This window comes from Ptychodera flava, chromosome 16, assembly GCF_041260155.1.
Source record: "Ptychodera flava strain L36383 chromosome 16, AS_Pfla_20210202, whole genome shotgun sequence".
NCBI lineage: Eukaryota > Metazoa > Hemichordata > Enteropneusta > Ptychoderidae > Ptychodera > Ptychodera flava.
Window position 1 is genome coordinate 16,380,153 of NC_091943.1, and position 72,089 is coordinate 16,452,241.

The window sequence follows — 72,089 nt, forward strand, 5'->3', positions numbered from 1 at the left end:
ATTCATACCATTTGAGACAATATATATAAAATAACAATCACAGCATTAACTAATATCTAAGCGTTTAGAATATATTAAACAGGGAGACAACCCTATCTTCTGCTGAGAATTCAGTATTTTCATGGGCCAAATACTTTTTCTTGAACCTCAATTTTTTGACATGATAAAAATTAAGTCTGCCAACAGAACCATGACGTTTTTAAACCAATAACTCTCAGTTTTGAAAAAACAAGGTAAATTTATTCTACATGTGGGGATGGCGGTGACATAAGACTACTTCGATGCAGGCATTATTTCGATTAATCATTAATAAGCGAGAGATGTTGACAAATAGTTGTGGTGTGAGTCAGGGTTTTTTTCTGAATGACTTTCGATATTGGGCCTTGCATGTCAACCCTCACAGGGAAATAAACAAATAGTGTCGTGCTTTGTAGTAAATATCGACATGTGTTGAGTGAACCTCAAAATTATTATTAAAGGCGCCCTTCTCAATCCCAGGTTCTCAAATTAGCGAATGTGTCAATAGCCCATTAACAGTTTGTCATTCTTTTGTTTTTCATTGAATATTTCATCAAGTAACTAATATTTATATTAGATAAATCTGATAATTGACAGGGGGCTTTAACAGAACCAACAAGTGACTCAATTCATTAGTTGTACAGAGAAATGAGCGCGTTGAACACAAGTATACATTCAAATATACAAATCATAGCAGTAACCAATATCTCTGCTTTTAGGAAATACATACTTTAATCGGGATACCGCTCTGTCTTTTGAATACATACTTTAATAGGGATACAGTGCTGTCTCTTGCGGAGAATTCACTGTTTTGACGTGTCCGATATTTGTCATTGAACATCAGTTTTTGATGAGATAAAAACTAAGTTTGCCAAGATGTTTGCTTCAAGATATTTGTAGAGCAATGGCTATACTGAAAATCAGTTTTTAAAAACAAAGTACGTTTAGTCTACTTGTGGAGATGGTAGCGAGATAATACTACCCCATGCAGCCATGTTACCTATTAATAATTAATAAGCGAGAGACGTTGACGACTGGTTTTGATGTGAGTCAGGTCTCCTTTCTGAATGACTTTTGATATTGGCCCCTGAATGTCAACCGTGAATGTTTTGACTGAGACAAGAACGAATATCGGCCTGTCTTGTAGTAAATATCGACAAGTGTGTAGTGAGTCTCGAAGAACCAATAAAAGACTAAAATTATTATACATACAGAGAAATGAGCGCGTTGAACACAAGTACACACTCACACATGTAAACACGTTTTCAAGATGGCGACATTTCTTTTCCGTTACGCTATGCTTTACGCGTTGCTTAATTGTTACAACTAAGATGGCATGGATTTCAACCGAATCCTCGTCTTATTACAAAGCGAAAGGTAGTAGGGAGACTTGTCGTCAGATTGACTCTTTAGTGACTTGGCTTAACTAATCTGTTTAGCTCGATTAATGTCTCGCTAAGGTCGAAAAGGGACTGATAAGGGTGCACAAAGAATTTCCAAACAAAAAGTTAAAAATAGCAATTAAATGTATCAGTATTAAGAAGAGTTAAAAAGCATCTTATCTTTCGAGAAAGAGACATTCTGTACGGTCAACATCTCTCATTGTATCTCCCCTCATGATAAAACGTTTTTCGAGTTTCTGCATACGTATTTTACCTATAAATCGTTCTGCGTTTAAATCTACGTGTAATCAGACCATAGACATATATCGATCAATACCTGATATTCTTTCAGCTTTGTTGTGAATATACATTAACTTAACATTGACAGCATATCAACAACCTTTGATCGAAACCGGGCACATTAAGCGCATATTAAGCCAGTGGAACAGATTTTTGCGTCCAAAAATCACATTTTGATTACTATAGACAAGGCTAAGTCTTATTAAGTACACTTATATCAATTGTCAAACGTCTATGAATGCACAGTTACTTTTATTTGGAAAAAACTTGAATTAGTTCTCTCATAGCCAACCATGTATAGTGAATCAACATTTTCGATGAAATCAAAAAAGCAAATTACTTGTTCATACATTTACATGCATGTTTTACTTCCCACTTCAAGCAAAGTTCATTTACATATGTTATCAAACATATATGAATCTACAGATATAGCTTGTTTTGTGGGGGAAATTGTAAATAGTTTGCCTAATATACTTCCATGTAATGTGATTTGATATTTTTGGGTGAAGGACTATATCAGCCACATCTTGCCGTCCGATAGTTGCGCAAAATATGGCCACCCTCCTGCAAATGCATTGAATGTCATGTCCCTTCAAAATTCTTGCGTGATAAATTGCGACACTCCCTCCCAAAACGCCAGCTCTCCCCCTGTAATTTTTGTCCCGAAATTACATAACAATTAAACCAAGTGTTATGTAAATTAGCTGATACTGCTTCAGAAATTCCTGCAGAGAATACTGCAGGGTTCAGGGGGGAGGGTCAAGTTTTAGAATGTTGGACAAGAGGGAGGGTCACTCTTTAGACACAAGGATAGGGGAGGGTCATACTTTGTAGTATGTGTGTGCATGGAATTCACCCGGCCCAACCCTGTAGCTCCTTTAGTTTATTTTATTGGACGAAAGTAATTATAATATCATGAAAACCACTCGCTGAATTAAGGTTCACCCTATCACTATTGAAATATTCATGTCATACTATTTAGAGAGTGATATTATAACTAACCAGTCACATTTATACTGCTAAAGCATGGAAGGCCGCACCACTTCAAATTCAAGATGGCGGACACCAGTCTCCCAATCCTCGTCCCGCCGAACGCAGGGGGCCATTTACGCTCTTACGAGTATTCTTAAAAATCAAATCAACGTTTTAAAGGATAATTTTCCATTTGGCTGTTATACACGCTCAAACGTATCGACAATCAAAAACTGCTGAAATTTATAGTAATCTTTGACCTAGTTGTTATGCAGCATATCAAGCGAATTGCCAACCCGACAGAGTTCTTTCCCTTGTCTAGTCCCCTTCCGTGTTTCTAAACTATTTTATCATGCTTTAAGGTAAAATATGCACCTCTATCTTACCCTGTGCTTCTTGCGTGATAGTCTGGATACAGTTGAGGATGAATATGACCTTCGAGCGGAGGAAAGAAGCAACCAATAAACACTAATAACCTCCATCAAAAGTTGAAAGGTCATGTTTATTTTATTAAGATTGTTGATGTAGTCTAGACTAAAATCAACGTTTAAAAAGGTTAATTTTCCATTTAGCTGTTAGCCTATAGCAAGCGCGAAAGTATCGTCATTCTAAAGCTGCTTACAGTTATCTTTGACCTAAGTTGTTATGTGGCATACCAAGTGACTTGCCAACCCGACAGAATTCTTCCCCTTGCCTAGCTCCCCTTCCGTATTTCTCAAGTATTTTATCATGCTTTCAAGTTCAAGTATGCACCTCTCTCTTACAATGTGCTTCTTGAGTGATGGTCAAGATACATATAAGGATAAATATGACATTTGAGTGCAGGAAGGACACAACCAATAAACACTAATCACCTCCATCAAAAGTTGAAAGGTTGTGTTCATTTTATTAAGCTTGTTAATGTAACACAGACTAAGCTCACATCCTTTATATTGGATTAAATAGGGTAAATGACTTTAATCCTATAGGATGAAGACATCATGCGACTTGAAACTTACTTTTGATGGCTTATCAGCAAAAATACTTCAGGTCCCCTTAAGTAATATTTCAAATCATTCTGAAGTCCTACAATTTCATAGTGTTGGTATTATCAATGCTATTTCGAGAGGTAGGATAGGTTTGGGTAGGAAAACGAGAACAGCAGGACGTTTAGGTTTCTCATTGACACAGATGATTAATAATATACACTATATAGTGGATGGAAAACAGTGACTCACACAAATATCTCGAAGAATAAAAGCAGTCGTATAAAATAGCAATTTTGTTGTTTGTTACTTATTGTATTGCTTCCACAAAAAATGTAAATGCGGAAATAAATCTACAGATGGATATTATGTTGTGATGAAAGAATATATGAATTGTTAATCAAATAATCATTACGCCTGTGGTTTCATAATGGCACCAGAATGCTATCACGAACTAGTAGGCCTATATTAACTATTGTTATGCAGGTCATTCCCCATGACCACATTAGTCTTGAACATTGTGAAGGCATATTTAGTACAACTGAAGATATTTTTAGAACCATAATTACCTTATCAATGGAAAGTCAAGAATTTTCCAGTGTTCTCTGGATAGCTTCTTTTCAGTATCAATATAGGGCAGTACAGATTTTCACCAGACCTTGAGATTTCACGTCAAGACCTTCACGCGTGATTTGTCCCATGAGCTCTGCACGGTTTATTCGTACGTCAAGCCTGTAGTGAGAGAAGTACTCACTTTCTCACTCCTTAGAGTCTGTCTGGACTCAACTCCCTGACAAGTTATGATAAGTCCAACATTTGATTTAAATGTGGACTTCCCTATATTAATGGACATAATTTTTGTAATATTGGTTTTCCTGTGACTTTGGTGTGAATTCAGTATTAAGACCATTAACATGAGCTCTAATCATAACTGCAACTGTGAAGATGCAATATCGACTATTTATTTATAAGTTGGATATTTCTGAGCACACTTTTGGTTTTATTGTTTTGTGATTTAAGGATGACGGGAAATCCCTAACCCTACTTCTTACTGCTTCTTCAAAGATGCTTTCTTGCACCTGCTTTCACACAACATATGTAACGTATTTTGTCGATGTTCTGCTCTTGTGATTTTGTGGCATTAAAACCCCATACCTACCTCCAATGCCGACTTTTACTGCTTGTCAGGAAATGTTCATATGAGTGCGTCTACAATGTTGGTAATATTTCAAATATGTTATCCTTGACTTGGCTATAATTTCCGGACGACGCGAGAACTGTTATTGTTAACGTACCTGATAATCTCTGTGTATAATCCTGAAATGGATACTATTCAATGCCAATTTATTACAAATTTACATTTGGTAGACTATTTATAATGCATGCCATATGTCCCTTAAATCACAAATGTTACAGCATATTTTTGTTCTGTATTCATAGTTCAGAATGACTGTGATTTGTACGGTCGTTTCCTGTGCTTTCAATTGTTTGCCTTCGTCAATGTTTCTGAAGGTTGTGCATATGCAGCATAAATGTTTTGCATCTCATTTGCAGCTGCATCTTGGGTTTTAAATGTTAAAGTTGGCGATTTCCAATGTTCAACTTTTCTGATGACGTATTTTGTCAATGTACATCATTATTCATTTTACCTGTTATGCATGTTTATACGAGTGGAATCATGTCATACAGTTTTATTTTTATTAAAATATTTGATCTGTTGTTTCCAGATTACAGTCACATTAATTTTTTAATAATTTTATTTTGTCTAATCCATCAGAAATTACCTTTGTTTACCAGAATCATGAATTGTTTCCCAGAGCAAGAGTGTGCCTGTAAGTGAGGTTAATATCATAATACAAGCTTGCTTGAAAAATCAAAATATAGTTGTAGATCTTCTTTAATTATTTGAGTCTGATGTCCTGTTTGTTAGAGCCGTTGAAACACATGGTTTAATGTTTTTACCAGTCTAAGAGTCTTTCCCCGTCTGTAATAGACACTACTATTGTCACTGGTAGCAGTCTCATTTTCCTCGGCCTCGTTAGGTTTTATCAGTCCATTCACCCGTGTATAAATATCATGGCACGTCTACCCTTTCTAGCTGTGTCTTTCTAAGGCTCAATTATTGTAACCGCTGCAGTTAACCGTTCACTGAAGATTTTAAACAACAAGCCTGTAACATCTACATTTTCTTTCTCTAGTCCTCCTGCCACGATTTTGTGATAAATGTCAAATTAAGTGTTGCTCGCAGTGTCTTTGTGTTTAATTGCTTGGACTGTTTTCCTTCACCCGTGGGAGGACAGTCCTATATCCTGCTACAGGTTTACAGTATATCTTTTCTAGCCTCCTCTTGGCTTAAATCTAATCAAAAAGGCTTCCTAGATTAGCTCCTACAATGTTCCATTCTTCAGACGAATAATGTTGAGCGTGGTATCTTTTAGGTTTACTTGAATCCAGTCCACAGATACAAATGTATACAGTTGACCCCAGTACACAATGTCTCGCCTAGCATTGACAAAAAGTCTTACTGTAACACCATCCTCTTTTGGCAGACCAAAATCATGTACTTGCCATTAACAAATGGTTCTGCCGATTTTAATATTGTTACCACCTGTTTGCCAATTGAAGATAGTCACACACCTACTTGACCAAATAAGGCAATTACTTAGTATGCACAAATAGGTTTATGCCAAGATTACTATGTACACAGTAATCGGTGATGGACATTTTCAGGATTTCACTATTAGACTGGAATCCTGTAAGGAAGTCAGTGCTTTGTTATGGATTAATCATTGTTGAGACATAGGTATTTCAGCCAGAGCGTATCAGGTTCTTACTTACAGAGATGCATCTCTATAAATGTTATTAGCACTCTGTTCAAGATCAGACCCAGTGTCAGTGATTGCACTACGTGTTGACTGATTAGAATGTGAGGTTGTAAACACAAACATCACATTGAGGATTTCATTATATTTTGTAACCCGAAATTGGCGGTTCTTCTCGGTAGCTGTATGAGCCGAGAGTGCTGTCTCGTTGAGAAGAAATGTATGCTTGTTCCTTTTTAAACCAGTGAATGCATTTCATGAATTCCGTTGCCATCTATAGTAATAACATCCTGCATCATACATACAAATGTTATGACTCCCTATTGCTCAGCTTTAGCCAGTTTACCGCAATTAAGCTTTAGTCCGCTGGCTTGCGAGTCCTATATGCAACCAACAACTATAAGATGTTAGCAATTGACATTAATGTGACCAGGCTTCAATATATTTACACATGGTAATATCAACACTAAACTGAATGACATTTGCTGCATTAGTTAATTAGTCATCAAAATTTTATGATATTATCAATTTTTGACCCCATGGACCACTTCAATTTATGGAAGATGCATTTTACCAAGGATGGTAAAACGATAAGATGGAAGAAATTGTATAGAAAAATGGGGGTGTTTCAATGTGTGTACTCCTTACATCTTTTCTGAGAAACGTTCACCATAATCGTGAAAAACCCTCAACATTTGTCAGTTTGTGCGCACGTTCCTGTTAGTGGTCAAAGCCATCAAGCCATTTTCCAAACACAAATACATTGTATTTAGGAAATTAGAACCTGTAGTGAATAATTGATTATCTTTACACTTTTTTAAATTGCTTGTTTGTTAACATAGATCTGTTCCCACCGACCCATCCGACAATGTTTTTGGTAACATTGCTATCCTTATGATTTTGATTTTTCAAATTGCTTGCTTGTGAACAATCTGTTCCCACCACCCTAACCGAAAATATTTTGGTTACATTGCTTTCCTTGTAATTGTGTTGTGAATTTAGTATATCATGAGGGCACCAACATGAGTTTTATTCTTGACTTCAACTGTGTAGCTGCAATATCGGAATTACCTTTGTTTACTAGAATCATGAAAGTTTTCCCAAAGAAAGACTGCGACTCTGACCGATATTATTTACCTACAACAACAGTCCAGGTTTCTAAATTTTCTTCTTTTAATATTTCAGTCTGATACCATGTTGTTTCAGCCGTTGTAGCACCCTTGCTGGTGAGGTTGATGATTTTACCAGTCACAGGGTCTTTTGCTATCCAATATGGACTCTGCCATTGTCACTGGTAGTGATATATTTTCCTTGGTATCGTCAGTTTTTATTAGTTCAGTCACCCCCTTGCTTTAATATTCTGCATTTTGGACAACCTCGTTTCCCTTTACGTCTTTACACTAATCCCCTTCATATGTTGTAACATTTCTCCTATCGCGGCAAGTCTATCCTTTCCAGCTGTGTGTGTCCCAAACTTGAGGATGCTAGCCGCTGCAGGTAACTGTTCATCAAGGATTTTAAACAACAAGCCTGTAGAGGGCGTGAATTACTAAAAGATTCGACCGGTTGTGGGCAATGACCTTGTAGTTCTTCTCGGTAGCTGTATGGGCTAAGGGTGCTGTCTTGTTTAGAAAAAATGTGTAAGCTTGTTCCATTTCAAACAAGTGAATCCATCTCATCAATTCCATAGCCGTCTATTGTAATAATATCCATCATTATAGAAATTTTATGATTCCCTATTGCTCTGCCTTAACCAGTGTATCCCTTGTAGACTTTAGTCCGCTGGCTTGCAGGGCCCTCCATGCACCAAACAAAATATAAGATTTTAGCGATTGACATGTATGTGACCTGGCTTCGATAACTTTACATATGGTAATATCACCACTAAACTGACTTTTGCTGCACTGTCTGGTTTGTAGTTAAACAGTTTGGTTAGAATTTTCAGGAAAGAGTTGACTTTCGCCTTTTCGTCAAGCATAGTTTTGTCTCTATTGGCCGAAATATGTCATTGGTGTTACCAAGTTTGGCATCTTAAATGACTTCTTTGTCTTTATACGGCACCGTGTAAAATAATATTGTCATGTCAAGTTAGACCGGTCTGGGCGTAGTTATTAGTGTGAAATGCAATTTCATATTCCTCAAATGCTTAAAGTAATACCAATGGTAATAAAAATATTTTAAAAAATAACTTACCATTATTCTACGACACTTGGTGATATAAACCACCTTTATAAACTATGAAAGTTTTGTTGATAACAGCTTCTTGCGAACTCTATGCCTTTGAGAACGTGTACTTAATGTTGAGATTTTGAACTCAAGAGAACAGTTGATTGCTATGTATTTTGGCCATTTTATTGGAGAAATTAGCACTTGTCATGAATCATTGATTATATGTACACAGTGAACATTGTTTGTTTCTGAACAAAAATCTGTTCCTACCAACCTTACCAACTTTTTCTAAAGAGTATCAGACAGTTGTCAATATAGAACTGGGGCAAGGTGCCAGTAAAATTCAGATTTTAAGAGGTTTCTTATCACTAGTTATAGCCACTCCTACAATCCCTATTAAATTCTCGTATCTATTGCAAAGGCAAATGTATATACAGATTGCATGCAATAGGCATCGAATTCAAACTTTGACCAAAGTTTAGCATTCACACATTTTTCTTGGAAAATGCAAAGATCTTGATCTCAAAAATTAAATATATAGGTCCAAATATATGATCACCGTTATTTTTTGGTGGTTTCGGTATTATCGTAGAATATTTTGGACCAGTTGACACCTCATGCCATGCCAGTAAAAACTTTATTTACTGCATTAGCTTCAAAATGAGTCCCTACAAGTGTTAGGCCGAAAGAATATTTTAATCGTTTGAGAGTTCAAATATCTGTGCCCGAGGCACACTCTACCACCAAGTTTTAATGGCAGCTGAAGTTAATCCGACTAAAATACCAAAGCCTACAGTAATATACTATACATGAACTAAATTCATAATATAGTGTTTCCCTCAGCAATTCGTATACTTTTTATTACATGCCTCGATGTGAGTGCAAATCAGTACATTGATTTGAATAGGAACATCCGGGAAGTTAGCGGGCCGGTGAACGATGTACTGACCGGTTTCCATGGTTACCCGGTCCAGTGAAGCCCTTCGACGTTTTCGACGTCAATGTAGACGTTGAACGCTAGATGTAAAATATCCATGAGCGCACTGCTCTTTTGATTTTCGTTAATATCTGTTTTAGGCAGGTTGATAATGGTAAAATTATTTGAAAATGCCCTGCATGTAACTAAATGTTATTTAGCATTAACTGTGAAGAGGCATGTAATAAAAATATTATTGCCTGAATACATGGGTTTTTGTGCCCTCGCAGCAGGAGACAATTTGCATGTCACCTGCTCTCGGGCACATAAACCCATGTATTCAGGCACTAATATATAGTATTCAACGGATGTCCAGGTGAATGGTGTTGCAGACATGGTTCAGATTTTTATGGTACTGACAGTTTTACGTTATTTCAGCAGATTGCTATTTATGACTCGGCTTCGGTGTTCATCTTTTTCTGTTTTGATGAACTTGTACACAGTGAGTATTTCAGAAGCTTCTTTACTTGCTTAAACAACAACAACAACAACAACAACAACAACAACAACAATAATAATAATAATAATAATAATAATAATAATAATTATTATATTATTATTATTATTATTATTATTATTATTATTATTATTATTATATCCCGTAGAGCGCATTAGAGTTTAAAAATCTCACTACCTTGAAAATGAAAGAGATAAAAAGAGATAAAAATATATACACGGTGCATGTTTACCATCTGTTTGACACTGTCAATGACTGAAGGCAATTCTTATCCATCTCTCTTATCCTTGCACCACAGCTATACGGAGCTTGGCGCCGTGGGTCTGGCTCAACAGTGAGATCAGCTAGATCAGCTCGGTAAGAGAACGCAGCACAACCTGGAACAGCAAATCCAAGCCCGCAACACCACCGGTGTCAGCGAAGAAGCCCTCAAGGAGTTCAGCATGATGTTCAAGTAAGTAACTTTCATTAAGATATTTGTATATAAGCCAATGTCAAAAATGGCTCGACCATCTAATCTGCCCAACTATTTCAGTAAAATAAGCTTCTTATAATGAGTAGAACCCAGAATTAAAAAGAAGGGCGGGACAAACAAACCGTGTGCAAAGTGTGATGATAGTCGTTCAAATTGTGCAGATAGGAAGCTTGATAGGCATATGGTAGATTAAATCAACTACGTGACGTTAATCATAGTTCGGAATGTCACTATCATTATTACGTTAAATACTATTGTAAAAATATCTCAGGCAGGATCCAATTGTTGAGGGCCAACTTGCCGCCCATTTATGTTATTTTATGAGGCATGATAGATTAGAAAGGTGGAGATTCGTGCAGTGGCACACTATGGAGAAAACACTGTGTAAGGGTTTTCAAATGTCACAATATTCAGATTTAATCAATTGTAAAGTATGATTGATGTGAAAGGCTCTCTTGAAATTGTTTGTCTGTAACAGACATTTCATGACACAAGCTGTTTGTCTCTCAGACATTTTATGAAATAAGTTGTTTGTCAGCAACAGACAGTTTATGATATAGATTGTTTGACTTTCACAGACATTTCGACAAGGATAAGACTTGCAAGCTGGACCACCAAGAATCAAGTCCTGTCTACGTTCACTCGGATACAAGTTTGGTTGTTGAGGAAGGTCAGGACGAACCTAAGTTCCTGAGTATTCTGGACGGCGTAGATCCCAACAGGTGAGTGAAGGGGTTAAAATATAGGTGATGTTTGGTTCGAGATTGAGGAAAGCAAGCATTTTTGTGTTACCAAGGAATTTCTACCACACCATAGAGCCATTCTGTGAGCACCTATTGATGTATCATGTTGACATGGGAATTGTAGTGTTTGTATATCACATGTATCACACATTTAACATATCGCATGGGCATACAGAAATGCTCCACTTGAATGCCTACTAATATAACGGTCCCTTTTCTTTTCACAGGGGAAGGCTTTGTGTCCTTGCAAAATACATGATAAGTCGTGAAACTAAAGATGTCCAATCCAGCGAAGAAATTGAAAACGTTTGCCGTGCTCTCAGCTCTGAGAACAAGCCATACGTCACCAAGCAAGAGCTGTATTCGGTAAGTTTCATTTAGAACATAACCAACATTGTTTTCAGTCACTGTCCCTATTATTGCACTAGTGCGCAATGGATTGAAATGCTTGTACAGCTACAAGAATTACATGAAACAATGGTCCTATCATGTGACAGAGAAAATCCACTCTCCTGTTGCTATTAGTTTTTACTTGCAAAAAGTTGCTCTATATGTTTTATGTACTAAAGTGAATTTTTAAGCAAACTTTGCTTCCTGTATGAGTTGAAGGTAACTTTTCCACGTTTTCTGTACGCTTTGTCCTTTAGAATTTACCAAACGAACAGACAGAGTGGTGTATCCTACACATTAAGCCCTATCGAGACAGCAAGGGAAGGGAAGTGCCCGGAGCCCTGGATTATGTGGACTTCACCACGTCTCTCTTCCAGAACTAGCGTTTTAGAAAGAGACAGACACGGAGAATTTCTGGAAGTAGTCTAGTCATGGTAGTGATTAAGTTTTTAAGTGACATATTGCTTAATAGAATTACCAGTTATAACCATCTTGATACGATACTGTATAGTTTATTGCAATGTATTGATATTCATGACCAAGGAAAGAAGTGAAAGTAGGTCCAGGTCTTTTTTCATTCATTTATTTGTTCATTTCGTTTAGAAAGTTTCAACACCAACGTTTCAAAGATTCAGGACTGCGAAAACTACAGTCAGACAAAGATGAAGGGTTAAAACTGAAGAAAGCGCTAATAAACTTCACTTAACATATTCTAATAAATGTGTGGGAGATTAAAGGAAATAAATGATATTACTTGGTAAATAAATGATGTGCTATTTCATCAGAGGCCGATGAGAATTACACAAAGAAGATTATCATTATCAATGTGAGTGAAGTTGTGCTCTTGCTCATGTCTTACTTCAGTGTACACAACTAAGCAGGCAAAAAAGTATAATTTGTGATAATAAATGTTAATTAGTCATCAACATTTTATGACCTGATCAATTTTTGGACCCCATTGAGGAAGATACATTTTACCGAGAATGGTAAAACGATAAGATGGAAGAAATTGTATTTAAAAAGGGGGGAGTGTTCGATGTATTTATTCCTTACATCTTTTCTGAGAAACTTTCATGATGATCATAAAAACCCTCAACACTTGTACGTCTGTGTGCACGTTCCCGTTAGTGGTCAAAACCAAAGCCATTTTCCAAACACAAATGCACAGTACGGGAAATTTTGGCATCTGACCAATGAAACAGAAGAAAATTTGCTTGAAAAAGTTTTTATTTCGAGTCTTAAGTGGTTAAGGACATCGTTAGTCAAGCAGCGAGATATCGAACTTCTGGCACAATGCGGAAATTGGCACCTTGTTAGAAAATTGTACTCTACTGCTTCAACATTGTGACTGGTATAGTTAATATAGTAATTAATGCGCAGTCATTGAAATAAGAAATGTTTCATATTTTTTTGTGCATGATTGGTCATCTAGAGAGATTTCTGTAATACTTGGTGCACAATAAGGCATTGTTTGTCACACACATATTGTCTATGGTAAACTGATAAGATGATTCACTCTGTGATATTTTATTGATGAGATAAGGGGTCTATTGTGTCAGCTAAGGGGTCATTCTCTTTCAGCTAACGTATAAGGACAGAACGGAATGACAGTGTTACATAACCGTGTTGTCATAATTACAAGTTCTTGTCAAACAAATGCTTTCTGACATAAGAACCAAACTGTAACACCTCATCCAACCTCTCTGTAGTGATCTGTTAATTTACGATCACGTGGTGTGCAATTAGCATTTAGAGCAAATTACCAGTTGACTGTTTCCAAAACTGTCGATTGTCGACGGAAAACTTGAAAAATGTTGTTTACACATGCACACATTCGAGAATGCGTAGAGAAGATTGTAGTGTTGCCCGCGACCGACACGAGTGTTACAAAACACATATTGGGGAGCCATACTCGGATAACAACACACGTCTGTGTTCTCTTGGTCCTGTGAGTCTTCTTAAAACAGTTGTTCTCCCTTAGCCCATAGTCTGGTAAAACTTAATTTAACAAAAATTAATTTACTGACATCCTAGGTATTTTGCTTCTGAGAATCAGTGTTTCCTTTTCACTCCAAGTCATCTTGTCTTATTATGGGCAGGACACTTCCAGTCCTACACCATAAATTCTAATAGAAATACCCTCATAACAAGCAAAGATAAAGATTAGGATCAACACTCACCTAGGCTCTACAAAATTGGGATTCAAATCGGGACAATGGTGCCCTTTATAAATTCCTGATAAATTACTAGTAGCTTATGAAACTTGTTGCTTCCTGTGAACTTCATCTTTCATTTGCTTTCACATCTCTCATTCCTTTTAATCAGCTGTTTGCACATTTTCACTTTAACTAATTTACTGACATCCTAGGTATTTTGCTTCTGAGAATCAGTGTTTCCTTTTCACTCCAAGTCATCTTGTCTTATTATGGGCAGGACACTTCCAGTTTTCGAAAGCTCATGCTATTCAATTAAACCAGTTGAATCCTTTGCTTTTGGGATTACTCATTTGACTCGCTAACAGGACCTCAGAATGTTGAAAGTATTGACAGCTGCACTAGTGTTTCAATTTTGTTCATGGTTCACGATCCACCCATGAAGAAGAATTATCTTTGCTTTTTGTTAATCTAAGAACTCTTTCTGTCGTGCAGCGAATTTGCAAACGTTTCTACTTTTCAAAACAGCCTAGAAAATTAATGTCACCAGGTAGGAGGATTCACATGCACGAACATATATTGAGGTAGCTCAGTATGAATGCCAGTGTGTATAGTGTAATCATACAACAGCGGTCTACGTTCGTTTCTTATACATGATGTTCCATACTGCCATAGGTTCTGTTCCTTCTTTCCCGGTATTCGTCAACATACCTCTTTCAGACAGTGGTTATTTGCGTGTGAACTCATCATCCCCTCTCAGACTGCTAGGTCGATATCTTTAACATTTTATGGTCCTGTTTTTTACCAGTTCTTGACTTTTTCGTCGAGAGACGGATGGTATAACATGTGCTCGGTATTGCATTATATTAACAAAGTTAATGTCAATGTGAATGACCTCTATAACCTTGCATTCCACTCAAGCATGTTGAAAGCACATAAATATTTATTCAGATATTTGATCTTTGGATGCCATATTCTGTTTTGTTGTAATCCGTTTGGGAGACTTGAAACCTTTAGACCGTGGAAAAAATATCGTTCCTTGGGTTTTTTACAAAGTTGCGGAGGCAGCAAGTGTCTATTTTTATTGTCCAGCTTATCCGGATAATTTTTATTGTCAAGATATTACAAACTGTCCTCTATAACAGAGATATTATATACAGGCAGTGCTGAAGGAACAATTCTGAGCATTTTCACATGCTCCATGAAGAAGGAAAATACTTTGTCAACAACAATAACAAGGCAGTATTGCTGAAGGCAATGAGTACTTGGGCCGTGATAGAGTAATTTTGAGGACAATATATACTACTATTCAAATATGGTCTTGAATTTCCTCCTGTCAATTAGGCATTTGATTAACTGGTTATTAAAAGAAGCAATGGCATGACAACGGCAAAATATGTCTAGCAACTTTTGTGGAGTTTGAGGCAGGGGTTCTTTATTTATAGTGGAAATTGCTTAAACTCCTTAAATATTCAAATTACAGCAAATTTCTTTTGTTCTCGATGGTAGATGTCTAATAAATATTAGTATGTGCACAAATAACATGGTGTTTGTTTAACTATATTTTGGTGGAGATTTCAGAATCCGATCGTGACCACCCCCTCACAAAGTCTAATGGTGCGTCCCTAAGTGAATTGTTCTGGCATTGGGAAGCAACTCAACATTACAGGATTTTATTAGAGCCAGTTAGAGGGCCCTGAGAGGTAACTGCAAAATATTCATTATCTATACAAGTTGAATAGTTGTTTGAATGGAAATTGTCAGTGAAACATGGTTAATTTGCCATTCTATATGAACAATGAGAGGAACTGAAAAACACAACATAATTGGCTTTTAAGGTTATTTTTATTACAATTAGCAAAATGTCACCACAACAGACACTGCATTTTTACAATTGGTAGACTTGCTTTGTTTAACACTGCAGGATTACCGATTAATATACTGTCAAGAAAATGCCGAGTTAGCACTAATTTGGTGTATCCAGACGCAGATTCTGAAGTGATTGCATGCATGCATGCAAGCTGTTGTAAAACGATTCACTGACAATGACATAGTCCCCACTTGTAATAGGAGTTAGTCTTGATGGGGCAGGGAAATGTGGTCATTAAGAAGTATCACTGAAGTGTACATGTTGAGATCTATGGGCACGTAGGTCTGTGTTGTTGTTCCCAATTTGAAACATCAGGCATGTCTAAGTTCTGGTTCTAAATCGGGAAAAAAGATCAGACCTCTAGCTGTATTGGCCAGCCAAGAAATACATATGTGCATAATAAATGAGGTACAAGATGTGACATATTAGGGTCTAATATCTTATCAAAATGAAGGGTATAGAACTTGTGGTTACTGGGTTATGCATATATATGTATAATCAAGGTCAAAGGTCATCAACACTGGACAAAATGCTTGATATGCGCTTATCATATTTACGTATATTGACGTATATTGAACACAATACTAATTGCATATGCAGCGTATATCTTTGTATATGGAACATTCCAATACGTTGATATGCGTAGCGTATTTCTCTGAAGATCATGAGTATACGTAATGCAGATCTTTGCACACTAAGTATACACTGTAGTTTTGCATTTTAATAGCATACGTACTGTATGCTTAATGTATTTGACACATGTAAAGAATCAGTATATGTGTATATATATTGTTGTATATCAAACATTTTGCCAAGAGCAAGGTCACGTGACATTTTGAAAAAAAACCATTGTATTGCTAATTAATCCCTATATGCCAAAAATCAGACTTCTAGCTCTATTCGCTTGCCCAGAATTAGATATGTGCATAATTAATGAGGTGAAGCGTGTGTTGGCATAAGGTCTCCCATCCTACTAAATATAAAGAACATAGCACTTGTGGTCACTTATTCATTGGCATAAACGTATATTTAAGGTAAAAGGTCATCGAGGTCACATGACATTTTGTCAAAAAATTTCTACCCTATAGTTATCCCTATATACCAAAAATAGCGTCAATGACACTGTAGCTCCCATCCTGGACTATTTAGTGTTTGTTCTCTGGTCAGATATTTGAACATGTGTGAAAGGGATAAAGTGCATGAAGTGAAAATACTTAAATGTAATGTACCGGAGACAGTGAAATATGTTTAATGTATTTATTCAGAATATAAAATGGAAAAAATACAGAATGAGATATATCGAATACTGTGATACAACCATTAACTCAACAAGTCATTTCCAATGACATAGTCCCCACTTGTAATAGGAGTATTAGTCTTTATGGGGCAGGAAAATGTGGTCATTAAGAAGTATCACTGGAGTGTATATGTTGAGATCTATGGGCACATAGGTCTATGTCGTTGTTCCCAATTTGAAACACATGAGGCATGTCTAAGTTATGGTTCTAAATCGGGGAAAAATATCAGACCTCTAGCAGTATTGGCCAGCCAAGAAATACATATGCGCATTATAAATGAGGTACAAGATGTGACATCTTAAGGTCTAATACCCTATCAAAATTGGAGGGTATAGAACTTGTGGTTACTGAGATATGCATATATATGTATAATCAAGGTCAAAGGTCATCGAGGTCACATGACATTTTGAAAAAAAAAATTATATTGCTAATTAATCCCTATATGCCAAAAAATCAGATCTCTAGCTCTATTCGCTTCCCAGAATAAGTTGTGTACATAATTAATGACGTAAAGCATGTGTTGTCATAAGGTCTCCCATCCTACTAAATACAAAGGACATAGCACTTGTGGTTACTTATTTATTGACATAAACATATATTTTAGGTAAAAGGTCATCGAGGTCACATGACATTTGGTCAAAAAAATTTTTCTCCTATAGTCATCCCTATATACCAAAAATCAGACATCCAGCTCTATTGGCTTGCTCAGAATGAGATATGTGCATAATTATTGAGGTACAGTATGTGGTGTCATAAGGTGTCCAATCATACCAAATATGAAGGGTGTAGCACTTGTGGTTACTGAGTTATGGACAAATATGTATATTGGAGGTCAAAGGTCACCGAGGTCACGTGACATTTTGTCAAAAAAATTGTATTGCTAAGTTATCCCTATATACCAAAAATCAGACCTCTAGCTCTATTGGCTCGCTCAAAATTAGATATGTGCATAATTAATGAGGTACAATATGTGGCGTCATAAGATGTCCCATCATACCATACATGAAGGGTGTAGCACTTGTGGTTACTGAGTTATAGCCAAATATGTATATTTGAGGTCAAAGGTCACCGAGGTCACGTGACATTTTGTCAAAAAAATTGTATTGCTAAGTTATCCCTATATACCAAAAATCAGACCTCTAGCTCTATTGGCTCGCTCAAAATTAGATATGCACATAATTAATGAGGTACAATATGTGGCGTCATAAGGTGTCCCATCATACCATACATGAAGGCTGTAGCACTTGTGGTTACTGAGTTATAGCCAAATATGTATATTTGAGGTCAAAGGTCACCGAGGTCACGTGACATTTTGTCAAAAAAATTGTATTGCTAAGTTATCCCTATATACCAAAAATCAGACCTCTAGCTCTATTGGCTCGCTCAAAATTAGATATGCACATAATTAATGAGGTACAATATGTTGCGTCATAAGGTGTCCCATCATACCATACATGAAGGGTGTAGCACTTGTGGTTACTGAGTTATAGCCAAATATGTATATTTGAGGTCAAAGGTCACCGAGGTCACGTGACATTTTGTCAAAAAAATTGTATTGCTAAGTTATCCCTATGTACCAAAAATCAGATCTCTAGCTCTATTGGCTCGCTCAAAATTAGATATGTGCATAATTAATGAGGTACAATATGTGGCGTCATAAGGTGTCCCATCATACCATATATGAAGGGTGTACCACTTGTGGTTACTGAGTAATGGACAAATATGTATATTTCAGGTCAAAGGTCACAAAGATCACGTGACATTTTTTCAAAATTTCCGAGATATCTGCATGAACGGATGGATTCACGGATGGACGAACAGACGGACATGACCCAATCTATAAGCCCACTGGACTTCATCCATGGGGACTAAAAATTGTGTCACTACATCCTTTTTGCAATATGAGAAACTAAATTTTTATTTTTCGTGGCCTTATACATTGGAGTCTATGGAGATCCGCCTTATACATGGGAGTCTATGGACGTGTAAACTAAAAATACGCAAATTTCAACACGATTTGCCCAAATTTGGGAAAGGTCACTCCTATGCACTTCCATACCAAGTTTCAAATCAATCGGACTTGTGGTTTCAGAGAAGAAGATTTTTTGACCAAAAATGGGAGAAAATTACAAAAAAAATAATGAAAAATAGCAAGTCCAAGATACTTACCCAAGATTTGCACAATCATTTCATGTCAGCCCAAAGTACTTACATGCTAATTTTTCATGTAATCTGCTCAGTGGTTATTGAGTTTTTTTCAATTTTGACTGTTTTTACATTTTTTCACTTAATTTGCATATTTTTGGCAATGACAACTTCATTTGAACAAAATCTCATCTACAGCCCATCATCCATGTACACACCAAATATCAAGATGAAATGTACAGCGGTTTTGGAGTTTTTGATGTTGACGGACAGACATACAGACATACAGACATACAGACATACAGACATACAGACATACAGACATACATACATACAGACATTTCCCTAGCCTATAAGAATAGCTTCCATTGCCATATATACATATGGCTATGGGAGCTAAAAATCGGACATCCAGCTCTATTTGCTTGCTCAGAATTAGATATGCGCATAATTAATGAGGTATAATATGTGGTGTCATAAGGTGTCCCATCATACCAAATATGAAGGGTGTAGCACTTGTGGTTACTGAGTTGTGGACAAATATATATATTTGAGGTCAAAGGTCATTGAGGTCACGTGACATTTTGTCAAAATAATTGTATTGCTAAGTTATTCCTATATACCAAAAATCAGACCTCTAGCTCTAATTGGCTCGATCAAAATTAGATATGTGCATAATTAATGAGGTACAATATGTGGTGTCATAAGGTGTCCCATCATACCAAATATGAAAGGTTTAGCACTTGTGGTTACTGAGTTATGGACAATAATGTATATTTGAGGTCAAAGGTCACCAAGGTCACGTGATATTTTGTCAAAATGTCTGAGATATCTGCGTGAACCGATGGACTCACTGATGGACTCACGGACGGATATGACCCAATCTATAAGCCCCCTGGACTTTATCCGTGGGGACAAAAAACTGTGTCACTGCATCCTTTAGGCAATATGAATACGATGAGAAACTAAATTTTTATTTTTCTTGGCCTTATACATGGGAATCTATGGAGAACTGCCTTATACATGGGAGTCTATGGAGGTTTAAACTAAAAAGTCCTCTAACACGGCCAAATTCGATCGCATTGTGAAACAAATCGACGTGCATCTGTATTGGGTTGGGTACTATTCTTGTGCAAAGTTTGAAAGAAATTGACCAGGGCATGTCTGAGATATCTGCATGAACGGAAGGACGGACGGACGGACTGACATGACCAAACCTATAACTCCCCCAGGACTTCGTCCGTTGGCACTAAAAACAACGCAACAGTTATTACAGCTACACCGGCGGTAGGTTCATATCCAGATCCCCGTACGGTCTGTTGCCGTGGCTTGAAAACAATCTCATAAACCTGGCCATATGGGCAATTGTGTATGGGCAGCTAGTTGCTGCGAATCCGTAGCCTCTGCCACTCGGGTAGCTTGGTCACTGGAGTGGTAGGCCCCACTCCGAGCAGAACACGTCAAGGAGTGGCAGGGCTCGATTTCGCAGCAAGGCAGCTGCATGCTTGACTTCCCGGAGAAGGCGAGCTGTCACGTTCAAGCTCAGGATTATTTGTCGATCAAATTTCAGTAAATTTACCTTACCTAGATGAAATTTTGTCTATAGGGTGAAATTTTGCCGAAGTTTGACAAAATTACATCGATTTTTAGGTTCATATCCGACATTTTGAGTTTTGAGTGCAGACAGAAATAAGTTTTGAGGCAACATGGCTGCGACCCCATGTTGACCCCTAGCCCTGCGTACGATGCTATGTGCTACAGCTAACCACGGTCCCTAGCGAGAGAGTTGCCGACATCGACGGTTATTTACGAGAAGTGAATAAAAGACTGTCATTTTTGGAAGCGATCGAGTAGCTGAGGTAGGCTGGGATACGACTTGGGCCCAAGAACGCTGAATTTCGGCAGTAATTTGGCTTTTTACGTCAAGTCCAAAAATGGATTTGAAGTCACCGACCCTTCGTACGTACGGGTCTTGGCAGGGCTGTGGTGAGCGGGGCGATTAGCTGTAGCGGAACACACAGCATCGTACGCAGGGCTAGTTGACCCCAAGTGAAAATGTGTTCGCGATCAAATCTTCCTATATTTTTTTCAGAATTTTCGACAAAATCATTGCTTCTTAAATCTTTTGTAAAATATAAAATACTAAAATAAAAATGCGATGTGCCATGTCTCCAGATTTCTAAAATATCGTTCGTTGACCGTTCGACGGAATACTCATTTCGCAAACTTGTGACGCAGTTGAAATTCAATACTGACCGCCAAATAATCTTAATGAGACGAGATCCAAATTATCCAACCATTCGCGTTAGAGTTCAGCTTGCTTAGAGTATCATAACATTCTTCGGCCTTCGTTTAGATCGACCCTAATTCTCCCATTAGGAAATAAATACACAAGCTACCTTGACAAAACTTCGTGCACCATCCAGAACCAACGCACTACAAATCTGTCTTGACGTCACATCTCCTTACATGGTAATCGGCATACCGTATTTTTAGCAAAGGAGACACAGAATACGTCGGAGTATTCAGTTTCAAAACGTATTACATTGTGTGATGTTGTCAAAAAAAGGTAATGTTACTGCAGTGGTATAAATTACAAAACACAAAAGTTCAAATCAGTTTATTTTGGACTGGCTTTACCCAACATTTCATATTGTTTCTTATGTCAGATTTGACCACGTGCTCACTGGCGACCCCTTTACATGCAAATTTTGTGTCAAATGGTGTGTTCTCCTGAAAAAACAAACGTACGATTTCTAAATGAAGGAGGCGAAATTTGCCCTCAAAACTCGAAACCACCCCTTTATGGGGTGTACCTAGCTATTTTGAACGAGCTTCTCGAATCTGCAGCTCTATTTCGAAATGATGGTCTGGTTTTCTCAGCTCAAGGATAAGTGTTCTCCATCGCTGTGGGCATTACTATTCTCAACTGGGGGTAAAGTTTCCAGTCTTAATGTTTTTCATCGTGTCCGGGATATAAAACCTCTCCTTTTCACAATTTTACTTTGATTAACACTAGTCCACATCTTGTCAGCGATTAAACATGTTTCAAGTTTAAATGTTAAATTCTGGTCTCGAGCCCTCTTGTTCGACCAAACTGAAATTACCCCTCCCACTTTGGCTCGTCCAGTGGGTGTAGCAAGGGTCGTGCCATCGCCTAGGAAACGGAGGGTGCATTAATTGTTGCATTTCGATGCACATTTTGATTATATTCAGAAGATTTTGTGGCAAAAACTCAGATAGTGAAGCATTAATATTCACATCTCACTTATTCAAGACTGGCTGAGAGCAGCACTTCCATTCAGTTAACATCATTACGCCATTTATTATGCCAAGAAAGATGAAGCCAAGACATTTTGCCCTCCCTGGTCTCAGCCAGAAATGGTTATACCTTACAGTTTTTTCCCACGGAATGAAAACAAATGTACTTGGGCTGAGGCCCAAGTACAATAATGCTGTGTATACTTATACAGTCCTGCAGCTGAATAGTTTGCATATTGTCGCATGCTCTGGGGAGTAGAACGATCGTGTGCCGATGATCACCCATTTTGGTAACAATATATTTGGTATGATGTACAGTCAAAACAGTCACTGTTTAAGCAGCATGTGCGATTTTATTCGTAAAAAAGTCAGTGAGGTAATGGTGAAACATCAGTAACAGCCCTATGATCGAAATGTGCTCGACATGTTTTTGCTGTTTGGTAAAGCTACGACTAACAAGCAAAACAATCTTCCTGGACCGGATATCGGTCAAAGATCAATACAAAAAATATTTGTACTGACTGAAAAGAGGCTAAACGACAAATAAAATACAAAATGCCACAATCAGGTAATTAAACAATGAAAAATGGATTAGAAGCTCACTGATTTGGAAAGAGTCTTCTACCACACTACGCGAATAACTCCACACGCTATACAGCTCTTGTGCAATATTTCGGGAAGAACTTAGACACAGCAGTAGCGCAGGACTTGAGTTGAATAAACAGTCCTTGTTGACAAGTAACAGCACGGAACTCCGACCACTACGATATTTCATAAGTACATGCCATGCACTCACCAGCACTTTAGCGTTTTCTCGAAGGACAGTCCGCGTGGATGTAACGGGAAGGCGTTTCCAACATCACGGTTACGCACTCATGAGAGAGCTTGAGTGTTTCCAGGAAGACCAGTCCGGACAGTACACAACTCAACACTACCTCTTCGAAGCAGGACAATCCAAATTTCACGGGAGGAGGAGTCAGGACTGGAAAGCACGCCTTTGTTTTCTAACATCCAAGTTTTATAATGTACTAGACCTTAAACATTCGGCTACATAAAGCGACAGACATCACTGTGTTTAAAGGTGTCCTGAACGCCAATAAAGAAATATAAGGACAACAGTGATTATCAAGAAGAAAATACAAAAGACGCATCCAAAAAGTAGCAGGAAGCTATGTATGGTTCCTCGGCTGGTATTTCCGTCTCCCCGAGTTGTACAGCAATTCATGTGAATAACAGTACCACCATTATTGTTGAAGACCTAAATGCAAATGAACAATTAACTGTGTTATACTCAAACAATTTTACAAATGTTTTAACTGAAAATGTTTCACTACTTTTGAATAAGGAAAAAATCAAATCAAAAATCTCTGTGAAACACTTTTACAACAGTCCACTGATCTCTACCTGTTAGATATTAACTTTAAACTCGTTTTCCAATTAAAACAGTGGTGTCTAAGAATAAAATGTTAAAATGATAAAAATTGCCAAACATGTATGGTACTGATAATTTTAAGGTTTAAACTTCAATAATAAGACTTTCAGCTTCCTCAATCCAAAAACCAAACATATGCGCACACCACAATGGTAACTCCTACCGTAAATACACAAAACCCAATTGGAAGGAACAGTTTGTGTCTGGTGACCGATTATTAGCGGCTGCTCCAGCCCTACAAACCATATCTCGGAATTTCTTTTATAAAACCAATCGTCCAAAGACAACCAACACACGTCAAGGACACAAAAGACATCGATAAAAATACCAGAAAACTCTATTCTTGTAACACTTTGTATTTTGAAAAAGAAATTTGCTTTATCTCTAGGCCTACTTGTGAAAAATTGCTTTGAAGCAACCTCTAAAAAATTGCTGCCAGGTTGCGTAAAACAAATTTGTCGCTATACCCATTTCCTCCAGACCCCTAGAAATCAAATGGGCCACCCATAAGGTAGGAAATTATTAGTTTTGTAGCCACACCATCGTCGTACACAACGTGCCTCTTTACGGCAACATCTTTTTGCGTAGGTCAGCGGAGCGGAAATTATGCTCTGGCTCGCGAGAATGAGCTAAGCATATTGTTCTAGTAACTACCAGGTGCTTATAACGTCGAATCGCCGTGACTTACCATGTTATTGTTGGTATTATGAACACTGATATTATTGATTTTAATTTGTAAATTGGTAGATTCATGGTTTCTAGCATCACGAGCGTCTTGAAAGCGACTCAGGTTGAAGTCAACAATATCTCCGGGGGAACTTTCCACGTCGTTGTAGGCCATATTCAATGTCGTCAAATCGCCGCTCTATAAAAATCAATAGTTTATGGTTAGTCTGACTTGACGAAAGATGACCAAGTTTCAAGGATCGACATTTACACGCGATTTTGGAGCAAAACGAACAAAGGATGTGTAAGATGATCACAGACCTGACTTCATCGAGCCGTGATTTAGTCTAGGTTTACTTGTTAGGATCACTCATAAACTGAACTTTTGAAGACAAAACCAAGACACTTGAAGCACCTTTTAAAGACGTTTTTGTGGAAATTATACACCATGTAGGTCCTGCCAGTGCGCAGTATATACGCAAAGTCTGTTTGCAATAAAAATAAATTCATATCGTACTTCGAATTTGCAGCAACAGTTTCTTGTCAGCAACGGCGGTCAAAATATAGGAAGAATAAACTTAAAGCGGTACCAATGGTCGGGCGTCAATTGTGCAAGAACATTGTAACACATGTTAATATCTCAGTGTTTACTTTGGGGTTAGGTTAGCTTCACCATCCAGACCTCGTCGATGCGATGGGAGGAGCGAAAGCAACGAAAGAAACATATAACTAGGGTAAAAAAATAAGCAGCCATCAAGTTATTACTAATCAAATTTACACAACGACTTCACAGTCGTTATCACATTTCCTTTTTCACATTAAGTTATATGTTTTTGTCGACACTTGAAAATAGCTTAAGTAAAAACATCCGTAAAAGAAATTATACTGCAAATGACGACCAAACGCATGCAGATACTGCCACCAACAAGGCTTTGTAGTAACATAAGATTGTAAAAATCCTTAACACTTTGACAATTTTCGCCATTTTTTTTATACTTACAAATTGCCACAATGTAACCAAATCACCTGGCAATGCCTGGACCAAATAATCCGTGAAATTTCGCGGCCAAACTATATATCTAGTTGAAATCGGTATATGGGTATATCGACATATCGATATTTTGGTAATAACCTAATTTCTTATTTGATTTTTACACTTGCATTTTAGGTCAATCCCTTTACACACCGATGTATCGATTTCCCGTATGACGATCGACATATTTGACATTCTTGATTGTCACGAGCTTCTTTCGTTTAAACTAAATTCAATTAACTTTTTAGAATTACAGCTTGTGCGGTACATTTTGCTTCCATCAATTGTCGGAATATGAAAGGTAATAATTTATATCTGAAGTAATCTAGGAATTTAGTGACTTTTCAGTCACATGTTGAGGAATGTTCGATACCAACTTTGCTATTGACCGACTGTTCGATATTGTAATAAGAACATCCCTTTAAAATAACGATTACGGTGGAACTTAAGGCACCAAAAACCGTGACCGCGGGCAATTTTGTTTGAAGTAGATAATGATTTATGCTTTTATCGTCATCATTTTCATATTCGAAACTCTCCGAAGATGCATTGTACACGTTAGCCACATCACATTCCAATGACGACAGACATACACGAAAAGTAAGGTATCGTCGCACTGATATTTGCTACTTCACTTGTGCAAGTCTCTCTTCGCATCTCTGCTTCCATGTCATCTGCCTAAATCGACACGAGGCCGTCCCGTCGGAACTCTGCTTCTTTCACGAGCACAGACGATTGCAAAATGGTTAATATACGTCCCGCAGAATTCGGGGAGGGAACGGGAGGGCGCCCGACGCTTGGCATCCACGGTGTTACTCGGGCAAAAAATAAGTAGCAGTCATGTTATGACGAATCAAATTTAATCTACCGATAGGGCTAATTTACACTTTCACAGTCGCCATTTTTACTTTTCCACACAAGGTTTCATATGGTCGACTCTTGAAAATAGCTTCTAGTAAAACGAACCACAAAGAAACTGCAAATGACGACCAAATGAACGCAGATACCACAACCAACAAGGCTCTGTGGTAACATAACATTGAATACACCCTTCACACTTTGATATTTTCGACATATTTTGTATTATTACATATTTCACAAAGTCACCAAATCACCTAGCAACGAATAGCCCTCAACACCCCTCGGCCAAATCCCCGCAAAATCGAATGTGACATTCGGGCAATATATCTATATATCTGTTTAATAGCCTAAAAACCGAAATACCCAACACACATTATCACTTCAGTTCAATCACATGTGTTGACCAAATGATATACGTATTCATGAAAGCCAAGCCGTACCAATGAAGTAATCGACTGGTCGCATTGTGTACAGCGAAAAAAGAATGGCATGTTGGAAGTTTGTAAAACGTGTCGTTTTAACACACTTTATAGAAAGGAAAATGACTTATTAGCAATAAACCTATCAATCGATATGCTTATTGTTTGACCGCAAATATCACGGATTCTTCTGATTTTCCGATCCGAGGGAGAGACATTTTATGTGTGATTCAGGTATTTGTAGGCCTAGTCCTCATCGCACAGTGTAACACATTGTGTTCCTACTTCCAATGAATCATTTTGCCTGTGATGTCGTCACTTTCCATGGGTGCGTGTACTTTTCTGCATTCCTAGTTAGCCGACAAAATTGCCGAAGGTTGTGATGAAACAACTTTGCTGAAAATAATTTTATACGTCATAAATATACTGGTATCACATGTACGTGATGCAAATGCGCAAAGGGCGAACTCAGGCAGAGAAGTTTAAGTAGTACCATATTAAGACCACTTGTTACTATGCAAATATTCACTGGAATTCGAAGTGAAAGCGAAAATACGAGCTCAATGTACTTGCGCTTCGTCGTTATTTCACGGAAAATTCATTGTTGCCATGGCTCAGTGATACGTTTCAGTAGCAGTACAAAAAGTTTTTTTTTCTTTTCATTGAAATTGTTCCGTGAAACGTCTTGGAAATCATTCAAAAGCGGTTCGTTGTGAAGTACCTGATAGAACGGAAAATGACATTACAGCAATATTGCTATAAGTCGATATATGCCCACTCGAACTAGATATGTTGTTTAGCCGCGAAATGTTACAGAGAGAGAGAGAGAGAGAGAGAGAGAGAGAGAGAGAGAGAGAGAGAGAGAGAGAGAGAGTGTGTGTGTGTGTGTGTGTTCTGCTAACGCGTCGTCAGGAAATACAGTGGAAGGCCACTTAGGAATTTTTTCAGTTTTTTACATAGTATGGTGATATTACTTTTCTGAATATAATGAGTAAGCTATTCATATTCAGGCTGACAGTTATATTATTCAAAGCATTCATTAATACAGGTTGAAACCAAAAACATATGCATAGATATGCATTTTTATATTATACAGCTTACAAGGCAACACATATTGATGATACGTCATCTTTTTCAATTGACATTTTTCAAGCGATAAGAGCGTTTTCAGCTAGAGGGACAGCGAAATCATGAAAGTATACTCGCGTACATCCGAGTTACTAGTATTTAAGTTCATAAGCACTACTGAAATTAGTTTCCAAATGTTACGCGTATGAGAATTTCAAGATTTCTTGAAAAATAAACAAAAAAGTGACTGGATTCTACTTTGTATACTCTACAAATGAATATGTACTTTGCACATATTAACTCACACTTTGGTATATTTTCTTAACTTTTATTTAAAAATCAATACATCTGATAGCAACTCAGATTCAGGACATTTTTTCGCGTATGAATGAAGATCGAATATTCTCAGAAATTTGTGTCATGCTATTCTGTTTACCGCCTATAGTTTGATCGATTGAATCGGTATATTAGGAATTCATCAATGGAAAGATCCATGAAGAGTTTTACACTGGTGTTTGTAGATGACACAATTACAGCACCCATTCTCTGAAAACGCAATGGCAAAGCGAGCTACAGAGCTGTCAATATCATTTTAATAGCAATATAAATTTTCTATGTTTCAAAAACATTTCACGGAACCATTTTAATGAAAAGACAAAAAGACCCTCTGTCACGAATACTCACACGAATCACTGAGCCATGGCAACAATGAATTTTCTGTGAAATAACGACGAAGCGCATGTACATCGAGCTCGTATTTTCGCTTTCACTTCGAATTCCAGTGAATATTTGCATAGTAATGTATGGTCTTAATATGGCACTACTTATACTTCTCTGCCTGAGTTCGCCCTTTGCGCATTTGCATCACAAACACGTGATGCCAGTATATATATGATGCATATATGCAGTTTCAGCAAAGTCAATTCGTCACAACTGAGGACAATTTTGTCGACTAGTCAGCTATGTGGAAAGCTGACCGCTATGGAATGTGACAACATCATTGGACTTAGGAACACAAGGTCTCACTCTTTGCGATGAGGACTCGGCCTACAAGAAGAACGACAAATACTTGAATCACGCGTAAACTGTCTTCACTTAGAAGGGTTAATATAAGAAGCGATAAGAACTTATCGTGCCGACGAGTGATTTACCTAGCTACGTTATGGAAAAGGGACTACCAAATGCAGGCCTGATTAGTAATTTGCAGGAGTCAGTTGGCGTAAAAGAAGAAAAGAATATGTTTATGCCGAAGTCTGTGCGTTCAAGATTTCATCGGGTTATTTTAACGGATCTAATCATTCCTGAGTGTTAGTTCACGCACATCTTGATATTAGCTGCAGACATATATAACATATTGAAATACTCGGTTTAAGTTGATCGATTGATCGTGTTTAGTGTGATCAGTATCGGGATATAAAATATCGTTTTGAGTGGAAATAATATACCCTGTCGTCCATTACTCTATGGGAAGTCTTCGCACCAGAGATACCATGCGGCTATGTAGGAATCCGGTAATTGTTCAAATTTGAGAGTCAGGATTTACCAAAATAGTATTAGGCCAAAAGAATATTTTAAAAGCTTCAATGTTCGAATTTGCGTTCCCGATGTGCATTCTACCTTAATTATTCATGTTCATAGCGGAATGGGAGTGGCTTTAGCGTATTAACAAGTTACAAATTCTTTTATAAAACAAGCAATATGCATGCATCGGTAATGTTTGTTGGTGTTATCAACTAAAACGTTAAATACAATAGTAAAACTCTGAAAAATATCAAAACCGCCAAAACTTCGGCAGAACTGGTCACATGGTCGTTAATAAAAATGATTACATGATTTTATTTTTTTTAAATCACCGACTTGAACCAAGTCTAGTAGTATATAGTTCTTCGCAGAGAGAGAGAGAGAGAGAGAGAGAGAGAGAGAGAGAGTGTGTGTGTGTTCTGCTAACACGTCGTCAGGAAATACTGTGGTAGGTCACTTAGGAATTTTTTTAAGTTTTTACACAGTATGGTGAAATTACTTTTCTGAATGTAACGAGTAAGATATTCATACCGAAAACAGACTGACAGTTATGTTATTCAAAGCATTCATTCATCATGAATGAAGATCGACTATTCTCAGAAATTTGTGTCACCCTATTCTGTTTACCGCTTATACTTTGATCGATTGAATCGGTATACTAGTAATTCGAAGAGTTTTACACTGGTGTTTGTAGCTGACACAATTACAGCACTCATTCTCTCAAAATGCAATGGCAACGCGAGCTACAGTGCTGTCAATATCATTTTAATAGTAATATAAATTTTATTAATTTTGTTTCAAAGACGTTTCACGGAACCATCTTTATGAAAAGACAAAAAGACCCTCTGTCACGTATACTCACAGGTATCACTGAGCCATGGCAACAATGGATTTTCTGTGAAATAACGACGAAGCGCAAGTACATTGAGCTCGTATTTTCGCTTTCACTTCGAATTCCAGTGAATATTTGCATAGTAATGTGTGGTCTTAATATGGAACTACTTATGCTTCTCTGCCTGAGTTCGCCCTTTGCGCATTTGCATCACATGCATGTGATGCCAGTATATATACGATGTATATATGTATTTTCAGCAAAGTCGATTCATCACAACTGTGGAAAATTTTGTCGACTAAGCATCTATGCAGAAAAATAACCGCTATGGAATGTGACAACATTACAGGCAAAATGATTAGGAACACAATGTGTTACTCTGTGCTATGAGGACTAGGCCTACAAAAAGAACGACAAATACTTGAGTCACGCGTAAACTGTCTTTCACTTCGAAGGGTAAATATAAGAAGTGATAAGAACTTATCATGCCGACGAATGATTTATCTAGCTACGTTATGGAAAAGGATCTACCGAATGCAGGCCTGATTAGTAATTTGCAAGAGTCAGTTGGCGTAAAAGAAGAAAAGAATATGGTTATGCCGAAGTCTGTTCGTTCAAGATGTCATCTGGTGATTTTAAGGGAGCTAATCATTCCTGAGTGTTAGTTCTCGCACATCTTGATATTAACTGCAGACAGTAATACATAACATATTGAAGAGGTCGGCTGTTTTAAGTTGATCGATTGATGGTGTTCAGTGTGATCAGTATCGGGATATATCGTCTTGAGTGAAAATAATATACCCAGTCGTCCATTACTCTAGTCCCGGTCTTTGGTGAATTAATAACCGAATGACTTGTGTCCTGGGTACAGGTAAGTACATGTAATTATTTGTATCGGAGAACTACTTTGGAAATTGCTATGGCTAGAATGAGCCCCGGAGACACAAACTCGGTCGCTCAATTTTTGTTAATACTTGTTTAATCTTGCGGCTTGGGCCCCTATTGGTTTTACTGGAGTTCAATATTCTTCCCCTTCTTCTTTCGTAACTTTTTTGTCACTCTTGATCTCAGAAACCGCACAACGTAAACTTTTCAAACTTGCAGGACTCATAGGTACCTATACATATTATACATATTATTCTTAAAATTTTGATTGGTCACGTGACCTGGCGACCATATTGGATTTTCGGAAAACCTAAAAATTGCTTCTCCTGAAGACCTAAGGGTCTAGACAATTTGAATTTTTTTATATAGCAAGCATGAGCTAAGGTCTTAGGAATTTGCAAATAAAATCACATGCAGTCACGTGACCTTGGCCGCCATATTGGGTTTTTGAAAAATACCATTTTAATCTTTAAAAATATTCTTCTCTAGAACGAACACACCGAATGAACTTAAATTTTACATGTATCATCTTACGTGTGATGTCTTTCAAGTTTGCGAAAGGCATTTGGATCGGTCTTGTGGTTTGGCCGCCATATTGGATTTTCGAAAATCGCAATTTCATTCTTCTATTCCAGAACCAAAACACCGATTGAGCTGAAATTTTACTTGTATCATCCCTGGTGTGATAACCTTTCAAGTTTGTAAGAAGCAATTGGATTGGTCACATGGTTTGGCTGCCATAATTGATTTTTCGAAAATCACAATTGAATAATTAAAAATGTTGTTCTCCAGAACCAACACTCAAATTAAACTGAAATTTAACTCATGATATCTTCCTAAGTGTGAGCACTTTAAATTTTGTGAAATGCAATGGGATCGGTCAAGTAGTTTAGCCGCCATATTGGATTTTGCATAAAACATCTGATTACCAGTGAAACCTACAGTAACTAAGAGATGATGTTCAAAATCCTTCTTTAAAAGAACTAAAAGACTTTTCCAAGCTCAAATTTTGCACATAATATCATAAGTGCAAGAACTTGAAATCATGTTAACCGCTTGGGTGGGCCCTCCCAACGCTACTTGCAGCTTTTTTAATTTGATTTCCACATGGATTTTATATCTGAGGAAGTGTTTCGATCCTTGTGGTAACTTTTGTACAGATCATTTACGGAAACGAACACCATTACTCATAAATTACACGGAACTGTGAGATAAGTATTGTCATAGTTCAATGGAAAATGAGAAGGCCATCCTAAAACTGACAAGCGATAATGTTGAGCTGAAACTTGTTCATTTAATATGGAACCATGACTAGGCATCATGATCAAGTCGTTAATGCGTCATACAAAACCTTATCCTTGACAAGTACTCGATTTGAGTCGAATGAAGAGAAAACAAAACGAAAAAAATACTTGAATTTTTCCCAAATATTGTACACACTTCATGCTTATTTGCGAAAATTTAAACAGGGACATTTATAGGAAAGTACACAAGGTATTGGACCAGCCGGTATCAGAGAAGTAGACGTTTGACCGAGAATTGAGAAAATTGACCAAATCTCTCTCTCTCTCTCTCTCTCTCTCTCTCTCTCTCTCTCTCTCTCTCTCTCTTTTTCTCTCTCTCTCTCTCTATATATATATGCAAATTTCCTTATAACAAATCTAAGTCCGATAATTCTTTGGAACCTGTTGAGCAAATGTTCAAATATCATTATCATTTTGAAAATGCTGAATAAAGTCAACACTACCAATTTGATCACTATTTGATGGGTAATTTTACAACTAAAGATTTTTGGAGAAAATGGTCTAACAAGTCTCAAAAATGCAAAACTTGTGTTTATTCTCATGAAACGTAGTAAGGTTATCCCGGGATAACCTTATTTTATTCTAATCGCATCTGAAAGGTGAGAAGAACATATTTAACCAAAATCATAAAAATGGGTAAAAATCATAAATGGGACAAAGCTGAGTAAGGTTATCCCTGGACGACTTCATAGCAAATTTGGTAACTTTTGGACAACTTCTGGAAAACAAGATTTTTTACAGAAATATGAGACCACAAGCTCTAAATCTTTGTATATCAAAATTTCCTAATCGCTGTAACAAATCTAAGCCAGGCTACCTTTGAGGACAAAGTGGCCGAATGCCAACGTTTTCTGGTAAGTGTTTTTTAAAAGAAGTATACGGCTAAGAGATGAAGGTTGATAATAGATCACAGGCAGTCAAGCTGAAAGGGATAAGAAAATCCTATATGGTTGGCTTAATCTATGGGATGTCTGCGCACATGAGATATCATGCGGTTTTGTAGGAATCCGGTAATTGTTCAAATTTGAGAGTCGGGATTTACCAAAATAGTGTCAGGCCAAAAGAATATTTTAAAAGCTTCAATGTTCAAATATGCGTTCTCGAGGTGTATTCTACCTTGACCATTCATGTTCATAACGAACTAGGAGTACGTTTTGGATTCTTAAAAAGTAAGTTACCAGTTCTTCTATAAAACGAGCGATATACATTCATCAGTAAAAACTAAATTAAAGTTAAATAAATTTTAAAACTCTGAAAAATATCAAAACCTATAAAACGTCGGCAGAACTAGTCACATGTCAATAAAAAGGGCTACATATGATTAGTATCAAGACACGTATACTCAAAGAAAATATTTTGCTTAAGAAATGGTCTATCTATTTATTTTCAAAATCAAAATATTTTACAAGTATGCTTTTCATTCATTCTCAGTTTTTTAACAAGAAAGCGCACATTAAATGCTCTCTCGCCAACGATAACATTTTGTAAGACGACATCAGTTTTGTATACTTTCATAAAAATCAACACAACTAGCTGTTAATTACACAATTAGCTGTTAGGCTGTTAATTTTTCATAGTGGTTTAAACATTGCTTCTCTACACATTCTCTCATTTGCATAGCACCTTTCACCTCGGATTTTGCATTACCTGACAGGTAAGACCATTCTTGGTGAACAGAGCAGTAGGCCAAAACAATTTAATTCTTTAGGAAAATTTAGTTCTGATTACTAGGGTGGGCACATTCTTGACATTTATCTCTGCGTAAAGACAATTCTGACCGGGTTTCCGCGATAGCACATAAACTACGAACCCTCTAGTTGTGCAGCAGCTACTATGTTAAGCAGTACCTTTTGTCAACATTTTGCCAATTTGCTGCTCAACAGTTGCTGTTGACGGGCGGTTTTAAAGCCGCGACACTAGCTAGAGGTGACACACGTGACTGATGTGCCAATACCACAAAACAATGTGGCCACGCAAACGAACAATGTGCCAATGCAAATCACAATGTATTGCTATTTTTGTTTTTCGGGTCGACTGGTTTTCAATGCCCTTCGCGGAACTTGCGACCTGACCACAATTGGGAAGACGTCATCAAGTGTTTACGCAACCTTACGATTGTGCATCCTTGAAAATAGATCAAAAAGGGAGCTGTCATTATTTACGGCCTAGGGTCGGAGGAATCTGAGGGGAGTTTACTAAAATTGAAAGCTACAAGGGGGTTGCTCAAAATGTGGAGAGAAAGGAGGGGGTCGCTCAATGTTTGGTGCAAAATTAATTGATACACCTATAAGATTGCACCATTTAACACATCAATTTCTCGCGAGAGGGGGATACCCCCTCTCGTGCTCTCCCCTCGGGGTGTTCTTGCAGTTTTACTTAGTAAAAAAAGTAATTTTAAAACACCTATAAGATTGCACCAGACCGCGCCGTTGCACACATCAATTTCTGCTTTTTTTCCAAGCAAGAGAGGGTACACTCCCTAAGGCAGTTTCCCCCTCAGCCTCTCGCCTATTCTCTGTATTCTCCACCCTGTACTTTTGAATTCTGCCCTGCCAGATATCCTAGTGAAAACCTTGTCATGATGCCCATCCAAATGAAACAAAACTGTATGCGGCTGTATACTGGTTATAGCGTGAGCTTTCGTATCTATATTTCCTTGTGACTTAGTTTTTTGTTACTTTAACCTTTTTCAACTGTCATGAGATAACCGATGATAATCTAGCAGCGTAAGCCAGGATTTGAAAGATCTTTACTATTACTGTATTTTTGTTAATTATACAAATACACTGTTGATGTTTAACTTTTCTAAGTCGTGGGGGGGGGGGCAGTCCAAATTTCTGTTTTAGACAGGGGTTACTCAAATTAATCATAGTTTGTCGGGGTGGTGTTTACTCGAAATTTCAGAGTTTCCGATGAAATTCCTCCGACCCCCAGGCCGAAAATAATGACGGCTCCCTAAGAGGCGTATGTCACAAGTGTTGTCAATCCACCACTTGTTTCCATGTGCTGTTCTGTTGTCGCACGCTCTGTTGCATCGTCGGCTATATGCAGCTAGTTAAAGTACTGAAAAAGTCCGAAACTATTTCATGACGGAACCGGAAATTCCTCAAATGATGTGACTCAGACAGCAGTGACTCTGCGTCACAAAGTTAACTTTTTCCACGACAATTTTATCACGGAAACTTAAAAATGAAATAGAGAATGCTGAAACTGTACGCTGCGTACCCACTTTCGGCGTTTGATCTCCAACGAGAATGGTGAGTTGAACTTACTTCTTCACCGCCTCATTGACGTATTTAACTTGTATTTTTTTGAATTGTCCAGTGGTTGTCTTATTTCTGCTACTGCAAACCTAACTGTCACCAATCATGGCATTGTTGAAAATTTCAGTTCCTCAATGTAATGTTTATGTTTTCAAGTTTAAAACTTTTGACGCAGTGAAAAATAATATGTGACATTGTTTTCAAGGTGACACTGATCATTGAGTAAGTCAAAGGAATGTTGTTGGTAAGGCTGTACTCGGTCTGTTACAAAGTCACAATTATAACGGCCGATGGCTTCAAACACGACGGAGCAAACTAGACTCATTGTGCTAAGGGTAGGGTGTGGTTCTGTTTCGATCAACCTGTGCGGTTAAAAGTTCAAAGTCTATCGACATATGCAGTAAGGTACACTGTCAGTGAAAACGATATTTTGATATTTTTTCCCTTCACTTAGGCACCTAGACTTGCTCCAAGTCTCTTTGCATATGAACATCAGAATACATTAGAGGAATAAAATCCAGCAGACTGTCGCGTTAGTTGTAGGCTGTTACGTAGATCGTATTAGGCCAGCCAGTAACATCTGCCGATAAAAGCAAAGTGACAGGGGTTAATCTATTATGCACCATACTCTGCCGACAGTGTTTTTTTTCAGGAGATTGAACGAAAAATTGCATGTACACTAAAAACAATATTGAATTACAACAACCATTTAATTTGATTTTCAATAATTTATTGTGTTAGCGAAGGGGGCTTTCGTCATTTGATTTTCGCACCTTGACAATTAAACTCAAGTCTTAATGGAAAGCCCTCTGTCATCAACTATTTTTAGTACAGAGCCTTACCCACAGCCAGATATAAGACTTACCCTGGACGAGCCTCAGGTCAACGAATCCACCAACACCCTCGGCCGATAAGAGGGCGTACGTAACGGTTCGGTATTTTTGACCAATAATTCATCGTTAGTCCCGCGCGTGCGCATTACAAGTTTACAGAGACAAACAACATTTGTATAGGATTCAAAGAGCTGCGCAACGATATCGAATGAACAGCAAACCAGCGGCAAAAAATATTCTATGTAAACAAATTTCGCCATCCCTTCAAGTTTAAATAACAACCTTACCGGTTATGGTCAGGCGTTCAATGTTATAGCGCCCGCCAAAATGGATTTTGCTTTGTCAGGGTACGCGTGATGCTGAGATGAGGTTACTGTTGGTATGACCGTGATTTTTTTGGACAGTTGGGTTTTGGATAAGTTGATTTGTCGTTATAATTAGTACACATGTGCGTGTTGACCTGTGTGCAGGTATGCATGTAAATCATGGTCCTTCATTACCTCATATATTCTCTTTTTAGATCAATGTTATATATTATTGCTTAAACAAGGGACTATACGCTCGAGGTTGTGTGACCGTTTGCCCGACTTCAGGAGAGCAAATGGTCATCTGCCTCGAGGGGTCCTTGTTTGGGCTATAATGTTTTTATTACATGCTTCTTTAACACAGTTTTCACTTCAAATGTTCAGAAATCCATTAAAAATAGAACGGTTTGCATCATCAAAGTTCCTGTATGGAACATGTAATTTGAATATTCTTAAATCCCAAAGTTGTAAAATTGAAATTAGGTTCGATTCACTTTCAGTAAAATGATGACTATGACTGCTCATATGAAGGAAGGAGACATTAATCTTTTACAAATGATGTATTTTGTTTAAACACAATGTACAAACTTTCTGCTCATCTCGGATGACTGGTTTTACTCGACAGCCTGTTTGAATTGCTGAAGTGAGACTCCACTTCAGCAAAATCAAATCAAATCAAACGTTTCGTCACTGTTCAAGAAGATAATACAGCTCTGGTTGCAATAATGATTTAAAGTTTCCATGAGTCTGCAGTCTGGGAGATTGTTTCATAGCAAATAACCATGCCTGCCTATAACAATCTTTCATTCTCGTTTGAAATACACGTAGAAAGGCCCTTTCGTCTCCTTCTTGCAGCTCAAACCAAACAATATCAAACCATATATACATAACAACAGCGATATGATGATATTATGATGGCTGCACTGGATCTGATGACACTTGTTGCAGATGTTGATCATACAAATATTTAATAGTCAAGAAAGGCATTTAGAAGTATAACTAGCTAATCATAGTAAATCCCTTCTGTAATGAGCGCAGAGGCATTTTGGTCCAGATCTGGCGTTCTGATTTTCTCTTGCCAACACTCATTACTCAGGCATGGCTTGACAAGTTTTTTGCAGATTAGTTGAATATTGACATCTCAGGAGCAAGTACATGACATACCTAATTCTATTCTACTCGATTAGAGAACATAACCCTGTGCCATTCATACTAACGTCTACTTGTTCACAGTAGAATCCAATATGGGCATCTGTAACGGACAGGTTGTTGGCGCGCTCATTTCTTTTTGTACTGTATGTGCATCATATCAGTTTAGTTACTTCCACTGATAAATTCTCAATTACAAGCTGGGACTATGTCATTGCCAATTACAAGTTAATCAAAGAAATGTAGCAGTTTCAAAATCGCCATAAATTCTTTTCAAATACACATTTATATCATTTAGGACAAAACACAGGTACCTCCAGAGTACCTTCAACTCTTTGCACTCTGTGTCCTACATTCAAGTTAAACTTGTGATTAAGCGATGACCATCTCGAAAGCTATTTAGATGTCTTTGCTCATATTTCACAGGTTTTAATAATCGAGAAAGTTGAAAGTAATGCTTCGGAGAATAATTCTGCATATGACACTTTAGCCTTCTTGCATTTCATGATACAGTTTGACGGGCTTACCGTACTCAGGCCATCGTTTGGTGTAGGGTAAGAGCCACCAAACCAAACGGCCCGTTTCAGAGCCACCAAACTTTCCACAAGGAGGTTACTCTATTATAATACATTATAGTTTTTAATGGTTAATAACATGATATTGCCTTGAATATAGTCTCATTACGTTTTTGCCCAGAAATGCGCCAAGTAGGTATAGATGAATTGTGAACAAACTTTCGGCAAAGTCTTTCGACACAGGAAATTTTGATACATGATTTTGTAATCAATATTTTTTTATTTAAAAACGTAGAAGGTCTAAAGCTCTTGAGCTCTCCGTTCATTTGTTTTGTGCGTCGTCGCTTTGCACAATGAGCGTAATGGCTATCACTAGTGAATATCCAGCGAGGTGTTGCGGAAGAGTCCAGTTCGGTTCCTCCTCTGCCAAAAAATCGACTCATGCTGATGACAGTTTGACATAATTTGCTCTATGACTTGTATCATAGTTTTAGTCATATTTACGGTCAATGAAAAACAGAAAATTCTTACAGTATGCGTTAAAATCGTTGTTTTCATTTAACCGATCTAAAAATATGTAGTGTGACCCGACACTGACACCTTAATGACGCATTCCACTTTGTACAACATAACCAATTATATACTCAACATCCCACTACCGTCTGAATCGTGAACTCGAAACGACAAATTGACAAAAAATCCATATTACTTACCACATTTGCATGTAGGTGTCGACTCATAGACTCAGATAGCATTCGCCATTTTGTCAATTGATAGCATTACACATAACTAGAATTACCTTTAACCTTTCACCTCGGAAGTTACTCTCACTGGCGAACAATATCGGATGATTGTCATAAACTGTGGCGATGCTTTTCAGTCTGTCTGTTTCTGCAACTGCAAATCAAATCGCATGAATACCGCTAAAATACCGTTTATCTGTGTACGCCTCTGTATAGTTCTTTTGCCGGTTCCATGATGCAGTGCGCGTCAGGGTGTACAAAGCGTACGTTACGCATAGAACTTTTTAGCCTTTGGATACACGCAGGGTATGTTACTCATAGAAATCTATGGCCTGACCTATATTTTCGTCGCTGACGGTTAGAATATACATAGGGCATTATTTGGCATTGCACATTCGTGTCACTTTTCTATAACAATCCGTCATACAACACAAATCAGTATGTTTTCCTTGTTTTGAGTGTACATACGGTATTTGATATAGCCACTGCAATGCATTGTGGGATAACCAGGAAAAGGTCTATTAACCAACCGCAACGCACCCCAGACGAACCTAATATAGCAGACCGCACGTTTGGCCGGCTCTCCAGGTAAATGACACCCGAGCAATTGGTAAGGCATTTGCCATATTTCAGTAGTATCCATATGATGATGATAGGGGCAATGTAGGAAAAGGGAGACAAGCAAAAATGAACAGACAACAAAGAGTTTTAAAAGATGCAGATGATAGATAGCCAACTGAAATATTCAGAAAGCGACGGACAGACGCAAACAGAGTAGAATAAATAAAACAAAACTTAAACTCGTCGTCGTTGTGAAGACAGACCCACAGATAGTTTGACAGATTGACAGAGAAACAGATATAGACTTGCGACATTTGCATGAACAACGGCAAACCAAAAATAGTTAAATATAGATAATGGTCTGGACAGAAATTACAGGGGGGCGGAGGGCTGGTGTTTTTCAAACTGATGCAGCGTTTTTACTACATCGCCAAATGGATATTTTGATATTTTGGACGAAGCACTATATCGACCGCATCTTTGCTTTTAATAGTTGCTCAAAAAATGGTGACCCTACCTCAAGGCACGCCTGAAATTTCATGACCCTTCAATCATGCTTGACTTCAAGACTTCAATTCTGTTGTCAACAAACATAGGAATTATACATTTTTAGACTGTGTTGACTTTTGAAATGCTTAACATTTCAATGCGATTTACAGGTTGAACTGTAAACTGTATTGTATTAACAGATCTAACCTTATGAAAACTCTATCAAATCGTAACAGCGAACGTTTTTGAAAATGCGAAAAATGTCCAGGATCGGCAATTTGTTTCAGGGTCAATTCAGGTTACTGAAATACATATTGTAAGATCATTTGCATATTTAATGAATTTCTATGATTGGGTCCTACATCAATACCGAGTGCACCGATTATGACGAGACCCAAAAAAAATATTGATCATACTCGTAGGTCGACTTATGATGTACGTTTTATAAGCAAGACATTCTAATTAGTAGCTCATTTGCATTTTTTAAAAAAAATTGTAATTTGGCTCTATATCAATACTGAGACCATCGGTTTTGACTGGACCTCTGTCATGTATTGACCAAAAAATAAGTCTACTTCTGTTTGTTACGTTTATGAACAAGAGATTCTTATTAATATCTCTATCAGATACTTAATGAACCTCTGTAAGTATGCCATAAATAACCATTAAGTTCACCGATTTTTTCAAACCTCTGCCATTCTTTGAATGTAGTCAGGTCCACTAATTTTGTAAGTTTAAATCAGCAAGACATTGTAATATGAGCTTATTTGTATATTTAATGAATTTCTTGAATTAGAAAATGTCAATACTGAGTGTACATATTGTGACAGACCTCTGCTATTTATCGATCATACCTATGGCTTATTATGCTCAATATTTTATGAGCACGCTATTATAAAAACTGACATTGATTTTAAAAAACGTCTTTGACCCTGACAGTGTTCCAATGGCACGAAGTCTTCCTGTATCCCACTGCTATATCCAACTACTATAACATAATTGAAGGAATGTGTTTGGACTGAAATATGCGCTTGGTGACCTGTAAAGTGTCAATTACTAATAGGAATATGGTATACTTCCTTTTCAACATTTAGTATTGAATTGAAGATTATGAGGCGAAAGTGTCCCCGAATAATTCAGAGGGTTATATATTCCCTGCTATATCCACATAGTGTACATAATTGAGGGAATGTGTTTGACTTTAATAATGTACCAGTGACCTGTAAAGTGTCAGTTACTAATAGCATTATGTCATCCTACCACTGCTTTGTCTAACATTTAGTATTGAATTGAAAATAATACAAATTACTCTAAAAGTGTCCCAATGACGTCAAAGTGTCTCCAGGTAAGTCTGATGGTTATATGCTATCACTGCTATATCCTAGTACTTTAAGTTATTGAAGTGTGTGTGACTTTAAAAAAGTGCCAGGTGGCCTGTAAAGTGTCAGTTACGAATAGTATTAATGTACATGCCCATGCTTTGTCAAACATTTAGTATAAAATTGAAAAATATATTTGACTCTTAAGTCTCCCTATGATCTCAAACTACCCCTGGATAATTCTGATGATTAAACTAGTGGGCTCCCACTGCTACATCCAACTTATTTTGTCTAATTTAAGCAAATTATTGTATTCTACAAGTAACCTTAATCTTTAATTTATATCTTACTTGAATTATTAAACAGCAGTTACAGCTATGACCTCGAAGTTGCTCTTATCAAGCAACAAGCATCCTTCTATAGGAAATGTATGTTTGGAATAAAACACAATCCGTTAACCTTCTTAGTTCTGTTCCACGCTATGATTTCATGCCGCTTGAAGTGTTAAATATCAGCAAATACTATGACTTCAAAATCGTCCCTATGAATTGGAGGTATATCCTTGAAAAGCACTAGCCCTAGCCCTTGTTAATTCTGTTCCAGACCCTAGTCTTGTACTTTTATATCCAACTTGAAGTATTCACTGAAAGGAATCAGCATGACTTAAAAACATCGATATTACATCAAATCTTTCCCGCAATTCTGGGATAGGTATGTTTTCCAAACCTTAGCCCTGCCACTTAACAACTCTTTCAGAGCACTAATCTTTATTTTTATATCTAACTTGAAGAATTAAATGGCATCAACTAGTATGACTTAAAAACTGTGCATGACTTCAATAGTATCCCTTTAAAGGTTAGGTATATTTTAGAAAAGACGATTGCCCCTTCCCCGTGATAATTCAGTATCATATAAATTAATTTTGTGTACTTAAAAGCAGAGATCAGTATGACTTCAAAAATGTCTATGTGACATCAGGTGCATCATTTTATACAGTAGGTATATTTTTTTATAAACAATAGCCCTCCCCATCGTTACAGTAATAGCGTGCGTGCATTGCAAACACTAAATGGTCTTACACGGTGTTCTTGCTGGAAATGTTGATTCAGGGTGTGAGCGAAGGGGTGACAGTTGCCTTCCTCTGCAACATAGTCATCAGTCTTAATCATAATGACAGATCATGTGCTTCTTTCATGCCTTGCTGCCACTGTTACACATAGCTTTGGTGGCTGTATTGCAGTGTTGTTGGCTGTACGTTGAACAGTAAGTTAACAGGCAGATTTATGTGTCTCTCAAACAACAAATAGAATTGCAAGTGCCCTGTGACCAAATTTCTCATGCAGTTGTAAGCTAGTTTGTTTACATTGTCTGTCCAGTGAGTTTAACTGTCCCTCTCTTTTGGTTTTTCAGCATTGCCAGGATGGCCTGGTTTATCTTTTCACACTGTCCTTTTCTCGTATGGCGTTGTCCTAGATGCTTAAATATCCCCTTGTTGATGAAGACGCCTGAATAGACGATTCCCAAACTCCCTTCCCTGATCATATTGAAGTGTGGTTGGGAATCCACACAATATAATGAAGTCATAGTATAGTCATAGTCTCCTCTGCTTCGGTTTCCAACTATTTACATCTTCGTGTATGCTCTAGCAAATCAAGTGTAGAAAATCCTTATATACCAATTCAAAGGTCGATATAGTAACTACACTCTTAAGTGGAGCCCTGGTAAAATATTTCGTCTCTTTTGTTTTGTTCACTTTTGTTGCTTTTTTTAATGTAGCACCCAATGTCTTGCTGCATATAGGACCGGTAGAATTGTTCTCTTTCCCATGTTTACCACATGCTCTACACCCAGTTAACTCATTTCATTAAGAAGTCCTTTGTAGACCTGCTGTCGGTATTTCTCAGGCAGGATCAGCTGTGCTCTGTTCTGTGGTTGCTGCACAGTGGTCCATCCTTGCTAGTGATAAGGTAATGCAACTTTTGCATTAACACTCTTGTTTTGTACACTCCTCCACGTCTTTCGTCAGAGGTTTGGCAATGTCCAGGGACACTAAGTGCAATCAACTGACTGATTGCCAGGGTTTCATATTTAGCTTGCCTTATTTCATCGAAGCTAAATGGCTTAATTGCATGAACCACTGAAGACAAGTTGTTCATGGTTTTCTTTAAGACATTTGGGCTGGAGGTCACTGCTGTCAGCCACTTGGCATCACCACTACTGGCTCTTTTGTAGATTGAACATCTGCTGTAATGATATCTGTACAACCTTGCACTCCTCTATGAGTTTTTCTACAGTCATTGCAGTTCAACTGTGTCCCTCTAACGCTCAATGATGGTAATTACTGCAGGTAATTGTTCAAACAATGCTTGCAGCTAACAAAAGGTTCTACTAATTTTGATACGTGTTACCACCTCTTTGCCACTTTTAAGATATTCATATACCTATTTGAAGATCATTTAAGGAAAATCACTTGTGATGCACTGATAACTTGATGCTAAGATAACACAGTAATCAGTAATAGACATATCCATGCTCCAACTATTTTAATGGAAATTTGTAAGGATATCAATATTTTGTTAAGGATTAATTATTGTCAAACTTTGAGATAATGGTATTTCAGCCAGGGAGGATTGATTTCTTATTTACATATATGCATCTTTACAAATCCATTAACACACTATTCAAGGTCACCTCAGACTCAGTGATGGCAGCATGTGTTGAATATTGTTGTAAACGCAAACATCACATTGAGGTTTGCATCGAGTTTTGTAACCCGGAATTTATACTTAATAGTGTATCTCTAACATCAGCAGTGTCTAATAATTGAAAATAATTGTGTTAACTGAAATATATGGCTGTATATATCAGAATTGTTGGACAGTAATACCGAATTGCTGTGATTAATTTAAAATGCTGCATAATAATTGTTTCTCTTGTTCAAATCTATTCTGTAAACCGTCTGTGAGGACTCGGCTTGCTTTTACTTGTATGACTGAAACTATGTACACTTATCTTCTAGTACTACTGGTAAAAAGGAAGTCACAGAAACAAAACCTCAGTATGAACTAAAAATCGAATCATATCACTGAAAGGTCAGGAGTACATTAACACGTTTGTCTGCTTGTTCCACAGGTATGCTGTGTAATGTGTGTATGTGTATTCCTATGGTGTGCCTATGCTTCAAAAGTGTTAGACGTGCAAAGTGTGAAGAAATGGGATCACAATGGAACAACATTACTAGGTATAAATGTAGGGCAATACTAATGCATACACAGATCGCATGCAAAGGGCATGCATGATGGAGTTTATGATATCATTTTCCAATCAAATATTAGGTTTATGTCTTTGCAAAATGCATTCAATATTCTTCCCCTTAATCTGGATCATCTGATGTATAATAGATATGATTTTCTACTATGCTGCTTGGATGCACTCATTTTGAAGCCTTTGGAGAATATATAATTCCGATAATAAATTTTGTTCACTTCTGTCAGTGTCTAACATCTCTTTATATTTATTTTTAACTATCTCCAGATCTTCACATTGCAAATTTTGCACACTGTGTGATCAAGTTACAAAATTGAGCGCCACTAATGGCAACCACGAAGAATGAGAAGTATGAGAACCCAGAGGATACAGACTATAAGGAACTAATCTGGGTAATCAGAATGGGGATTCGGTTCCGGTTGATCATGTACATCGTTTATAGCTTTCAATTGCATCAAGATGGAATCTCATTCTTCAATGATTCTCATCTGCTTCTGTCTGTTTTATACATTTTATTGAAGATTTCTTGTTAGTGAACTTGATCATCTTTGAGGTCTTCTTTATGTAGACTTCAAACAAAGACATCATGTACTCAACATCCGACTACGTCTATCTTAAAAGCGAATGAAAATACCCATCGTATGTATAGGTGTGGGACAAGTAAGCGCGAATGGGGCGAGAACCTCGACTGGGACTTATTTGAAAATATGTTCACGAAACGCACAGAGGCTTAAAAGCAACCTTTGAGAGACAGTGAGATACCATTCTCCTTCTATTTATGCTGATTTTTTTTATTCTAAATTTTTTCTTAATAAATGCTTGATCCTATTCATTGCTTTGATGATGATTATTATTATTACACTTTATTTAAAGAGGGTAATCTGATTACAGTAAAGTAATTGTAATTTCCATCAGAGCCCTCGTGAAAAGAGAGGCAAAATACACAAACAAATCATCGAACAAACAAAAACGTATGGAATAGACGAATAGAAGATGTCGAAGACAAAGGAAAAATAGGCTAGTCTAAGTCTTCATTACAATATTTCATGAAAAGATAACAATGCATTGTTGATTTAAACGTCGACAAGGCTTCACAGTCACGGATAGTTGGGGGAATGGAATTCCAGATTTTAGTAGCTCGATATACAAATGATCTTTGACCCATACCTGTCCTAAACATTGGCGGGTAAAGGTTACCATTACTAGAACTACGAGTATTTAAACGATCCATTTCTGAGAGAGGTTGGAATAGATCACTAATATAGCTTGGTGCGAGACCATTTAAAGCTTTGAAAGTCATAACAGCTGTAAAGTATTCAATACGTAAATCTATGGGCAACCAGTGCAAACTAACAAAAACTGTTCGAGAAGGAAAAGTCGTGTCAACTCCGAGAATTACCTTACCAGCCCTTTTCTAGAGTTTGTACAATCTTTGGAGATTGGTCTTAGACGTACTAGCCCAAACAATACAACAATAGTCAATTACAGACAAGAACAAAGCGTTATAAACTAGCAAAAGAACACTCCTTTGAGAAAAGGGGCGTAGTCGTCTTATAACACCAATTCTTGCAGACAAAGTCTTGCACAAATTATCTATGTGGTCATCCCAGCATAAAATGTTGTCTAATTGAACACTAAGTAGTTTGTGAACAGCAACACTGTCAATGAGAGTATCATTGATCTGAATGTGAAATGAAATATCAGAGTCGGCTAAGTGATAAATTTTGGGGCGAGACGCAACAATCATATATTTTGTTTTAGTGGTGTTAATTGCCATGCTACTGTTATGAACCCAGTTTGAGATTGGCACGAGATCTCCATTCAGTCTCCCCTCGACTTGTTCAATGTCAATTCCAGAAACACACAAAGTTTGGTCATCGGCAAACATATCTAAGCTTCCCATGTTGAGGCAAAGGGGAAGATCATTAATGAAGATCAAAAACAGAAGTGGACCCAAAATGGACCCCTGAGGTAAACCACACGTAATCGACAAAATATCGGAGTGTACACCTAAATAGCTAACAAATTGGCTTCTTCCTGTAAGGTATGATTGAAACCACTTTAGTGACAAATCAGAAAGCCTGTAAACAGAAAGTTTCTCAGCAAAATGTTTTGATCAACAAGATCAAAAGCTTTACATAAATCTAAAAACAATACACCACTATACAACCCTTGATCCATATTCTGTAAAAGCTGGTCAGTTAACTTGACTAAAGCAGTGTGACAAGAGTGATATTGTCTAAAACCAGATTGCGAGCTGACAAAAAGATCGTTTGAATGCATAAAATTGTACAGACTAATATAAACATGTTTTTCTAGTATTTTAGAGAGAACAGGCAGAAGTGAGATAGGCCTATAGTTGTTTACATCACTCTTAGATCCTCCCTTATGAATCGGAACTACTTTAGCACATTTGAAATAGTTGGGAAAAGTGCCACTGGTAATTGACAAATTAAACATTTCTGTAACAGTTTCTGCAATACAAGAAACACCAATTTTCAAGAGTTTGGGAGAGACATTGTCGTAACCAGCTGATTTACATTCACTTAGTATAGAAAGCTGCTCTGTGACAAAATTAACAGAAATCAGAGGAATCTTAAAAATGGCCATGGTAGCACCAATTTTTGAACTAACCCAGTTATCAATAAGACCCATGTCAGGTGAAGCATTGAGACTGGAATGATACTTATTAACAATACCTGTAGAATACGCATTGAAAACCCTAGCAATATTCTTATCATTGGTTAGCTTTTCATCCTTATACAAAATACAGGGACTTTGTGAACGAGAATTATCATGAGAGAGAATATCATTTATACAACGCCAAATAATAGACGGATTTCTAGAATTGTTCCTGAAAATGTCACGATAGTGCTGACGTTTTGCATAGGAAATACTGTGTACAACTCTATTTCTTAAAGATCTATAAAGTAGCCAATCATTGCGAGACTTGGATCGGGTAGCCTTAACAAGATGATAATCCCGGACATGAATGAGATCAAGAATGTCCGGAGTGAACCATGGCGGCTGTCTGAATCTTTTCACACGTCTCTCAACAAAAGGAGCATGCGTGTCACATACCTTGTTGAAACAATTGATCCACTTATCAATGAGTTCATTCACATCATGTATCTCAGAGAGATGTGGCCAATGGGAAGCATACAAATCACAAATAAAATTATGTGTGGAAAAATTACCAAACTGTCTGCATTTTATAGAAATATGAGAACCGGTAGTAATGTCACTGGCATGAAAACGCCTCACAACACACATGGGATAGTGATCGGAAGTACCAACTTTGGGAACGCACACATGCGCAATATTCATTGGACAGGTTACATAGATATGGTCAAGAAGAGTACCGGAGGATGGACGAGTGGGAACAGTGATAAGTTGCTCGAAATTCAGAGATTCCATTGCTTTATGAACATTGTGTTTCTTCCCCATTGGAGTAAGAATATTTATGTTAAAATCCCCTAAGACAATGATTTCTTTGTTTTCAAAATACGCTGATTCTATCACAGATTCAATATCTTTATCAACAGACAGTGTTGAGCTGGGCGGTCGATAACAAGAAGAGGGCGTGCATTTTTCACAGAAATTTCAATAATGATAATTTCAAGAGTACTAAGTTCTAAATCTGTTCTTCGGATACAGGAAATGTCAGAGTTGATATATGCAAGAAGACCCCCGCCCGCTCCAGAAATCCTGTCTTTTCTTTGCAAATCATACCCCGACACAATAAAGTCAAGGTCTTGGTGAGATTCAGAGTGAAACGTTTCACCTAAAATCAAAATGTCAAAAGGCTTGTTCACGTGAGAAAGCAATAACCTGAGTTCGTCGATCTTGTTAGTAATATGCTGAACATTCCAGAAGCCGATGCGTAGACCTTTGACCTTTGACTTGGCCGAGTTCCTAGGCACGAAAACATCGCCTTGATTTATGGCCAGGTTCTCGACAAGTCCAACAGCGAATTTCTTCACCATGTTTACACACTCTGGCAGTATGGCCCTGTTCGCCGCAGTTGTGACATCTGATTTGGTTGAACCGATTCTGGACGTTATCCTGTCGGAAAGGACATCTCGATCTCACATGGCCAAATTTTCCACACTCGAAACACTGTGGATGTGACTGTCTCTATGAACTTCGGCGATTGGTGTATCCATCGGTGACATTGCTGTTCGAGTGATTCCACTGGTTCGTATAATTCACTCGTCGATTTCCAGGTCGAGCCATCGGGCCTGCTGTGTTGACGTTACGTCGTTGATACTGCGATGATTGATTAAACCAATGGTTGCTGCTGAAACGGTTCGTACGTTTATCCACCGAATATATCTGGCTCAGATGTGCATTCAGAAGCATTCGGTGCAGACCCTTAACACTCAGATGAGTACCGTCACGGTAAAGCGCAGAGGTGTCAATAGTGTTGTCTCGGAATTTAAAGGTGTTGTCGTTGTTAACAAAGGTAGTGTTTTCTCCCTGACAAAGCCGTTCAAGAGCAGAGTTGACATCATCAATACATATTTGTAGATTTGGGTTGTCCGTCCGAGGAGGAATGCTCAGTACTTTAACGTGGTCATTCGATTTGGAGTTTGCAAGTTTTATCAAGTTCTCATAGCTGGAAACTACATCGCCTGTTGACTTACCGTTGTTGATATCATTTGTCCCGACTTGGAGAATGATTTCTTCGAAGTTGTTGTTATGGTTTGCAAGTTTGGTGTAAATATCACTGACGGTGGCACCGGATATCGATTGAACAGCAGCTCATTGGTTAGAAGGCGATATTAATCGCAGTAAAGAATCACCAATGAGTAGAGTGTCTTTTTGGACGGGACATTGGTCTCATTCATCTGCATTACGTACTTGGTGTACAACATCATCGGTTTGTGTAGATGAGCATGTTGTTGCCGTAGAAACTTCCCGAGTTTGAATAGGTGAAGCATTATCCATATCTTGAAGACGCAGTTTTAGCTCTGCATTCTCTTGGCGAAGTACAAACAGTTTTTCCATCAGGTTGGTGTTTTCTTGAGTACACGAGGAGTACAGAGACAGAAGTTTAGCGTTCGTCTTTTGTAATTCTGTAACTTCACCTCTGAGAATATTGATGTTTTGCGATATCAGCCTGCAGTCATTGCAGGGCCAAAAATAACGGTTTGCTTCTTCACTGGGGACATTCATACAATGGAGGTGAAACCATTTGTAGCATAGGCTACATCGTATCATATCACCTTCACCAGAGCCATTCAGACGACAGTTTTCGATACAATATTTCACAGTGGCTGTCTCTGACTGTACGGAAGGTTTCTTTTGAGCATTTCGTTTCTTCTTTGATTTACGAGTTTTCTTGCTAGGATGTTTCACTTGGGTGTCGGAAGAGCCTGGGCTAAGTTCAGCCGTTGTAAAGTCGTTCTCAGATCGGCCGTGTTCCGAATAGCTAAAACTTTTCATCAGTGACTGGATGGGTGAAGTAACGAGGTCCAAGATGGATTTTGGGGACGTTGCTTGTTTTCTGTTAGAGTCATTCATGCGAACTTGAGCGCGGTTGTTGACAGCATTACCAATGTAATGGCAGGTAGATCTGATTTTATTAGCTGAAACCTTCGGTAAAAGTTCGGTCATATTACTGTTCATTTCCTCAACAAGAGGCCATTTGCAGAAAGACTTTAGTTCATTCATTGACATCATATTTACCTTCGCCATGTACTTGTCCTTGATTCTCTGTTCGACTTCGACTGGGACATCAGTCTTGTCAGATCTCTTTTGTCCAGGCATTCTGTGTTATGATGCAATTGGAGCTGAGACAATGGAGTTCCCGCCAAAGCAAAATGGGCGAAAGTACTGCTCGACGAAAAAACAACTGACGAAATGTAGCAAGACCGCAGAGACTTACAGATAAGAAAAGTGATCAAGAGTAATCCATGTACCAACAGCTATCGACCATAAACCACTTTTCCGTCAAATCACTCCAAAAGTGACGAAAATTGAAGAACAACTGGGAGCCAGTGTAGCGACCTGTTGATCATGATAAAGTTTGTGTGCTATGTGTGATAGCGAGTATGTTCGTGCGAGTGCTCTACGCTGCAGCAGTGTGGAGTGAGTGGTCGCGGTCAGAAAAATTGTAACAGCTTTAGCTCGGCTATTGAACCATTCTTTTTTGAGAGTGGGGATTTTGCCGAGTGGTTCTGTCTGTTGCTTCTCCGCTAGGTGACTGGCTGCCGTATGTTGTGAGTTCCAACCAAATTGGAAATGCCGTGTTGATAAGAACTTGGATCAAAACGAACGAAGAGAAGACCACATGAAAAAATTCTCAAATATCAATATTTGTACAAGTTTATTAGCATTTGCGCAAATTCGAAAAAGAAAATCTTAAGAAGGTAGATATAAACTTCATGAGGTAGAGGACAAGCCGGTATCAGGCAAGTACATGTACACCAAGAATACAGAAAATTTACCAACATTATATCTTTAATGCAAATTTCGTTATCATTTGAACCAATCCGATTCAGATCATTCCTGAAGACTTACAGAACAAATAATTCAGAGAGAGAGAGAGAGAGAGAGAGAGAGAGAGAGAGAGAGAGAGAGAGAGAATATTTTGATTTGTTTCTGATCTGTGAGTTGTGAGATATGCTTATAAAACAGGTAACGAGGATGATATTGCGTTCCGTCATTCAGTGCCCTATAGGTTTAATACTGAGTCTCTCTCTGTCTCTCTTTCTTTCTCTTCGTGTTGCAAATTCAAACCAACTTGAAACTTTGATCGTAGCATGACAAGAATTTGTCTTGGTATATTCTTGTGTTTAATTTGTTACAAAGTTCAATGTGACAAAGTTCGAAGTCCTGTCGAGCTCTCTAGGACACTGGATTTATAATGCTAGTATATCACAAAATGCGGACTATGGAATCTGTTGCCGTGCAGAGTTAGACGGAAAGATCCGTCGCTCGAGGACGCTCTCTCCGCTCCCCTCCTCTTACGCCTCTACGCGGTCTGTAACATTCTACTGGGGCAGATATACGGTGATTTCAATAAACTGTGTCGCGTTATGTTGATAAGAATAAGTGCTGACCTTTGGCGTTCGCGTGTGCAATATTATACAGTGCTAGTTTGATTTGATAGGGCACATTAGGCTCTTGGTAGGGGCTGATAACCTGCCGATTTGAAATATTGTTTTACATTTATGTGTGGCAAGTGTGGCCCATCGAGCAAAGTTTCGAGCAAGATTAAATTTGGATGGAAATAATAGCCAGTTCCGTCACTGTCCTCCCACTAAGATTTTAAAGATTCGACCTGTCGCTATAGGAAAATCCCGCGCTACATACGTCTTTCTCCGGGAAACAGAAAACTCCCCACCGCCCTATCTAAAAGACAAAGTCCCTACAGCAATCTTTTACCATACATCCCCAACCATCTAATCGGCAAACTCCAAAAGAAACCGAACCATACTTCGAAATTGCTACTGACAGGAAGATGCTTGAATCAAAGCAGGGGTATTAAAATAGAAAAAATTGCCTAACCACTACTATCCCTCTCCAGTTAGTTGCCAACTGACATGACGCTCCACCAAAAATACTAGTCACCCACCAAGAAAACTCTTACAGACAGCTCTTCGCACGAACAGCTTTGTTGCCTGATCAGTTTGAAGATTTAAAAAGTCTCGCGCTGAGTGTAACATTTTGTTGCGTTACGTCATGTTGAAATGAAACAACATTCATCATGAACAGGGTACGTTTAAACATTGTGAATGAGACTAAATGGGGCGTGATTTATTGTGCCATAGTTAATCATTAATGTAAGTGTTCATAACATGGGCTGTGACTGTTCTGTTTTGAGAGTTCATTAGTTGTGCTGTCGAACGAGCGAACTGCTTAAAAGAAACTTACACTAAAGGACTGACATATATAATTTATTTTCCTCCTGTACGTTTAACCGGTAAACGTGCATATATCCAATACATGATTCTCAGCAACAAAATAACATCTTGTAAGATCGCATCTACGAAGAACAAAGCTTCACACTAAGGTATCAGCAACTGCCGATGGGCCACATTTTAATTACGTTAGACACTTTAGTTCTGAATGAAACAGTAGGCAGGTTCTTTTGCATATTAACTCACTAGTCTGGTTCCCTGACCCATTTTCCCTGGTAGAGGGCGTGGGGAAAAATAGGGTCAGGTACCGGCAAATGAAAACATGGACGCTATTGGGTTAAAATAAAACAAGCTGTGATTGGATGAAAGTAACACTTGTAACTTTTTCTCATGTTTCTCGGGTTTCGCACTTTCAGGCTCACTTGACACCAACTTCTTGTTTGTACCACAAAGCCGTGGAGGTAGAAAGAAAGACTTTCTACCTCCATGATTTAGCCACTGTGATTTAGCACACCTCTTGATACTTTTAGAACGTCGACATGATGCCTGGCATTTTTCACGAAATTCGGACACTATTCTATCCATCGAAATCAATCGTCGTTCACAGTTCCAACAAAGTTTGCTTTCAATTAGCTGTGATATCGCAGCAGTACTTGTGGCGTGTATCGAACGTGCTCGGGTCATTGGGGTCACACCACAGTCGGCGATGACCTCAATGACCCTAGCGCGTTCGATACACGCCACAAGTACTACTGCGATATCACAGCAAGCCTTCAATCACCTGTATTTCCCCGTTCTTCTGGATTAATCCTTTCAGTTTATGTTTCCCGTCTCGTGTGCCAATGTTTTTGGTTCGGATACCAGTGTTTGAACATAATTCTGATCCAGTCGAATTTTGACCGGCGTTTTTATGGTAGCAGCCATATTTGTTGTAGCATGTTCTGTCAGGTGACTAACCTCCGCCATCTTGAACAAAATTCTGTTCAAGATGGCTACCCGGTACCTGACCCTATTTTTCCCCACGCCCTCTACCAGGGAAAATGGGTCAGGGAACCAGACTAATTAACTCACCGGTTATAACCGATAGCACTAAAGTGTCACCGCCTTCGAACAATCTGTTTGTGCAAATCGCAATGCATCGGTGTTCAATGTTTATCGTTTAGACAAATCGAATGCCTATTTGCCTCAATATCATGCAAAAGACGTTATCAAAATTTTTATTTTGCGAGGGCTAGGGTGGCTTGTCAATAAAATGCTGTCATAACCAAGTTGGATCGTTTGCGAGTATGTCTGCTTCAACGCACTCTGTTGCATTCCCTCTTGACGAGTAGCATGCAACTAGTGTCGATAGCGCTAAACATGTCAGAGCAGATCTAGATTTTGTGGAGAATCTGGGTAAAAAGTACTCTGAAATGCCCTGACACAACCAGCTCCGAGTCAAAACGTTTGGTTTTTTTTCCGCTATGATTTTACACGGAAACTAAACAATGGATATATGCAAACTGACGGAAGAACGCTTACTGTGAACACACTTTCGGTAAGTTACAACAACTAATTTACCGCCTCTGTAATTGACGTAAACTAGTTAAAATTTCATATTGTCAGGCGGTTATCTGTTATCGTGGTTTCCTCAACCTGGCTGTTTTTCAATCATAAGATTAGCTAAAAACTTCAGTTTACCGTATAATGTTTAGCTTCCCAAGTCTGAAACTTTTGAACCAGTGAAACGTGATATATATTATATTTATTTTGATACTCACTCACTCCACGACAGTGATAAGCAAGAGGTGCAGGTGAGTTTATATTAACTCGGGCAAAAGTTGATTTGAAGTTGTGATAAGTTCGGATTCGACTGAACTGACTCAAATATTGTACAGACTGCCATAAGCTCAAGCCAATAGTAACACTTCTGTTACCCAGTAGAATATAAAACTGTAATAATCCAGGGAACTAAAGTTTTAATTTTTTTTTCATTTTTCTTATTTACCCTTCTCTTCTGTCTATCGCTTTATCAAATTCTTTCATTGATGTGGACGAATAAAACAAATAAACTTGTCAGCACTGTGTAATTTTAACAACCCGTTGCAATAAATTACCGTTACGAAGGTGGACTTCCAACCTATAAGGCCAAGCAAAATAAACAGTTTGTTTCTCATCCTAGATATATTGCAGAAATGATGCGGTGACGCGGGTTTTTTCTTCTATTTTTTTTATTCTTCAACCAACAAGAACATGCAAAAACATGAAAACAACTGAGTAATACACGCAGAGATAAATGCAAAGCAGTTTTGATTTAGTATTTTTGTATAGCAGCAGTTCTGCGGTGTGACTTTTAGTGCAGCAATGTACAATTATGATAGCTTAATATAACAGTGACATATGTGTACAGTTTTGAATGGAATGTTAGTGCCAGTTATTTTGTTTACAGTTCTGTTTTATAAAGCACTGTGTTATGCACTATCGTAGCGTATTTTAGCGTTTATTTATTTATTCATTTATTTTTTTTTTCATTTTATTTCATCATTAGCAGAAACAGTCGATGCGGCGGGTCTGAATTGACGTGCGCGAGGATGAGAAACAATTTTTTATTTTTATTGGCCTAAATTTGTTACTGTGGTTTCGATGCACCTGGTTTTTCCCTTATTTGTCAGTCAACAATTTCAGTATGCAAGTTTAAACATTATTCATTGCTTTGAGTGGATTTGTATACCTTACAATTGCAAGGATGTCGTCAGTTTCTCGGAAACAGAGAGTAGTAGAATAGGCCTCAGGGACAGATATTCGGACTCTCAAATTTTACAATTTTCTTCTGATCGACGTCTTATTGGACAATTTTAAAGCTCTTTGAGTTAAAGTATTATCATACATCTACATTCACGTGACTGTGTAAAGCTATGTGGGAAAGCGCCCTCACATCCACGCATTTTTTTAACGTATCACTCCCCGGCCCGCCCGGTGCTCAAATCGGCAATCGCGCGGTTTTCTGAACCACCTTGATTATGGTTACTACGCGCGTTGCTATTCGCAAACGTTCCATTCGTACACAAAGGCTCTGTTGGGCATGTACTAGTACGCATGTTGCTTTGCGCGTTCTGATGTCATTATATGTCAATTCGCGACGGGAAGCGGCCGTCGCTTTTCTGACAATTGACACGATTGGCGATAAATTTTTCATATCGCACGCATTTTTATACGTTTATATATTTATATATTTGTTTACCTTCAAATGTACCCTACAGCACTCAAATCCTATTAAATGACGATCAGTATTTATGCCAAATTCACGCAGCTGTAGCACAGACCCTAAGAAATATGGTCAATATATTTACACTGTAACAGCATTGCTGAGTAACTTGATGCGCGGTCACACGTGTGTCTCGGCCTATTATTTACTGTTTAGAGAGTCTGACAGAAATATTGATTTTTATCAAGAATATTAGTAATCATAAAGTTAATTATAACTGAGTCCGTAATACAAATGCGCGAATTTGGAACGGAAACCGATCATCATTCAATATTTGAGTGCGGTAGGGTACTTGTGTAAGTATACAATAATGGCAGAAATATTTTATATCAAAAGTACTCATACTCATAAATTTATTAATTTTTTAAATTTAAACTCTTGTTATGACTGACAATGCTCGATGACCCTGTGATTTGAACATCTTGCGATGTACAATTGACGTTTCACCAGACTGGTAAGCATGTACGTGTGTTTGACACAGTAAGTGAGACTACCCACAAATCCCCTTGATTTGTGTGCTCAGACATTATTTGCTAAAAGCTTCTTCAATTTTATCAGTTTCTGAACAATTTGAAACTTAGATTTTAATTTAAGGATTATTGGTTGAAACTATGTTCCAAAATGATTGATAATGTTTAAAATTCAGGAGTAAATTGAATAAGAATTCGATGTTTGAAGGTGCTAAAAATTGTACACTTGTCAAGGTAAAGTTATCAGCAACTAAGATGGTCTAATCATGCCATCTGCCAAACATGTTGATTTCCTTTGTTAAAAACATTCAAAAAAAAACAATACCCTTTCTTTTGCCAACACAGATGCAACTTATTTCCCTTAGTTTCATTGAAAAGATTGCATATGGCTGTCAAAAATCTATGTTGACAAAATCACAAAATTGCTATCTCCTCTGCGGAAAAGGGGTTGATCTTCTTATCATTCACAGTGAAAAATTAGAGAATTATGATTATCAAAACTATGGTCCCAGAATTTTGAAATATTGACCGAGCTGTTCTATGTACAGACGAAATTTGCTTCAGTTCAGTGAGTAATCTCCGCGTGTACGGACATGGAGAATTGTGGGTAGCCTCACTGTGTGAGAGTATAACGGAGAATAAACTTGCAGCAATGACACAAAAGTCAACAAAACCCAAACAAATTCAGAGCCACGCCATCAACGTATCGTATTGGTGCCATGCCGTCTCAATTGACACTAGCTCGATGTCCTTATCGCAATTTTCCAAAGTGAGAATATCCCTGGGCTTTTCTGTTTTGACAATCTGCGGGTATTTTTATATGATAACTTGGACCTCTTGTCCTTTTGTATCAGTGGGTAAAGATGGCATATGAAAATAGATTAAGAGGGCGTTACATTCAACCAACAAGCTTTATTGAAAGCACAATTTCTTATTACTGATGACATGGAAAGCCCCTCGTACTATTACATTTTGAACGAGCAGAGAGTCTTAAGTTTTGGTATGGTAGCAATACATACTCGAAGGATGAAGGGGTATATATTTCGGGTAAACAGTTGAATTTTGGTATTAATTATGAATATAAATTAAAGTCAAAAACGTGTTAGTACTCTTAAAATTTGATATCTCATTTAAAATAGAGCATATATACGAATGAACAAATATTGTTTTTGCATTATTTATTCTCATTCGTATAGGACAGGGGTTGAAAGACTGACATTTCAAAAAGGTTATTAAAATCATGATGAATAAAATTGGAAATGCCTCTTATTCAAAATGTCACAATTGCATTGCCATTTTGTTTCGTTCAGTAGTTTGTCTTTGGCCAATGATTTCGTCGTAACAGGCGTTTCCGTCCCTTTCTTCCCGACACTCTCTAGCTTTTCTCTCTTATTTTCGGCTTGTAGTTTGGATGCGAGCTCTTGTACTGCTCGTCTCAGAAGGCTACGCTGGCCCAGCGGCAGCGCCAGGGTAACGATATCTTGTTCCTGTATGGTGCTCAGGACTTCTGTCATACTTATTTCTTTCGTTACCAACTTGTCTATCGTGTCCTTTGTCAGGCGTTTCTTTTCACACAATTTGGTGAACGAATAGTCCAGGGCGCCTTCTTGTGTCATTTCAAAAACATTCTTACATAAGAAACGCACTGGCGGGAAGGTGTGGGTCTTGTAATGACCGCTGCTACAATATGAATCCTGCACATGGCTAGCCTCGATCCCCCGCACTAAGCATCGTTCCCGCATAAAATACCAATAAACAGCGTCTATTGTTCACTTAAAGACTGAGCATCATCTGAAAATTTCGGAAAATTTGAGCCACTTCGATTACAGTTAATTAAAAATGGGAGAAAAAAAGAAGCTAGGAAATTGGGTTATTTGCATATGTTTGCATTATTTACAATTCTTTCTCCCCGAACTTACGACAGCTTGTTCTGCTATGTGGTGAACCCAAAGGGTGTTTCATCTTGGGTAAACAATCAATAAAAATTGAACGAATCTTTACAAAAAAACGATTTTAGGAAACATTCGCCTTGTTTCGTGCAACACCATCTTAATTAGTAACTACAATTAAATTAAAATGGAATGATATAGGTTTGATAGTTCATCAGATTCAAAAAATTCGAATCTGACAACTGTTGTTACGCTAATGTAAAAAACTATACGCATTGAATATGTAAAAAAAGAACCTTAAATCAGTGTATCATCACTGCATAATTGCATTGACAATAATTCGCATTTTATTCCTAGTGGCCCGTTCAATATGTTTTGCATGATAAACGTCTATACGAATAATACATATTTCCTTATGGACACTGATAAGCTCGTATGGACTACAGACGAGGAGAAAAACTGAAAGTCTAGTATGGTAGCAATAGTATGGGAGCAATAGTTAACTGGAAAGATAAAGGGGTGTATATTTGGGGTAAAAAACTCAATTTTAGTATTAATGATAAAAATTTATTCAAGTCAAAAAGTTGACACTATTTCCTTAAATGTAATATTGCACTTGAAACAAGAGTATATCTAGAAAAAACGACTATTTTATTTTGCATCTGTCTATCCTTACGGGTTGAAAGACTGACACACACACACACACACACACACAAAGTGATTGAAAACATGATTAACAGAATTAAAATGCCTTCTTATTCAAAATGTAAGAACTTTATTGGTAAACAGAAACAAAATAGTCGTTTTGTTACATAGCATTGAAAGAACAAAATATAAAAATTGAAAAAATCAATGACCCAGCCAGAGTGAAGTTAAATTCTTTGGAAACCTTGAAATTTGGAGAAAAATAAATGTCAGTAAATGGAGGGATTTGCATATATTTTCATAAATTTACACTTCTTCATCACACAACATACGACTGCTTGACAAGCTAAAAGGTGAACCAAAGCAATATTTTAATCTTGGGTTAACATATGAGTTAAACTGAATGAATATTTGCAAACAAGTGATTTTGAGCAAAATAAGGTGCGTTGGGTGAAGCGCCCCCTTGAGCTAGTAAATTGGACACAAGTTATTATGGCACTTACAGCTTACCAGCCTTAGTTGTTTGTGTGGCAAACTCGAAAACTACTATCGAGTTGGCATATCAACGACTTTGTTTGTGGAAGGAGATTGAAATGGCTTATCATTGGACAAGGTGGATTTAGGACATGTCGGGTTTAGTTGATTAATTTACAGATAAAGAGAGGTACATGGAAATGAATTTTTATATTTGATGAGTTGTTATTGAATCTCGTAAATATTGTTTACGAAAATGTTTTTAGTTTTGAACAGCGAATATATACACAGATACACAGCAGCTTCATCTGATTTATTCTCATTGTTTTTTAGTTACGGATAAATTGACGTTTATTGCCTTGCTATGTGGCTTTCGTTACTTAACTAGTGGTGAACCATAAATTAAGAAACAGTTACTATATTTTGATGGCATTTGACTTTATAGTAGAAATGAAGCCCAATCGTAGCAAAAGCAGTAGAGCAGTAGAGGTACTTTCTCATAAACACAAAAGTTCTAATACAAACAAACGAATTAGCAATAGTTTAATATCGCTTGGAAAATGTTTGATGATACAAGGAAACTTGCCAATTTTAGGTTATTATCATTTATCGGAAGAGTTCCCGAAAAGGAGCGTACTTGGTGAAAAATAAGGAGAAAAGTATCACCCTTTGCATGTAAAATTGATCTTTAAAACGAAAATTAATACAGCAAAGATTTATGATATTTTAAAATCCTTCACGTGTATTCTTGGGCGCTTTATGCTGAAGATTTAACTGATAAGTCATTGTGGAAAGATTTGTTGAGGCTTAAATTTGATGTATCCGTTCTATTGGCCAGAGCGATGTCCTGTGAATTATGTTGATCAACAAATTTTCAGGAACCAGGAACCATTTTTTTTGCACTATATTCGCAAATTAATAATACTAATAATAATATTGGGTTCTTATATAGCGCACATATCCACAAGTGCATGTGCTCAAGGCGCTTTACAATTATTATTACCCCTGGTCATTGGACCTAATATGATACCACTCAACTCCCTGGGGAGCAAACTAAAGCTCACATGTGCAGCCAATAAGCGCAACAGAGCTAAACACACACATTACAACCACTGTCCTACCAGTTACCAATCACTCCTGGGTTTGCCAGGGATACAGATGTCTTTTGCAGAAAATTCATTGTTTGGACAAGCCCACTACTTCTCCTGGAACCATAACTTTTTGACGTGATAAAGACTAACTCTGCCAACAGTACCAAGACATTTTTAGACCAATAGCTTAAGCAGCTTTGATTTGGTCTACGTGTAGAGATGATGGTGAGATAATACTACTTCCATGCAGCCATGTTACAGATTAATGTTTAATAGGCGAGAGACGTTGAAGACTGCTTTTCATGTCAGTCGGTGGGTTTTTTTCTGGATGACTTTCGACATTGGCCTCTGCATGTCAATCCCGACTGTTTTGACTGAGTAATAAACGAATATTGGAGTGTCTTGTAGTAAATATCGACATGTGTGTAGTGAACCTAGAAATTATCCTGAACAGAGCCAACAAATGACTAAATTTATAAGTTGTACTGAGAAATGAGCGCGTGGAACATAATTAGACTTTCAAAAATGTCAACCGAAGTATTCAAGATAGCGGCATTTCTTTTCCGTTAAGCACAGAGTAATATCATAGACAGAGTGGCAACACTTGCATGCCTTTTGTTCCATGGTCGTCTCGGTAGACTATTGGCTTTTCATATTAAAATGAGCTTAAAAGGTGTTAAACTTTTTGGAGGCTTGGTTTGTGGTTGATAATTACACGAGATTATGCGAAAAATACGACGAGATGGCATCGTACTGCCAGTCGCGTAGCAACCATAGTTACTTTGTGAGCTCTCAGGCCAGAAACACTGCCTCACGCCAATCAAAACATAACACGCCAGCAGTTTCATAAACATGTCCTTTCTTGGCGCACGTGTAAAAGACGGTGTGACTGACCGTAAACCATTGAGTAAAACCAGACAGTATCGATAAAAGACTTTCAAATTTGGTTCAAACACACTCATATATATTCATAAAAATATGAGAGGAATTTTCAAAACGGTAAAACCCACTTTCCTGAAGCTCAAAACACTCCCGTTTTCGTCAGCACATCAATTCCGATCAGCACCACACGACAACAACAACACAAGCTTTGTCGAACATACTTTCGCTTAACAATTGGTGAAAATCCGAAAATTACCGAAGGGTGCATGGTCGGCACTCTTCGGAAAAGAGAGCCAAGAGCTTCGTGAGGCGAGGCAAACATGGATTGCTTACGTAACCGCTTCACGCCTTAAACAATAGCTGTTGCCACTCTGTCTCTTTCGTTAAGCACAGCTATATGCATGTTGCTTAATTGTGACCATTACTACCATTTTGTTTTAATGTAACAGTATTTAAAGAGCATAATGAGAAAATTCTGCAAAATTTCAACCACTTACATTAGAGTTAATTTTTTGGAAAATTAAAAGCGGAAGAAAAAAAGCCAGGAAATTTGGTTATTTGCATACATTTTGCATAAATTTACAATTCTTTCCCACTGAACACATGACTGCTTGTTAGGCTAAGAGGCGAGCCCAAGCGGTGTTTAGTTTGAGGTAAATAAATTAATGAAAATTGAATGAATCTTTGCGAAAAAGGCATTTTGAGCAACATACGCTATATTTTGTGCAACCCTAATGAGTGAATACGATGATAAGAAAATGGAATGATGTAGGTTTGATAGTTCATCTGAAAATTCGAATGTGAGAACTGTTGTTACACCTTATGTAACAATGTAAAAAACTATACTCTTTTAACGCCAGTCAAAAATGTAAAATCAAAGTAGCAGCACTGCATGCTTGCATTGACAATAATGAGTTAACAACCTTGTACACCCGACATAGGACGTTGCAATGCAAACAGTCTGTATGGGGATATTTGGTTTTCCCACGAGATAGTGGCAGCGCTTTACAGCGTGTTTCCCTTTGATCCATAATCGAAACGGTGGTACTGTCAGAGTTTACCCAGTTCGATAACGCCCTGAACTTTGAGTTTGTAATATGATGTATGTCAGTGATTATATTAGTGTATCTGTAATTATTTTAGATGCATTGATGACAATCTGTAATTTTCAGTGTACAATAATTTATCTTGACACTTCATGCTAACTTGTGAAGTATGTGTTGTATGCGTATTTTAGGCACGCTGCATTACCATTATTGTGATTCTTTTTTATTTTAAGTAGATTGCAATTGTCAGCTATCGCTATGCTCCGTCAATCTTTTTGACAAGTGAAGACGCTGGTTATTAAAAAGGTGGGGTGGGGGTGGGATGTAACACCTTACCTTGTAGAGACTTTATCTCGAAGCGTCCCTCATTGTTGGTTAAGATTTCAATCAAAACAATCGAGTACAGGATATTCCATCATGGTGTGATCTTGTTCAATCTTAAGAAACAGTCAAAGACTGGCGGGAAAATGTCCACATGATGATCATTGTATGATGATGATACTTTTATAGTTATGTAAGTTAGAGACGTATTTCACTTTGTAGATAATTTACAGTACAGACATTACAGATCAGAATTGTAGACCTGGCGTGTTACGATAGCCATCTGAAATGAAGATCCAAAGTTGTGTTACAATCTACAACTGGGTGTGTTAGCTTCAGTTACTGAAAGCATTACGATCCGGACTGGTACCTCAACTCGTAATTCCCCAAACTTGCCTAACTACGAGCGCGACAGTACCTTGACACTCGGCCATTGACAAATCCGACCAGCTAAATAACAGTATTTACCAGAAATTCCCTTGCAATAGCAGCTCTTATAGGATCCAACTCATTCGCGAATCAATAAATCAACTATGTTTCTTCGTCATTTTTACTTCTATCTGTAGAATTGAGTCGTATTATACACTCTTTAAAATTGAAAATGAGTCTATTGAAAACAGTTTGTTGTGCATAGTTCTTTCCCGACGCGATTTTAGCGAAAGGCACTTGAGCAAGACCTGTTCCATAAATCCACAAGCCTTTTTACATGTAAACATGTAAACGACACTTTACCTAATCAGAACCGGGGTTGACATTACTAGCTGATGAGGAGTCAATGACATCATCGTATATCAACCCTGATTACAAAAATACGTACTTTTATCATCCCGCCAAACTTCAGATGTCGAACCACGTGATACAGGGCATCAGATTGTTATTTCGTTCTGTTGTAATATAGTGTAATATTAACTTTTTCTTTTTTTTGAAAAAGATAAATTTATTTCAACATAGTCACAAATAAAACAAATCTACATAACTGTGAATGCGTTAAAATTACAATGCGTCTTGTGTGAAAAAAACAAATAATTAGCTGTTTGATTACAAAGATCATCATATGAATGCATTCAGGATGCATTCTTCTCCTTCCAGTCTTACAAGGCTTGAAAACTTTGTGATAAAATCCTCAGTTTTGTTCATCATCTTATAAATGAAATACAATGTATTCATCCATGAGGAGAGATGACATTTCAATTGCATGACATAGGATTGAAGGGAAACTTTAATCCCATCAAGAGTAACCGAATTTCGAATATTCCAAACTGTATATTTTACAAAGGAAGTAATACAGTAAATAATGTCAGATGTTGCATTATTATCATTTTCGATTCCTGCAATTGCTAATCTTTTGATATCGATATATTATCAAAGTTGTGTTTCTGACGAAGAAAACAAATACATTTCTGCCAGATTTCTTTAACATATTTACACTCAATTAAGATGTGTTCCAGTGTTTCTTCTAGGCCACAAATATGGCATTTCCCATCACTTAAATTGAAAGTTTTGGCCAAGCTTCCTGTGACTAGGCCTCGATGGAAAATCTTCCAATTTAAATCATTTACTGAATTGCTGACAATTTCTGTTGAATTAAGACGGCTGAATAGAGTAGCTTTGTAACTGTCAGTAAGACTTAGATTCTCAGCCCATTTTTGACCAATCTGACCTCTGACTGCATGCCATTTCTTATCAACTAATTTCCAATAAAGTGACTTGGTTTTGACCTCACTTTTTGTCAGACCATAATTCTCTAAGTCTAAAATATCATAGTTTTCTTCATTTTGGATGTTTGAAGAGATGATTTGTTTCCAGGAATCTGGAATAGCATTGAGGAGTGTTTCATACTCTGTTTTGATTTCCTCTTGCACATGTCTATTTGTACCTCCTCTAATTTTTGCAATTATTTCCCATTGTTGAAGCCAGTCATTTCTGTCATCATTCCAGATATCCCTAAGCCTTAAAATTCCACTCTTTGACCATTTGTCATAAAAAAGGACACTTCGTTTATTCTTAATATTGTCGTTATACCACAGAACTTCTCTAAGAAGATTCTGTTTTGATGTTGGCAGATTCACTCTTGTAAATCTAAGTGACTTCCAGGTATTTAACATATCCCCATACACCATTGGGGTTCGTTTGTTGTTGACTTTGAAATTGAGATGGAGGTAGTGATAATCACTATTAAGTTTATTGTCATAACTCGCTATGAAATATTTTGATAAGCTAGCCCATTTAGGGGTCCCCTTATCTGGATTTTTCTCAAATAGTTTCATAAGCCACTTTAATTGGAGTGCATTAATTTTTTCTTCAATGTCGACAACTTTTTTGCCACAGTCGTCATATCTTTGAATGAAAATACCCCTTTTTATAACTTCTCGTTTACCTCTCCAAATAAATTTCCATAATTTACTATTTGCTTCATTAATAATTTCCTTAGGTACGTGATCAAATGATGCCAGGTACCATAATTTTGATGCAGCCAGCATATTAGCTACTATTGCTCTGCCTTTAAACGACAGATTTCTAGTATTCCAGATCTTAAGGCAATTCGTAAATTTTTCCATCACTGTTTTCCAGTTTTCTCTAGATGTGTTACTGTTTCCAAACCCAACTCCCAAGATCTGTAAAACCTTGTTTGAAAAATCGATCCCTTCCACTGAATCAGTGCGGTTTTTAAAACTCCCAGCCCATAAACCTTTGGATTTCTTTTTGTTCAGCTTTGCACCTGTTGCTTTTTCATATTTGTTGAACATTTTCAATGACTGAGTAATGCTTTTCAAATTTCTCAAGTAAAGAGTCGTATCATCTGCAAAACTCTTAATTTTTTCCTCTTGTTTGTCTGGTAGTATGAATCCTGATATGCTGTCATCTTTACGAATATTTTCGGCTAGCACTTCTGCTGCCATGATATACAGTAACGGTGATAAGGGGCACCCTTGTCTCACACCCTTCTGAAGTTGAATACTGCGAGAAAGAAAGCCATTACACTTAATTTTGCATGTAGTATTATTATAAAGAATTTTATCCACTTGATGAAGTCAGTGCCAAAGTTGAATTTGTCAAGGACTTGAAAAAGGAAGTCTCTGTTTAACCTGTCAAAAGCTTTTGTTTGGTCAAGACTTATGACAATAAGAGGTTTATCAGAAAAATTAGCGTAATATAGTGTAATATTAACTGAATCCCATGGCTAGACTAAAAGAACCGAACTCGGGCAATTGGCACTTCCGGTGTATTCTGCTCTCCCCGCACGCGAGTCCAGAACAAGCCCTCTTACACTACCCCGGGTACGGCGTGCTTGCGCTCTCTCTCGTCATGGGGGTTTGCCTGTATTTTGTGAATAACCTTATTATTATGCGCCTTTTCTTACTCTCATTTTATTGCTAGCGGCCCGTTCAAGATGTTTATCATGATTAACGTGTATACGATTTATTGATGTATATTAATACAGAGACTGATAAGCTGATGGACTTAACTTAGAAGTAGTGAATTAGACACAATTTATTCGGGCACTTACAGCTTTCCGGCCTTAGTTGTTCGTGTTGGAAACTCTAAAACTACGAACGAGTTGACATATCAACGAGTTGGTTTCGGAAGGCGATGGAAAAGGGCTGATTATTGGACAAGTTGGATTTGTGATATATCGGTTTTTGGATTAGTATATGGTTAATTTACAGCGCAGCATTAAAAATAATATTTACACTTGATGGAATTTTGTTTCATCTGCGTCTATTGGCTTCAGCTCGCCTATGAGTTATTGATTCAATCTCACACAAATATTGTTTTCGAAATCGTTTTCAGTTTTGAACATCGAATATATACACAGATACACAACAGCTTCATCAGATTTATTCTCATTTTTTTGTCGAGGATAAATTGTCGTTTAATGCCTTGCTATATGTGGTTTTATTGACTTAACTAGTGGTGAACCATAGAATATGAAACTGTATTTTGATGGCATTTTACAACAATATGAAACCCTATCGTCATGAACACAATGAAGGTGCTTTTTCATCAGCATAAATGTTGTTATAAAAGAATAATTAACAGTATTTTCTCAATATCGCTTGGAAACTGATACAAATAAATTTATCGGAAATGTACCCAAAAAGGATCGCACTTGGTTAAAAATAAGGAGGAAAGTGATACAATTCCCAAGGTAAAATGCATAGATTTATGATTTGTTATTCTATTGGCAAGAGCGCCATCCCTTGAATTTTATTGATAACAAATTTTATTGAACCAGGAAGCAATTTTAGAAAAATAGTCTCAAATGAATAGACAGTCGTAATTACTCAATCGGATCAAGTAGGAGCATGCTTCAGTTGTAGGTAGATCTTTGAAATGCTTTTAAGTAGTGCAACATTTGATCAGACCGTAAATTTTAAGTTTATCTATCAGGAGCATATATTTTCTGAAGCCTAGATGTTGGAAAATGCTGTGTTTGTATTTTGTAGTGACTTTTTACTTAAGGATCATGTGATAGTCAATAACCTCATTGGAAAATGCCGTGTTTGTATAGTCTCAACGATTGACAATATAACTAACTCGAAAAGTATGTCTCTGATTTCTTGTATTTACCCTAGTTTTTTGTTATGGACTCGTAAAGATTTCAGACAGTCAATCAATCACCAGCAACAGAAATTGTATCGTCAAAAAAGTTATCTACAGCTTCAAACAAAAATCCCAGATATGAACTGAATATGCTCACGTGTTTTACAACAGGTTCATTAATAGTAGTACGCTTCACAGAATGTTGGATATCCAGTAAATAGACTAGAAAATTTTAGCATTTACTCAACACAACAACTTGACCTGCTAATGTGACCTCTGAATGGAAGGAATGACGTGTACAGATTTTGAGTTTGACAAAATTACAAACTTAGTTATCAAGCATTGAAATTGACTGCTGATGACTTGACATGTATTGACATTTATTAGACACTACTGAACGCATGAAATAATACAGTATGACATGAATTACTGCATACTTTTTGACTGTTATGAAGTTGTGTAAAACAATTGTACCTTTGACCTGTCTCATTTTAAAGCGACAGAACAACGAGCAAGGAGATGTTACGCAACATTTGCAGACCTCATTAAGATAATCACTAAACAAAACACAAGAACATAGACAGACATCGTATATTCGTACAGCAGTTCAATTGAGCTCTGACGCGGAGTGGCAGACAGACTACTGATAGTTAAGACTAGACGTGTATACGGTCTACCGCCAGAGTAACTATCTCTGACGAGGATTAATTGTATTATGTTTTTCAATATTCCTGTCAATAAACCTAATTCATACCAATATAATCGACATCCGTGTGAGGCGTGTAATAAGAACAATCAGATATCTGTTATATCATTATATGTAGCAGGTTTCATCAACTTTAGCGCAGTACTCTCAGAGTTAAATCACTAATTACAAAACTTTATTTAATATGTAAATGAGCTAATTATAAACTTGACACGCCCAATGCTTCTCAGTAAAATTAAATATTTATCAGATCAATATCTGTAGCAAGTTTCATCAAATGTAATGCTGTAATTTTGGAGTAATATCACTAATTACAAAGTTCATTAAATATGCAAATGAACCCTTAATTAACTCCACACAACTAAATGCTTTACACCACAATTAGATATCTGTCAGATCAGTATCTGCAGCAGATTTCATCACATTTGGTGCAGTCATTTCGGAGTTATATGACTAATTACAAAACTTCATAAAATATGCAAATGAGCTATTTGTTAACTTGACACTGTCAAATGCTTGTCAGTACAATTAGATATTTATCAGATCAATATTTGTACCAGATTTCACTGACTTGGGCGCTGTAATTTCAGAGTTATATACCTAATTACAAAGTTCATTAAATATGCAAATGAACCCTTAATTAACTTGACACTACTAAGTGCTTTACACCACAGTTAGATATCAGTCAGATCAGTATCTGCAGCAGAATTCATCAAATTTGGTGCAGTTATATCGGAGTTATATGACTAATTATAAAACTTCATAAAATATGCAAATGAGCTATTTATTAACTTGACACTACCCAATGCTTCTTAGTATAATTAGATATATATCAGATCAATATTTGTTGCACGTATCATCAAATTTGGTGCAGGAATTTCAGAGTTATGTCACTAGTAACAAAAGTTCATTAAATATGCAAATGAGCAGATAGTTGACATGACACTCACAGTATCATCATAATGTTCTGAGATTGTCATCTGTGAAAAGTTTCATGAAATTTTGTGCAGTATTTCTTGATATATGTCTACACTGTCATTACCGTCTCCATAGGGAAACCATTGTACGGAAAAAATGATATTGCATAACTTCATTAATATGCAAGCCACACTAACCAAAATCTAATCAGTTCTTGCAAGTAGCATATGGTACCTGTGTACCAAATCTGATTTGAATCTGTTCAGGCGTTTTTGAGTTATCGTGTAAACAGACAGACAGACAGACAGACAGACAGACAGACAGACACACACACACACACACACACACACACACACACACACACACAGACACACACACACAACTGACAGATGTTGTTGCGACTTTGGACAATGTTTAGGTGTCGATAAATATGGACCTATACAACAATTTCGGATTTTCGAGGCCATTCCTCCGATCCTCAGGCTGAAAATAATGACAGCCCCTTGCTACAATTTTGCCCCCGTACGTACACGCCTCAGAAATTCTCCATTTTTCCATATTTTATCCAATGGAGTATTTTTGCCCAAGATTTGACCGTAAAGCGGCAAATTTGCTAAGTTTGTTTTGTTTGGACCACATGGCATATGATCTTCACAACAATGCTGTCAGAATTTTGAAATATGGACCGGGCTGTGCGCTATAGAGACGAAATTTGCCTCAGTTAAATGGCTGATCTCAGTGTGTACATATCATGGAGACAATTCAAAATGGCGGACACTGGCCTCTCCACCGGTCTAACCCAACGCACGAGAGCTGTTTACTTACTGACGAATATTCTTAAACTTAAAGTTAACATTTTAGTAGGCGTAATGTTCCATTGGGCTGTTATAACACACGCCAAAGTATCGTCAGTAAAACACTGCTGGTATTACTTATCTTTGACTGAAGCCATTGTGTTGCACATTATTCGGAGCAGACTATGACAAAGGTAGATGAAGCTATTTACAACTTGACAGAATTATTTCCCTTGTCTAGCTTCCCTTCCGTTTTTCTTAAGTATCATGGCAATGTTTTATGACCAACGATGAACCTCAATCTCACCTTGTTCTTCTCGCTGGTGAATTGACTGGAAACGGTGTCCAGAATGGCGGCTGCATTCACAAATAATCTTATTTGTTTTCAGGCCCCCTCAATACCTTAAATTTTTCAAATCTCCCGATGTACATGATCAAATTTTTCAAGCCCCCTCCCTAATATATAGCCAAATATGTACCCACAGAAAAAAACAAAAGTCCTGCTCGAAGATGTTCGAGACTACTTTTTTGATGCATAGATTAGGCTGCATTCACAAAAAATGGTGAGGGGGCTGCAGGAATTCGGGGGGATTCGAAAATGCTGAGGGTAGTAGAAACTTGAAAGTTTTGCTCTACCTATAGAGGGGCTGAAGATATTTTGTTACCAACATTGACGTAATCCAATGGTTCTAATGTTAGAAATAATTTAACAAAATCTTTCTGCGTGTATTCCTAATAGATATACGACTATGTGATAATTTTGTAGGGGACTTATATAGACTGGGGGACCTTGCAATTGTTTTGAATTGTGCATTTAGGGGGGACTCTTAAAAATTACATTTCAGTCGTGATTCCTCCACATCCTCCATCCCCCGCCCCACCATTTTTTTGAATGCAGGCTTAATATTTCATAGTGGTTCCAGAAATGTTATCAGCAGTTTGTAGAGCCATATTCCTACAGCAAGTTCTTAAATTGATTCATTTTTAAATGAGTCAGTGAACCTTTTGGATCTATTAGTCTTAACCGACTTGAGCTATCCAAATCTGGTCGGGTAAATAGAATCCGCTGAAGAGTGCCAAAAATGACTAACATGAAAGGGTATGTAATTGTGAATTCCTGGCATAGTGACCGACCGGAAAAAAAAGATAAAAAGAGAAAGACTTGTAAGACCTAATGCTACTTATAAAACTTTCACAAAATTGGCAAATACTGGAAGATGAAAATATTCCATGAAATCAAATTTTAATCTCTGAAATTTTTGGTGTAATAATGGTAAATTTGTTAAATCTATTCACACGTTTTTCATTTTAATTAGAATCTTTACAGTTCAAAGAATTAAGTTTGTTTTTGTAAGATGAGAATGTGAACATTTCAAAGATTGAACTTGAAATGAAAGGTTTTATTTATTGTGATTTTCGTGGAAAAACAGACTTTTCATCATAGTTTGTGGAAAATCAAGCATGGTAACCTCATCCGTTTTCTTCGTTATTTGATTATTCTGATATACCAGAATTCATAAATCCCGTAATGAAAAGGATGGGTAAAAGTATATTTTTCTGATAGTACATCCTTAAGCAAACAATATCACAAACATAAAATTTGATACTTTTCAGTATTTTACTTTACTTTAACTCCAGTCTATTTTTACATCATATTATGCTGAGATATATGTTATATAAGTTGCTGCAAATTCATACAGAGACTTTTTGAATAAGTTAAAAGCATTTCAACATGATTTTAAACAAATATACAGTAACAAATGTGATATTGATATAAAATACAACGTTGAAGAAATAACATGTTCTTTCGTGCACTTCTCCATGTCTTTTATCACAGGTTTGGCATCGTCCAGAGCCACGACCAACTGCCTACAGGCCAGGTCTTCATGTCGAGCCTTCCTCATTTCTTCGAGGCTGAACGGTTTAATAGCATGAAGAGTAAAGGTGAGTTGCTGTCAGTCAACGTCACTGCTACTCACTGATTTTGTTAATTCGACAGTTGCTTTCATAGCATAAGTACTATACTCTCCTTACACTCCTTTATGCTTCGTTCATGAGAAGTCTTTAATTCATGAGAAGTCTTTAATTAGGCTGCATTAAAAAAAACCGGTTGGGGGGCTAGAGGAATTCAGGGCTTCGAAAATTTAGGGGTAGTGAAGGGTGGCTCGAAAATTTTGCTCTGCCTGTAGGGGGCTACTTGAAGATTTTTTTTGTTCTCTTTTACGTTTTACATTTTCTAATTCTAAGTTTTTTGTATGTAATTCAGTAAAAAATTAATACCATTTTTATTTCATCCAATTGTTGTAATGTTTGTAATACTTTAAAAAATCTAGAA

At 37.3% G+C, this 72,089-nt stretch overlaps 2 long non-coding RNA genes across 2 annotated transcripts; both read left to right on the plus strand.

The window, feature by feature from the left end:
- Nucleotides 1-10,379: 10,379 nt before the first annotated feature.
- LOC139114901 (uncharacterized) lies at nucleotides 10,380-12,074 on the plus strand. Its single transcript, XR_011547991.1, has 3 exons — nucleotides 10,380-10,515; nucleotides 11,115-11,645; nucleotides 11,927-12,074. It is a non-coding gene; the product is annotated as an uncharacterized lncRNA (long non-coding RNA).
- Nucleotides 12,075-35,348: 23,274 nt separating this feature from the next.
- LOC139114904 (uncharacterized) lies at nucleotides 35,349-45,689 on the plus strand. The gene is made up of 3 exons (XR_011547992.1): nucleotides 35,349-35,674; nucleotides 44,727-44,835; nucleotides 45,129-45,689. It is a non-coding gene; the product is annotated as an uncharacterized lncRNA (long non-coding RNA).
- Nucleotides 45,690-72,089: the final 26,400 nt, after the last annotated feature.